This window comes from Cervus canadensis, chromosome 25 (assembly GCF_019320065.1).
Source record: "Cervus canadensis isolate Bull #8, Minnesota chromosome 25, ASM1932006v1, whole genome shotgun sequence".
Classification (NCBI taxonomy): domain Eukaryota; kingdom Metazoa; phylum Chordata; class Mammalia; order Artiodactyla; family Cervidae; genus Cervus; species Cervus canadensis.
In genome coordinates, this window is record NC_057410.1 from 24,091,077 (window position 1) to 24,162,782 (window position 71,706).

Genomic DNA, 71,706 nt, shown 5'->3' on the forward strand with positions numbered 1-71,706 from the left:
CTTGGGACAAACAGCAGCCAGCCCAAGTGAGAGGGACCTGGCAGGAAGGTAGTGGTGTGGGGTTCAGTTTCTCTCTCTGCCTTAGTTACACCCGGATCCCAGGATGCCTTTCTCACCTCTCAGAGAGCTGCGTCATGTCAATTTGGGCAGCTGGCTGGAGTACTGAGGAGCCTGTAAGTAGTGACAAGTACAGGTCCAGGGCAGTGGTGAGGCATGGCCCCAGGCCAGGGAGGCATAGGCTCTGCTGGCAGTGGAGGATGAAATAGACGTGGGAACATTCTGTCTTGTTCTTTGAAGCTCAAATTGCTGGTCCACTTGAGTGGTGCCCACAAGCCATTTAAAAACAGGCAGCAGGCTGGATTTGGCCCTTAGACTGCAGTTTTCCAACATCTGCTCTAGAAATCTGATGGAGAGGCCAGAGATAACCAGAACTAGAGAGGAACTGTTTCCTCCTGCGCTGTCTCTCCAGTGCCCTCTACTGACAAGACTGAGCATCATGTCATCTGGAAAACAAAAAGTATTTAAAAGACCCTGATCTATTTTCACATATTGGGCAGCAAAGGGTGAATTTGTTGATGAAAGGCAATAAACTGGTAACTGGCATAGTTATAATGGTAGAAATTATAGTAGGAAAAGGAGAATATGAATTGCTTGCTCAAAGCTTTGATTAGTGAAATGATAGAAGAAAAGAGAGTGTTGCAATTTCTCTTCTCTAGATGGAAGAGGAAAATTTGAGATCCTTGTTGGATTTATTTGTGAACTGTGGAGAATTCTCATTCTGAACTTTTCCTTGTATACCATTTACCTTCTCATCTATAAATGTGAATAATATTACCTACTTTCATTGTTGTTGAAAGAATTAGTGATAATTTATAACCAATTATAATGCTTGGCCCATAGGCCTTCAGTAAATAGTAGCTCTTCTTCCCTAGATGGATCAAAGGTTGATAAAAATCCATGGGAGAATAGTTGGGTTAAAATTTTTAAATGGGTATTATTTTCCCAGGAAATGGAGTGTTTTTTGAATTGAAAAATTTAAAACGTGAGCTTTGAAGAAAAAATTGGGGGAAGTTATATAGTAAAATACAGCAATGGCATCCCACTCCAGTACTCTTGCTTGGAAAATCCCATGGACAGAGGAGCCTGGTAGGCTGCAGTCCATGGGGTCGCAAAGAGTCAGACATGACTGAGCGACTTCACTTTCCCTTTTCATTTTTATGCATTGGAGAAGGAAATGGCAACCCACTCCAGTGTTCTTGCCTGGAGAATCCCAGGGATGGGGTCACACAGAGTCGGACACAACTGAAGTGACTTAGCAGTAGCAGCAGTATATAGTAAAATACCAGAACATGCATTGTTAAATGGAATGCAAATAAAGCTTGCTTTTGGCTGTATTCTTTAGCATGGATATTTATTTACATGGTTACTTAATTTGGTGGAAAGCAGTTTTTAATAAGTGAATTCAATTTTGTGGAATTTTAGGTGTTTAGAGATTAGGTTAGAAATAAAGTTCTTCATGGTGGGATTGATATATCAAATTGGGCTTTTAGGTCTGGGATATTTTAATTCTCAGGCTATAGGAGTTAACATATTGGGTTGGCCAAAAAGTTCATTTGGGCTTTTCCATAGCATTATGTGGAAAAACTTCAATGAACTTTTTAGCCAACCCAATATATTATGCTAAATGATGGTTATTTGCCAATTTTTTGTTTCTGCTTTGGCTTCATTTGTACATATTCTGGGAATACTCTGATAATTTGAAAAGGGGTAGATGGCTGGAAATTACAATAAAATAATTGAATTGAAAAATTTGATGTTGATTGAATTGAATTGAAAAAAATTGATGCCTAGAATATAGTGTTACTGGGGGGCTGTAACATGACTGTGTCTTGGGATTTCCCAAGTCTCTTGTTAAAAGCATAAATCCTCAGAGAAAGGGGGTTTTAGCTTGAGACTTAACTGACTGTAGTAGAATGACTCTTAGTCATCCCATATTTTAGATATATGGAAAGACTTAACTATTAATAACCCCTGGATGAAAGATTTAATTTGTATAGCATATCTTTGTTTTGGTTAGGATTTTAGTATACCAAAGCCCATATTTCTCTCCTGCTGTCATTTATATAGGTTTTATGCATGTGGGGATGGGTATGTTTTACAGAGTGCTTAGAGCTTCTTTGAAGGGCTTAGGGAGACCAGATCTTCATATTTGCAGGCTAATTGCTGAGGGGTTTGCCTGGTCCTCCAGTAAGATCACTTGGGTCTAGATTCTCTGTACTCCCTTCTGAACAGTTGTGCTGAGGGTTAAAAATAATAAAGGTTCAATTACCAGACTGTCTCCATGCTTTTAAGGACTTTTGATATCTTTGGATTATGTTTTGTGAAACCACTTTAATGCTCCCGAAAGCCATGAGTGGACCAGTGGGCTTATTTGCTCCAATAAATGTTGTGGGGTTATTTGCACTAAAGTGAAAGGCACAATAGTAGTTCAGGAGAGGAAAAGAGTTTTAGAATATAAAACAAAATGAGATGGGAAGTTACTTTTGCAAAACAAAACAACTAGCAGTTTAAGGTCAGTTGTAATAGATTGCTGAACAGGTTTCTGTCATTCAGTTTGGGGAGAGAGAAATTGAATCAATGCAAGATAATTGAGTCAGAAAGACCTAGCCCCTGGGAATTCCAGGCCTAAGGGACAGTGAGATTATTTATAGATTATTATAGATTGAGGTTAGATCAGCGTGTGCTACTAAATTTTGCTGTACCTGACATGGAGTTATCCTTGGTGAAGTTAGAGCTATATAACACTGTATGAAGGAATGAGATTAATAAAACCTCTGATAGTCTTAGAATTTAGTGTAGTAATAAAAGGTTGCTTATTGTTTAAATATTTCAATGAAGTTCCTCTAGGCTCCTCATAGAGGCATAACTACCCTAGAGGAAGGGTCTTGTTTCCAAGGACAAAATGATCTTGCTCTGGAATTTGAAGCAGAAGGGTTTAGACTACACATTTCCAAGTGTCATTTTCCTCCCCGCCCCCACTTTCCCCAGGACTTCCACCAACACACAGTCCCCAGGACTTCCAGAAATTAACAGCTATTGATCTTTCTCACAACTGGGTGGTTTTGTCCTCTTTCGGTGATAACTTCTGGTTTATAATCATAGACTATTAAAATTGGAAGGGATAGTTCAGTCTTTCTGGAGCTGGAGTTGGTATTTCTTGATTAGGGGTATGATGTTTGTTTGTACTGTCTCTTCCTGAAGAAATAATTTTCTCTTGGAGTTTCTTTTCCTTTTGGGGTGTCAGAAGATGGGAGCTGGCAAGTTGGTTTATTCTAAAGAGGAAGAGATTGGTGCTTTTGTAAGGGGGGTGTGTAATTTCCTCGGTTCTGTCTTGCCACAGCAAAAATTTGAAGTGACGGATGGACCAGTGTTACAGCTCAGTTTTATTGGCAAGCAAAGGAAAATACATCCTTGAGGCATGAGGGCGGGTCTGGGCGGGTCCATGACTGGTCCTCACTCCAGTCCCTGGACCTCCCTTTGTTGTAGTTTCACGGGCTTTTCCCTTCTTTGTCTTTTAGCCACCACCATTTTGGACTCCTTTTTCCTATTCTAACTACATAACATTCCCCCCTCAAGAGATGGGAGGCCCAATTCTTTGGGAATAGGGGTATCAAAGTCTCCCTGGCTACTTCCTGCTGAACTGGGGTGGCAAGGGGCATTGGGCCTCCCCCTCTTGCTAGTTTCAAGCCTCAGAGTCCTTATAGCAGTGTCCCTCTAAGAGTGAGTGATATTTTCTGTGGTCAGCTGTAGTTTTATATATCCTTGTTAAACTGGCACTTCATGTTGTAGCCTGTTGACCAGGGCAGAGACAAAATGGGTTACACAATTGATAATACATGGAGCAATCATAAGCAGCATCAGTATGGTGATAACAAGGATTAGCAGGGGGCATTAGGCAACTCCAAATTCCCTATTGCCAGGAGAAGGATCCCCAGAGAGATTGTAGCCTCCCCAAGAACTCTCCAGCTCATTCTTTGAGGTCCTGTAGGATCTAGAATGTTTTTCTTGAGGACTGTAAGACTTTCTTTAACTTAGATGGAGGTATTTACCCAGAAACAACATGTCTCATTCAAGATGGCTCAAGTCCCTCCTTATTCAGGGATCAAGAGATCTATCTCCTGTCTGTTTTGGAGTACAACCCCTGCCAAGCTGTGTTGGCTCTTTAGAGCTGTTCTGAGAAATCTTATTCCCAGAAACTTAATTTTGGGGATGTTCATTAGAATGGCAATTATTTGCAGTTCTGAAGAGGTATCTGAGCTCTCCCAGGGGCTCACAGGTGTACTGAGTTTCCTCTTCTGTTTTCTTCCATGGCTTCACTCCTAAGTAGTGAATCCAGGAGTTGTGTCCTGGTACCTTGACTGCTGTGGGGGTAGAAAGTATTACAGGGTAGGGGCCCTTCCACGTGGGCTGGAGTTCAGTCTTTGGGGACCCATCTTTCCAGACTTTGATTAGGACTTGAATCGCTGACACATAGAGTGGTGACCTTTTAGAATTTTTTGGGTCCTGGTAAACACCCCGTGAGTGTATATCCTGTTGGAATTGCCCAGTGGCCACGGTATAAGACTGGAGGGACTGAGCCTCTGGATCTAGGAAGAGGTGATTGACATAAACAAAAGGTCTCCCATATAGCATCTCATAAGGACTAAGACAAATCTGTTCCTTAGGGGCAATACAGGTGTGGAGGAGAGCTATTGGTAAAGCCTCTTTCCATCCCAGGGAGGTCTCTTGGGTTACCTTTTTTATCGCTGATTTTAAGAATTGGTTGGCTCTTTCTACTTTTCCTGAAGGCTGAGACCTCCAGGCACAATGGAGATAGTAAGTAATGCCCAATGCTGTAGATACCCCTTGGGTGACCTTAGAAGTAAATGATGTCCCTTTGTCACTTTGTAATGACCTGGGCAGACCAAATCTTGGAATGATTTCATGGAACAGTTTTTTTTACCACTTCCTCAGCCTTCTCAGTCTGGGTGGGAAAGCCTTCAATCCATCCTGTGAACATATCTGTCATGACTAATAGGTAGTTATACCCTTGAGAAACTGGCATCTGGGTGAAGTTCATCTGCCAGTCCTCTCCTGGGTAGGTCCCACATTGTTGGATGGGCTGGGCCAGCTGGGGTCTTTGAGCTCCTTGGGGGTTGTTTAACTGGCATGTGGGACAAGAGGAGACCACTTGCCTTATAGTCATTTGGAAGCCTGTTCCTCTGAAGGACCTTTCTAGTAATCTTTGGAGGGCCTTTTCCCCTAAATGAGTGGTGGCATGTAAGGAGTTATCCAACTTCCATTGGAGGTTCCCAGGCAGAAAAAAGAGTCCCTCCTTTTGGATTCACTCCATATGATCTTCTTGGAAGCCTCACTTTTAGCTTTAAGAGTCTCAACTTCAGCATATGAAGGAGTTTCTGGCAAATTAGTCCGTGGAACTAAGGTGGAAACCCATATTAGGTCATTATTCTGTAAGGCTGCTCTCTTAGCTGCCTGATCGGCGCTTGGTTCCTTCATGCCGCTTCCATGCTCCCTTTTTGGTGTCCTTTATAAGGAGAAACTAAAACCTCAGTGGGCAGATGAACTGCCTCTAAGAGCCTAAGGATTTGATCACCATATTTGATTGGGGACCCTCAGGTGGTCAGATGGCCTCTTTCTTTCCAAATAGCAGCATGTGCATGTAGCACCAGAAAGGCATACTTGGGGTCAGTGTAAATGGCTACTCTTTCCTTTTCCCAGCTCTAAAGCTTGAATCAGGGCTATGAGCTCAGCTAATTGGGCTGAAGTACCTGGTGGCAAAGGGTTAGCCACGATGGTCTCAAAATTGGAGACTACTGCATATCCAGTGCTTCTTTTTTTATCCAAGACAAAGCTGCTTCCATCAGTATACCAGATTTCCTCAGGATTGGTCAGAGGATCTTCTGACAGTCACTCAGGGTTTTGTCCAGTGGTCCAAGGTTTCTAGGCAAGAGTGAAAGGGGAGAGAGCCCTTGGTGGTAGACAGGAAGGTAGCTGGGTTAAGAACCTCACAAGAGGATATAGTCAGACCTGGATTTTCCATCAGCACTACTTGTTATATGAGGATTCTTTGATCAGACATCCATAAATGGCCTCTCCCATTCAGGAGTTGTTTCACTTAGTGGATGGTAAAAATAGTGTTAGTTTGTCCCCAAAAGAGAGTTTTAAAGCATCTTCTATCAGATCTGCAATAGCTGCAAGATTTCGAAGGCAGGGAAAGATCTCTTCCCAATAAGGGAGTTGGACCCTCAGGGACCACCTGAAACTGATGGGAAGATATTTGTCCATCCCAGCAACTAGAGAAGTGCTTGGGTGAGTGAATCTTTTTGTAATTGTTTTTCCTGTAGCACCTAAAATGGTACAGGTTTGGGAGGACAAGGTTCCGGAGTAGGAGATCGGGACAGAGTAGGTAGCCCCTGTGTCAACCAAGGAATTCTCGGACCTACCTGCCACATCCAGTTGCACCCTTGGCTCCAGCCCCATGATGGTTATCTGTGACAGGTGGGCTGGCTGGAGCGGGCCGCTTCAGTCCTGTTGAACCATCATGAGGGAAGGCCTGGGACTTGACCTAGAGGCTCTTGGGTCCTGAGGATAGAGTGCCACCCAATGTCCCAACTGATGGCATTTGTAGCAAGCCATTTTAGGAGACTTGTCACAGTTTGGACACTCTTTGGCCCAATGTGCTGTCTGTCTACAGATTAGGCATTTGCCTCGTGCCTTATCCTTTAAGGACTTGGGGTTTGCCATAGGGCTTCTCTGGAGGGTGGCCAGCATCTGGGTATACCTTGTCTCTTTCCTTCTCTCCCTTTCCTGGGCCTTGGCCTCCCGCTCCTGTTCTATGTAAATAATAAAAGGAATTGGTGGCTGTCTGGACCATCTCATCTAAAGAGGCAGCAGGGTCCTGCTGCTGTAGCTATTGTAACTTTATCCTGATGTCTGATGCACACTGGCACAGCAATTTGTCTTTTAAAATCACCTGTCCCTTGTAAGAGTCTAAGTCCAGATTGGTAAACATTTAGAGGGCCTTTTAGCCTTTCCAGAAAGGCAGTGGGGTTCTTGTTAGACTCCTGAGTTATTGCTGAGACTGGGCATAGTTCCACAGCTAATAGGCTTCCTTCTATTTTCATGGGTGGAATTCCTTAGGGGTGAGTCTTTTTGAAGCTTATCCTACCCAATACTGTTGCAACCTGAGAGCCAGGTGTCCCCGGGTCAGGGTGCAGATCCCCAGGCAGGCTGAGGTGTGACAGCCTCCTGGAGATCGAATCCCCGGGCAGGTCTAGGCATTTCGACCCCCTGGTACCCCTGGACTAGTGGATCCCCAAGCAAGTTGAGGCATGACAACCTTCTGAGGACCAGATCCCTAGGCAGGTCAAGCAAGGCAGGTCGACCTCCTGGGACCCTGGGCTGGTGGATCCCTGAGCAGGCTGAGGCATGGCAACCTCCTGGGGACCAAATCCCTAGGCAAATTGAGGCATGTCAACCTCCTGGGACCCCAGGCTGGAGTTGGATGTCCCCAAGGTCTCTAGCATGACTAGTGCTGGGTAGGATTAAGGGGTTGTAATCTTGACTCATTGCTGGTTTGTCCACTGCGGATGGGAATAGATACCATGATGTAAAGTAATCCAAGCCTGTGCCCTGAGACTGGGAACCTGGTGAAACAGCCATAAGCCGTATCCTGTTAGTGCTCTGAGGGAATGTAAGTCATTGGTTTCCTCCCCTAGTCTTTCATAAGAGCAGCTTAGGGTGTCTCCAGCGGTAGACATCTCATTGTCATAGACCCACTTTAGGTAATAACAGAAGTAATGACAAAGGAGTGGGTTATCTGGTCCTGTTGGGGGTGTTAGGAGTATTTTAATAATAATAAGTGGGGTGGAGTGATGTTGCCTACAAGGGGGCAGGGTCCTGGTTGTAGGAGTTAGTAAGTGGCTTAAGAACAAATTGATGAGGCAACAGACCAGATGTTCCATAAAAGTGGAGTGGAGATTTGATCCAGGAGTATGTTTGTAACTTTAAGAGAAGGGTGGTAAGGTTTTGGGCCCAAATGGCCTGTAGGGCTAACTCCCAGAGTTGCAAATATTATCCCTGGAAGCCCAATTGCCCTTGAAGGGATGCCACCAACAGATGGACTTCTAGCAGGCATTGTGGGCCTGTCACCTGCCCCAAAGGGTTCATTGAGAGATGCTGTTGTTGCACATGTTGTAGGAAACATGGAAGATGAGGACCTGAATATCTAGAGAGATTGGATATTATACAGTAAGTCTCTCCCAAGGGCCAACTATTTTCTAGTTGTCTCTCCAGAAGATTGTAGAGGCAACATTTTGGGCCTGGATGGGGCTCAGGAAAAGAGCATGAAACAGGAGGGAGAGGGGCAGGGCACAACAACAACAACAAACTTTATGTTAGCCCAAAGGCATAACAAAAACTGATTAAAATCAAATGGGTCCAAGATGACAAGTCAGATTCAACTAAACCTTGATCCTCAATATGCAAGCTAAATGACACAGCCAGAGGTGCCAGGACAGTTCCAAGGCACTGTCAAAAGACCGAGGAGTGGGTGGTTCCCCAGTTGTCAGAATGATCCTCCCACTCATTAGCATATGAAATCACCCAGCTCAGGGAAAACTAACCACACCACTCTCGCCCTCTGCAATGGCCACACCCTGTGGAGTGTGCGTCTCTCTAAATCTGAACAAATCCACCTCTTACTTATCACTGTGTGTCTCACTGAATTTTTTGCAATGAGGCATCAAGAGCCTGAGCTTCATTAGGTCCTAAAACCAGGCACCATGGGTTTTGGCCGGTTTCAAGTCCCAGTCAGGTATGACTGAGTGACTAAGCATAGTACAGAGTCCCTGCCATGTGGGTTTGAGTCCCAATCTTAGGTAAATGGTTTCAAGCACAACTTTCAGAAATGGCAAGATGATGACCTGTCCAATACTTTGTAAGCAGTGGCATAGAAGGAGGGAGGAGCTGAAGGATGGGAGGAAAAAGAACTGGGAAAAATGTGCCAAGGAATCCCCTGCCGGAAACCTGCTAAATACCTAACCTGTGCTCACAGTTTTCATTGGCCTGATCCTTGGCACAAAGAAGATTAAGGACCAAAGAACTCCCACCCACTTTGGCAACAGCTACTAGGGCACCACACATAGTGGAGCCTTCAGGACACCCTGGGGCACCCACTGCTGCTCGCCTGTTCGCAGAGGGTTCAAGCAAACAAGAAACAAGAGATTGTAAACGAATTAAGATTTTGTTAGTCATATGTCCTTCCAGCCACAGGAGGGAGGACTTCCTACCTGAATTGGTGGTCTCCTGGAATCTGAGACTGAGCCATGTGAGCTTTCTGCTGAGTTTGTTTTTGCTGTCCCAGTTTCCAGCACAGTGGGCTTCTTGTCACTTCCCCTGCACTGGGTTTTCTTTGTGTTCAGCTTCCACCGTGGAAGCTTTCACTGAGTTGGGCTTCTGCTGTGCTTGGCTTCTGACTCAATGGGGGCCAAGCCGAGATTGTTTCAGCCAGGTTAAACCCGAGTCATGGCACCATATATGTCAGAGGAGTGTGTAATTTCCTCGGTTCTGTCTTACCGCAGCAAAAATTTGAAGTAGGGGATGGACCAGTGTTATAGCTCAGTTTTATTGGAAAGCAAAGGAAAACACACCCTCGGAGCATGAGGGTGGGCCAATCTAAAAGACACGAAGAGGCCCTGGTTCAATTTTGGCTTTTCTTTTGTTTTTTTTCTCCTCTCCCTGAGCCTGCTCTATGTAAATTGGGCTAGCCAGGAGGGCTGTTTGTTTTACCTGAGGTTCTCACTCTGGTCCTCGGACCTTCCTTTGTTCTATTTCTGCAGGCTTTTCCCTTCTTTGTCTTTTAGCCACCACCATTTTGGACTCCTTTTTCCTATTCTAACTACCTAACACTATGAAAGATGTCAAGTGGCTTTCTTATCTTCTGAGTCACCTGAGTGGTGGTGGGGGCATTTGTTTTCTACTTCTCATTTTTAGTTATTCCTCTCTTATTTACAGCATACTTATGCAGAAATCTATGTGAAATGAATGGTTATATATAAATAAAAATGTTTTCTCTTTTTTGTCATAGGTGTTGGTATTTTGGATAGTTTTTCATTGGTTTCTTTTCCTTTGATTTCAGCCTCAAAGGTTTCCAGTTTGCCTCCTTTGTGATCACAAGGGTATCAATAAACATGGTTTTTTATTTGGTTCTTTCCTTCACGATGATACCGTTGTATGCAGTATCATACATAAAAAAACAACCTGTTTTTACCTGGAATCAGCTGATATGAAGGTGATACTTCATTTACTTTCCTCCTATTCACAAAGCAAACACTTTTATCTGTTTTTCTTTTTCTCTGGTGGTTGCCCCATCCTGTGACCACTGGCCTATGCAACTAGGAAGGATAGACAGGCCAAGGGACTCTACAACTGGGAGAAATCTAGCACCATGTAGTTCTGCCTCTGCATCTGGCAGCTCTTCCTTGGTGCATTGTGCCTGTGATGCTGTGTTAGCCCTTGCCCCTGGAGATCCTCAGGGTCACAGAACTCTGCCCTGATCAAAAGCCTGGGAGAAAGTTACAGTGATTGCTTATAAATACTCTTGACTCTGAGCTGTGATTATAAACTTCCCTCTACTCTATATGTGTTCAGCTGCTCAGACATGTCCAACTCTTTGCAGCCCCATGGACTGTAGCCCACCAGGCTCCTCTGCCCATGGAGTTTTCCAGGCAGGAATATTGGAGCGGACTGCCATTTCCTGCTCCAGGGGATCTTCGCTCTCCAGGGATCAAACCTGCATCTCTTGCATCTTCTGCATTAGCAGGCAGATTCTTTACCACCAGGGCCACCTGGGAAACCCCTCTACTCTATAATGGAGATATATAAGGCAGTGGGGAGAAAAGGAAACCTAACATAGTAATTTTAAGAACTCAGGCCTTACAATTAAGTAGAAAGTGAAGTCTCAGTTGTGTCCAGTTCTTTGCAATCCCGTGGACTGTAGCCTACCAGGCTCCTCTGTCCATGGGATTCTCCAGGCAAGAATACTGGAGTGGATTGCCATTTCCTTCTCCAGGAGATCTTCCCGACCCAGGGATCAAACCCAGGTCTCCCGCTTTACAGGGAGATGTTTTACCCTCTGAGTCACCAGGGAAGCCCAGAATTAAGTAGACTCAGGTTTAAATCCAAACTCTACGACTTAACTGCTGTGTGACCTATAACATCTGTGTCATTATGATGGTATCTGTCCTTCACAACTTGACCCTCATCTACGTTTCCAGTCTTATCTCCTGCCACTTTCCTTCTCATTGTCTACTCTCCTCTACCCCTAACACTTGTGTTTTATCCAGGAACTACGTGGGAGGTTGTTGATAAAATCTCTGGATCCATCTCAGATCTAATGTATTGGAAGCTGTACTTTATGAAGTAAGTGCACATTAAAACTTAACAAGCTCTAGTCTAAGCAACTTCCTGGAACTTTGATTCCTGGAAGAAACAATGCTACACTCCAGCCTATGACTGCTGATGATATGTGAATGTCCTCTGGAAAAGTATGATATGCTTTGCAACTTGAGGTATTCTTTGAATTATTCCCAGCCAAACCATGTCTTAAATTAGAGGTCCTTGAACAACTAGCTTCCTTGGTTGCCTTCATTTCCAGCCCTTTGAAATTCATCCTGCTCTTTTCTCATGTTTTTCTGGGACTTTCCTTCTGAATCCAGAGAAAGCCTCCTCACCAGCAAGGAGCTTAAGCAGACTCAAATGCTTGCTATATATAATAATGCTATATTAGGTACAGCATGGGGTATAGAAATTCAAAGACTGTCTGACTCTGAGCGACCTTTTTATTTAGTTGGAAAGATAGAAAGATACAGAGTGAAATAACTTTTATGCTCCTTTGTCTATTATCACATCTTCTGAATTTTTGCATATGGTATGTTTCTGTGATGTTGGTAGGAAGGGATTATTAAACCTTTTTCTTAGATAAGGAAGTCAGATTTAAAAATATTAAGGATTATTAATGCCATGGCTATTAAAGAGCTAGGATATATATTCATGTCTTCCAGCTCCAGCTTTTTTCTTTTTTAAAATATTGTGCCACACTGTACCTTCTAATATCAAATTAAAGAAAAAAAACCATACAGGGTTACAGAAGTAATTGTGGGAATTAAGAGGAAAGAAATTCTTTTACTGAAGGAGTCTGAGGAGGCTTCAGTGAAGGAGCAATTAGCAGGATTTTGAAAGACAAGCAGGATTTATCTGGACAGAGATGGGATAAGCAATCTAAAAAGAGGACAAGAAGCAGAAAAGCACAGAGTCTGTTTAAAGAATAATGATGAGACAGTGTTGTTAGGCTGTTCTTATTTGGAATCTGGATTGTTCCAATCCAACTGAACGAGGCATCTGAACTTCGCAGGTGTGGGAACTGTATTTAGGGTAGAGGGACCACAGTGATTTCTTACTTTTTGTTTCATACTCTTGCACAAAATCCACTGTGCTGAGAGCCAGGGAGATACGACTGCATACATTTTCCTGGTGGGACCTAAAAATGGGAGTTTCTCGGCCGGGTTGTGTTTTATAGACTACCACAGCTGCTTTTTAAGGGCACTGTATTACTTGTGGATGGTTGGGAATAAGTTCTCTTCCTTTTTAGGAGAATGTGGGTAGATGGTGTGCAGGACCACAGAAAAAATAGTGACCTTCAGAAAGCGGCTGAGATCAAGATCAAGTGTAAGCTTGTAAGTGTAAACTTAAGACCAGGAAACAGAACCCTGGATATTATAAAGGGGATTTTTCAGGTGTGCAGAGGCTCTGAAAATCCGAATTGGTTTAGACCTAGAAGGAAACGGCGTCTGATTTGTCTTTCAAAGTGAGAAGGACCCCCTACCCTTGGGGTCAGCCGCCCTCGTAACAGGACCTGCCTTTGTGACGTGGCCGGCAGCCGCAGTCTTATAGCTAATACCTGGGTGAGTGAGGTTCAGAGCCAGTGGCCCCGCGGAAGCGGGAGCGGGGTCATGGCTGAAGGGGTTGAGCCCATGGACGAATCCCAAGGTACTGAAGTTAAAACCCAGCAGCCCACGGAAAGAGTCCTCGCGGGACCGCTGAGGCGGGGCTCGGGCTCCGTGCTCAAGGTGTCCCAGCTATTGCTCCGCGCCATCGCCGGGCACAAAAGGCTGACCCTAGCGGCTCTCAAGAAAGAGTTTGGAAATGCGGGCTACGAGGTGCGCAGGAAGTGCGGCCGCCTTTTGGGCGAAGGGTCCAGGTCTGAAGGGAAGGGCCTTCTCCTCCGGGTGAGCGGTAGCGAAGCCGCCGGCTGCTTCAGGATCTGGAAGGTTCCTAAGCCGAAGAGAAAGCCAGGACGCCCAAGGCTGGAGGAGGGCGTGCGCTCGCCGAGGACCCCTCTCCGGGCGCGGAACTCACGCAGGCGCAGGCGCTCTGCGCGCGGGACGGTGGCCAGGAAGGCATGGAAGGGGCGCTTGAGGGCCGACTCGAGGAAGGTGAGGTCAAGGGCCAAGGACCTGGTGAGTTCCAGAACCAAGGAGAAGGGGAGGGCCAAGAAGGAAGACATCAGGCCCAGATCCCGAAATGAGAAGAGGCCAAGCTCCAAGGCTAGGGAAGAAAAGAAGCAGGACCCGGAGAAGCCGGTGAAACGGACCGTCCAGAGGCCAACTTCTGCTAAAACCGACCGGACTTCGCTTGGGCAGGCGAAGACGTGCGACTCGAGGGCTACTCGCACCAAGACTTCTGCTAAAGCTGAAGGTGCTCGGAGCGCCACCGGGAGTCCATAGTGTGGGAGCCATGCGCCTTCCTCCAGGCACAGATGCCTTTCCCCATAGGCTTCAGTGAGCGCAGCTCCCCACATTCGTTGAAATGAACAAAACTATATACAAGACCTTTCCACCACATTGTGTCTGTTTCCTCTTTGCCGCACCTGAAGGGGAAAGGGTGGGTGTTGAGCTGAGACCTGTAGCAGAAGCCTGTCGGTTGAAGACAGAACAAGGAGTATGACATTCTGTTTCTGCTGCAGGAGCCAGGAAAATGCCTTTCAAAAGGAAAAAAAAAAACCAGGTAGAAGAGAGCCAGCACCTTCACGGGGTTAGAGGATGTGTTGGATTAATATTAGACAGCCTAGCAAATCTAAATTGAGTTTTGGAGAGAAAGGCAAGTAAGGAGTGAAGTGGGGGGCATCACTGGGGCAAGAGAATAGACAGACTTTAGGTTAAGTGGTCCCACTAATCCAAAGTGTTCTTACTGGAAATTCCTTTTAGAAGACGACCTGTCTCCCGCAATTGATTGTAATGCATTTGTAATTTTTGCCCTGATTTGATAATTTTTTTAACTTAGAAAAATATGTCTTATATATTAATTCTCAATTGAGTGACAGTGTGTGTGAAAGCATCTAGCACAAGGCTTGAGTCATGGTAGGTGCTTATCACAAGAATTATATATGAATATAAATGATTTGTGATAGAGCGATAATGTGCTACCACAGAAAACTATACTGGATCAGTGCTTAAGAGAGCAGGATCCTAGTCAAAGTGCTGCCACTCTGACCTTAACTAAGTTATTTAATCATTCATGGTTTCCTTCTCTGTTTAAAAAAATGCTGGAATTAGAGTAGGATTATTTTAGGTGATCTTAAGTGTCCGTAAAATGATAAGAGGGACTTAGACATCATGGTGTATGCTTTAATTGACAAAATTCATTAAGGGAATTATCAGCTGGGAAAGCACTAGCTCCTAGTGAGGAAACTACTAAGATATACAGAATGCATATCAGAAATAAAAGAAGATGGGGAAGGCCAAATAATGAATAGCTAGATCTTTGCTCTTCTCAAAACACATGTGCTAAGCACTGTATACCAAATTGGAGCAAATATATGATTTCTTTGGGTTCTGAAAGCAGGCAATGAAGCCCACTATGAGAAGAGTTCTCATGCTGTCGGCCAGGACAGGACACAGAAATGGTTCTTTGGGAAGTAAACATCAGAGCTTTTTAGAGTATACCTGACCAAACTTTTCCCAGAAAATTCTGATATCTTTTGTAAGGGGGCACGGGATTTATATTTAAAACAAACTTACAAGTGATGCTAATATTCACTTGCACCTTTAAATGAGGATCACCTCCTTTAAGCTTATACAATGTAACAGCAAAACGCATGCCCTGTATTTCATCTATAGATGATCTGAACTTTGAAATTTCCCCCAGCTGTAATTAGTTTTACTATGCACTTGAAATGTCTGTAAAAGGCAGAATGAAGCAAACAATCAGAAAATAGCCACCTGAAGAAAAGGCAAAGAGAAACATTGTCTACTGAACACAATTAGAACAAACTAATCAAATGCCTGTATGATCGCCAGATGTTACTGCCCCTTTATAGTTCCAGGACGTTTTTATTTAAAGAACAAGATGGTCTCAAATTAGAAATCCCTTTCCCCTAAATTAGGATGGGAAGGACACTGGCAACAACTTGTTTTCTATATTTCCTAGGAATCTTCATGCTTCTGTTTGTATTATGATGTTTTTCTTCATCTAAGCAAATGTTATTAATCACTCAGTAAACTTACCAAATTAAGTAAATTATATAATTTACATAGCTAACAATGGTCATTTCAGATTATTTTCATTGATATGCTTTAGGGTGACTGTACTCTGATTAAATATAAGGCATGATCTTAACTCATAGGTAGGCCATTCAGATTGTTTAGGTCATGATTCTAACTGGATACTTCTGTGGAGAAACTGCGAAGAATAGCTCACTTCATCCCTAGTGTTCATTGGTGACTAAGTGTCTGCAAGATTCTATATGTTTTGCTGAGAATAAAGATGGATAAAACATAATCCCCACTTTTTAGTGCTCACATTCTAGTGGCATATTTGGATATTTAACTTTGGTCAGAGCACTGGTCTCAAAACAATAGATTTCTCCTGTTCTTCCTTCTCCTCTGGGGATCTCTAACATGGCAAGGCTGTCTGGTTGGACTGCAGATTCAGCCAAAACCTAAGTGCCTAGTAAGGACAGGAAGATAGGCCATTTGGGGAATTGATAGAGGGACACCATGCTGAAAGGGGCTCAAAGAAAGCGAAAGGATTTGGAAGAGAGGAACTGAAGACTGGCTGAGGGGGTGCCTGAGTCCTGTCAATGCTAGGAAAGACATCGATATGGTAAGAACCAAGTCAGGATGTCAGTAGTCCACTGGAGTTGGCAGAGAGAACAGGCCCATCAATGAACAATCACAGTTGTGTTTCTCCTCCTCCTCTTGTCAGTTCCTTGCTTCTTCCCTGTGTTGGTTAGCGGAGAGGCTAGACATGTCAAAAGCTCTATTCCAAGTGACTGGGGGGAATTAAGAGTGAATGCAAGAAAATAAGGAAACACATGGAGCACAAGGCAGGTGGCAAACAGCCTGGCTGGTGTTAAGAAAGCTGCAGAGACACATCACCCCTAAGCAGTAATACGACTGAAGCTCTTGAAGGCAACTCCCATGGAGCAGAGCAAAGCCTTTCGGGTGTACCCAGTGCCTGCAGAGTGGTTTCCTGCCCCCATCCCAGTGAAGCTCCATGGGTAAGAGGCCATGTCAGTGGGTCACAGGCTGGTTGGTTTCCCCTAGGCCAGTTTTCCATGATTTTTCCCCATGTTGTTTCTCACCTTGTCCTCTTGATACCCTCTACCAGATGCCCATCCTCTTCACCCTAAATGGTGAATGTATCTGGTGGACTCAATTGTACAGGTTTCTTCTGGGTCCCCCCAAACTTACAGTAATTGTGAATTTGTCTGGGAGGTCAATTCACTCACCATCTCAGGTTCCAGACTTGGGCTCAGCACTTTAAGGGTCTCCTGAGAGTGGGTCAGCACTTAATCAACCCTGAGATGGAAGGCCGCCTTATATTTGTGTGCAAGGTCCTTGTTCCCTCACCCTTGGCCTGGCTTCCTCAGCACTCTGCTCCCTCAGTCTCCAGAATGGGTTGCGTCCCCAGATGATGGAAGTGACATCTGGGAGCCAAGTCACTAGGGAGGGAGGTGGGAAGACCTAACGTGGGTACCTTAAGGTGTTTCTTTCAGGAAGGGCAGCAAGGGGACTCCTGCATGGCTATGTGACTCCCCCTAGAGCTGTCTGGTGTTCCCCACTTTGTTGTATCAGGAAAGAAGAGCTGAGAATGGAGGGGAGAGGAGAGGATGGAGAGAGGAAGCCAGTGACACAGCCAATACATTCTTTATTCAACTGACAGGGACCATGAAGAGTAGATTATAGATCTCTATAGATAGAGATGAAGGTCCCTGGTTGGATGATCCATAGGAAGTTCACTGTCCATCAGAGGGAACTAAGTCAGACAATAGCTAGAAGTCTGGAAGTTAGGCTGGATGGCCAGTGGGTATACACCCCTGAGGCTGCCTGATGCATGGTGTTCTGAGGTATGGCAGCAAAGTGCTGGCAAGGGAGGGGTCAGCTGAGGAAGATGCTGAGTATAGGGACCATGGCCATACTCAATCCTCCAGGCCTGGAACAGCCCTCACCTGGCACACAGTAAGCACACAAAAAATGGCTTGTAGAATTGAAGCTTATTCTCAGGAGCCAAAAGAGACAGGAGGGGACTGAGTTTTGGAAACTGCATCAAGGGAAGAAGAGTCTGTAGGGAGAGTGTAAAGGGCCTGGGTTTGGCAGTACAGGCAACCTTGGCCAAGTCCAGATGTGGGAAGGTATGTACAAGAGAGAGGGGTAGAATAGGGTGATGGTAGCTGAGCTGCTACAGCGAAGCCAAGAATCTGAGGGAAGAAAGTGGGAAGTGTGACGAAAGGACCCTTCTTAGTAGGCTTGAAGATGAAAGAAAAGAAACTGGACAATAGGCAGAGGTACAGGTAGCAAGTAGGCTCACAATAGAATGGAACTGGCTAGAAACTGGAAGAGAGAAACTATAACGGAAGAAGGGTAGGAAATTGGGAAGGAATTGGGAAAAACAAATGCCCTTGGGAAGGTGTGGCATTCCCCAGGAAAAACAAAAGAGAGAACCAAACCAAATGAAAGAGCAGTGGGAGTGAAGAGTGGAAGAAGAGCTGTTTATTGGACAGATGGAGGCAGTGACAGGAGAGAGGTAGAGCCTGAGGCCTAGAGTTTCTCTGCCTTAGGAGAGAGAAGCCAATCATCTCCAAAGAGACCAGGGTTCATGCTAATCTTTTGACCTTGCAGAGCCCCAAAGAGGTAGCAGGTTTGCAAGGATCCTCATGGGTATGTCTAGGACAGAGGGTGAAGGAGGTATCAGGGCCAAGACAGAATCTTCAAAGCAGAATACATTTTTCATATAGGCACTGTGGCTTAATTAGTTACAACGTCTACCTAGTGAACAGTCTAGGTTCAGATTTCATGTCATATCTTACTAAGTGAGCCTGGTTTCCTCTTATGTCCTGGGGGTTTCTCTGATCCTCCTGCTGCCCTTGCCCACAGGGTTGGCCAAATCATGGTGAGAAATTCTTTGCATGGCACCTTATTGGTCTTCAGTGCAATTGTGAGGTAAGAATACTTGGGTCCTTAAGGGCTTGGGACAGATGGCCTTACTCTGCCTCTGTGCTGAGTAAATGCCCACCCCTTTGCCTCCAGGGCAACTCATATTAGGCCTGAAAAGGACCAGGTAAGGAGGACCATTTCTTTGGATGTCCATTTTTGTTTTATGTTGGATTTACCGTCTTTGAGATGTCTGCTCCTTTTTGTCTTTTTAGATTTCTAGACTGGTGAAACCTCAGTTTTAGAAGCTCCAGCCTCAACCAATTACAGAAGCTTAGTAGTTACCCCACCAGTTTCTGAAATTGGTGACTAACCCAGTTCTTATCCTGACTTAAGGATGGTGAAATACCTTGGGACTCAAGAGGAATTGAACTGAGGAGCATCTATCCTAGGATTTTGCAGAAAATAAATCTGAGAACATGGGTGTCAAGATTCCATCTCTCCCTATTTGAAGAGGGTGAGGAACCACTGGTTAAAATGGAATCTGGATCTCCTAGCCATTGGTTCCATTTGTTCCATCCCACACTTGGGTCCACATCAAATACCCTGGAAGGCAGGTTAAAGACCAATTGCTGGATTCCATCCCCACAGTTTCTGAATGTTTGTCCAGGGTGAAAATTTGCATTTCTAAGATAACTTCTTCTAGGTGATGTTGATGTTGCTTGTCCAGAGATTCACTTGAGACCCATACATTTTGCCATCTCAGAATCTCTAAGGGATCCAAGGGAATAGATTTCACTTTTTGTTGTTGCCCAGCCCCATTTACCCCCATCCAGAGCACTCAACTGAACAGAGCTGGAAAGAACTTGTTCTCTGGAACCTCTGGTTCTGAGTCAGGGCTCACTTTGCCCTTGATGGAAACAAGAAATAGTGATTTGATTGTAGGAGTGCTGGAAAGGGGAGGATTTTATCCCAAGTTATCAACTCTTTGCTCCCTGAATGCATAACATTTTAACAAGGGAACTTTCCCTCCTTCCACTATCAGAGCTACAGCTTAAAATGTAGATAGCTCTGGGAAAGTCAACCCTTTGGCTGTAGTCTCCACTGTAAGGGATTCTTTGCAGAGATACCCTAATGGGGTGGAAAGGCAGGGATACTTGGGTTCTGAATAGGGTAGAGGCACCACACAGAGGAAAAAAGGTGACAGGTTCCTAAAGACAGACTTCCCTATTTTACATTTTGTTCAGAGAGAACACGGAGACATTTTTTTATTTAAAGGGGGTAGGGTAGACACGTGGCAGAGGGAGTTGGGAGGAAGATGGGAGTTTTCCCTGAGGGAAAAATCACTCAAATCTCTTTACCCAGCTGATGGCTGTCGCTTACTTTATTCTTTGTCCGAGGGAAGTGGTGTTGGACGGAGGTAGAGAAGACAGTGGTACAGTAGAAATGACCTAAAGGGATGCCCCCTCTGCCAAATGCCCTTAGATTCCACGATGCCTTTCAGTTGGGTGCTGAGTGCACCTACACTTTGGGGGCTTCATTTTCCCTCCTTAAAATTACAAGAGATCAAAGACTGGAGGTTAACGCCTGGTTTTTAAGAGGTGTGATCTGACGGTATGGAGGCTCACTTCATACAAGTCTTTAAAAAAAAGGTTTGTGAGAAACTGGATTTGTCAGCAAGTCATATAAATTTTTAAGCAAGCACAGAGTGTAAGCAATACCTTTCAAATCATTAAAGACTGAACACTCTCCTGATATCCTACTGCCTCTGGTATCTTAGTCCTTAAAATGTTTAGAGATCCTTGCCGTGTAATTCTTGACACAAATATATAATGACCATATTGGATCAGGGTAACTCCTCCTCTTTGACCGCCATTTAGTGATTCCATGGATGGGCTCTGACCCTGCTAAATGTGAGTGAACTACCAATGTCTTTTCTTCTCAAAAGTGAGTTTCTGTTTTTTTTAATCAGATTCTCAAAAGGGTCTGTGATCTAAAACAGGTTCTGGACGATGCTCACATAGAGCTGATTGTGTTAATGTATGAGGCATAGTAGAAGGTAAAAGAAATGGCATCATTCAGTTTTGCCAATGGAATCCAGTATTTTTCTATGCCCTGGGGTGTCTCTCAATACTGATCCTAAAATGCTCCTGTCTCAGAGGACCTGGGACAAGGATGCCTTACAAATGGCTGGCCATTTTGCTCTATTCATAGGAACGTAAGCAAGAGAAGTGCATTCTAGGCAAAATGGGAAGGCTGCCCTGAGCAGAAGGGAGGTAGGGGCTGGATTGTTCAAGTTATATCCACTGTAAGAAGCCCAGTCAGTAAAATGACTCTATTATTGACGCCATTTGGGCCCAGGACTCTGAGGAGCTATGATTCACTCAGTTTTTCCTAAGCAAGTGGAAAAGCCATTAAACTAGATTGTTGCAGCTCACTTCCTCTTGTCTTTCTGGTTAATTCCACCAACTGTGGTTGAGAAAGAAGTGTGTTAAGGAAAAACCAGAATCTAAGCATTAAAGAGAAAATATCCCACTTCCATCTTCTTTGCTTTTCTCCCTCCCTACCCACAAGCTGCTCTTACATACAAAGTAATTTTTAAATTATAAGACTGGTATTAACACATCATCAATAAAGAGAAACAATGACCAATGCATTAACTGATGCTAGAATACTTATGCATGTTAAGAGTCAGTGCAGACATTTTCCCAGAACTGGGAGGAGAACCAACCAGAAAGCTCATTACCCTGCATCAGCCGAATAGTTAAGTCACAGCCATTTTCCCTAAAGTTCTATTTAGGGGAATGAGATCCACAAGAATGACTCTGCCCCTTGATGAGGCAATCAAGGTCAGACAAAAGTGATGACAACAACCTGCAAGTACTGTGACTCCTGCCGTTAACTTCTCAGTACTTAAAACAAGACCCAAAAACCCACTCAGCACAAAGCTGCTATATGCACCTGACTTGAAATTAATAAGACATAGCTCACCTCACAGAGGATGTCTCTCTCTCCACTTAGGCAAAAACAATCTGTGGCCCAGAGATTCAGACCTAGACTTACATATCCAAGTTGTCTTGATCTCAGTGATACGGGGGAAGGCTGTATACCTCAACCCCCAAAACTTAAGCCTTTCTACTAGGGCTCCCTGAATCTCTCAGCTTGCTTATAACCTTGAAACAAAACAAACCAAAAACCCCATACAATTCCCACTACCCTCATCCCCAGAATACAGCCCCTAGAAAATCTAGCTTATACAGTTTGTACTTTGCATGCTCTCTTCAAAGACCCTGCACACAGACACACAGACACATATAGACACTGTCAAGAGGAGAGGGGTCTGTTCAAGGGAATAAAGTATTTTTCTTCTGTGTGGGCCTGGATTACCTGGAGGTATAAGGTCCATCTCTTAACACTGCAGCGCGATCTCTCAGCTAGATACATGTATATGCAGGGTGAAGGGAGCAGGAACGGGGTGGGGGGTGAGAAGGTTACTGTTTGTTTTTCAGCAGGTGGGGTGAGAGGTGTGGATGTATATTCAGATGATTGGAGTAGGGGTGATGGGCCCACACAGGAATGAGGTCTGCCCCTCAGCTTTCATTTGGATAAAAAAGGGGGCTCTGGGTGCCTGATCACTCTCTCTCTCCTGTTTACTTATTCCTCTGTAACCCAGTGTTCACCAGTGTGGTTCAAGGAGTCACCAGTTCTGTGAGATGCGAGACAGGATACTGAGGTCAAATAAATTTAGGAAACACTGCAGTAAGAAAGGCTTAACCATTTGCTCTAATGCATAAATTTTCGAGCCTTTAATAAGCTAGTATGTGTTTTCTCTCTCTCTATATATATAGAGAGAATAGTTATGTTATAGAAGGGTGATACTCAAAATATTCAACAACCGGTATGGCACAGGTTTCAACCAATCAGAATGGGCCTTAGCCACAAACTGCTGGTACCACTGTACCCTGGAAAATGGGATCAGGCTGAATATCAGCCCACCCAGTAAGCAGCGTTTCCCAGAAGTTTTGCCCAAAGAACTCTACTTTATGTGGCATCTCACAGAACTGGGGAGAAAGGCTCTGGCTAATGCTGGAACTGCATCTCTCTAGGGATGGGGCCAGGACTCATGATTCTGACCACGGGGGTGCAGGAGAGGGGCAGCTCTGGCAGAGACCCCTGGTAGCACCGGCTGACAGATGTGACTACAGCTGCAGCAGAAATAGATTTCAAAAGACAGCTGTCCCTCTGTCCCAGCTGCTCCGGGGACTCTGTCCCTGGTGGGTCAGCAGGTGCCTGTCCAGGTGGTGTTTACGGCCGAAGCTCTTCTCACAGCGCGGGCACTGGAAGGGCTTCTCCCCGGTGTGTGTCAGCCAGTGTCTCACCAGGTGGTGCCGCCGGCCAAAGCTCTTCCCACACTCGGTGCACACGTGGCACTTGGGCACGGGTGGCGCGCGCTGCCGCTTCCTAGCCCCAGGGCTCTCTCCAGCCTCTTGGCCCTTGCAGGATTTGCCATCTGCGTGCACTCTCTGGTGGCTGGCTAGATGGGAGTTGCATCGGAAATTCTTGCCACACTCAGGGCACCTGCTGGGCTTGTCATGTAGGTGGGTTTTCTGGTGTCGGATCAGGTGATGTCTTCTCCCAAAGCTCTTCTCACACTTGAGGCAGCTGTAGGGCCTCTCCCCGGTGTGTGTCTGCTGGTGCCTGGCCAGGTGGGAGCCCCACACAAACTGTTTACCACACTGCGGGCACGTGTGTGGTCTTAACAGGGAATCCATTTCTGTGCTACACAGAAGGTTTGAGAAGCTATCTTCCTGAAGAAAAGGTGGGCCCAGGAGCATGCCTCTGGAGCTTCTGGGCATGGAATCCCAGTTCACATCCTGCTCTGGGTTCCAGAGAACAGTATCTTCAGACACACTAGATAACATTCTGGGAGGCTCTGCTTCTAGTTCAGGGGTATCCCCCTCGTGCTCACTTCCATCTCCTGTGGAAAAAGGAAAATACAGACCCCAAGAGGTGAGTCACAAGGGAGCAGCCCAGGACTGAGTCACAAATGAGGCTGTATGATGCCTATTAGGATCTAAACCTCACCCCACAAGGCTGAGAGACAGATTTTAATGTTGTACAGGACAGTATAAGAGGTACAGCGGTTAAAGCTTAGACTTAGGAGACAGATACCCACAAAATCTCAGTTTTCCCACACTTCTGTAAGCCTTCATTTCTTCTTCTGTAAAATGGGAATAATTATAAGGTAGATGTTATAAGACAGATGGGATAGTACCTTCTATTAAATAGTCTATGCTATTGTTGCTGTCTATTTATTACTATGATTTATTTAGCACTTAAAGAAAACTATTAATCACCATCACCATGAAGAGAGGTGAGGAATGGTCTGAAATCACTGGCCAGGTGACACCTTGTCAGCAACACTGGAGACATTGTGGAAGGCATTTCCACAATGGGTGGCAGGTTGAACAATGACGACTAACATTTATTGAGTGCTTACTATGTGCCTGGTACTGTTCGACTATGGTAACATATTTAAATCTCATAATAATTTATAGATGAGGAACCCAAAGAGAAGTTAATTACTTTTCTAAGGTTCCACAGGTATGGTCCTAGATTCAGATCCACAAAGTTTGGCTCTAGAGCCTACCCTCTAAATTATTATGTTACACTGTCTTGCCTTTGAAGAAAAAGATCTCTGAACCATTCAATGCTATAACTGTCTGAGGCAGAGGAGGGGTTGGAGGGACATGTAATGATGACCTCCAAAAGGGGTGAAGGTCGTGGCTGAGTCTATCATACATCATTACCTGTGTATGTGACCTTTAGAATGTCCCTCTCTTCTAAGTCTGGGGGTTCGGGGACCCATTGTTCTTCCCCTCCTTCTAGTTGAGAAAGCATATCCAGTTTGGGAATTGGAAATCCTGACCATGGGAAAAGAAAACAGGGATGTCAGTTTGTTCAACTGTAATTTTCATTTCTGAAAAAAGCTGTTTCCTAAATTATTCCTTGGAACTCTATAGATGAAGAAGGCCAGATACAACAAGCCTTTCCCTCTCCCCACTCCCATTTCTGTGAAGTCCCCTCTTCTTTCAGAAAATCATATTCTCTTTCCAACAGGTGTTCTCTTTTGTGTGAATTTCAAATACTTTCAGCTCAACTGTTCTTTCTGGTCATAACTTCACTTAATTAGCCCTACTACAGCTGTCTCACCCCACCCCCACTCTCATCTTTCCCTAGATGGTTTCTGAGTTTCCAAGGACTCAGTTCCACTCCTTAGGTGTCCTTCTCTCTGAAAGGACCTCCCAATTCCCAACCAAGAATTGCCTACAGTTCTCTAATAATTCACAGCACTTTGTTGTTGTTTTTTAAAAAGTGACACTTCTATTCTCTTTGGCTTAACCCTAGTGCTCTTTCCCAAGTGGAAACCTAGACAGATTCCCTGCCAAGAAAAGAACCCCAAATGGACACTATGCAACAGTCCCAGAGCAGATGGCTCCACTCTCACAGAGTACAGTCACTGAGTGGCTGGGGAAGGTCGTGCTTACTCAGAGACACCACTATCCCACAGTTTTCCTGCATGACATATTCTCCATAGAAGTCTGTTTGAGAAGGGTCCAGGCTCCGCCACTCCTCCTGAGAGAAGCACAGTGATACATCCTTGATGGTTACCAGGCCCTGAAACAAAATGCAGCATCATCTGTCAGCAGCTGTTCTTTAAGGAAAACGGGGTCTCAGTATAAAAGGCTGAGGTGGTGGTAGAGGAGAGGTGGCAAGAGAGGGTCTAGAAAAAGAACTGCCCAGAGGTTCCTGGGCAGGGAACATGATTTTGGTGAAGAGGAAAGGGGTAAAAGTAATGGTCAGGGTGTGAGCAATAATGTCTGTAGAGGAGATTCCCAAGTTGGGACCATGAGCAGTTGGAGGCACTCATTGGTCCCTCTGTGTAGTTACACGTGTCTGCCCAGTCTCTTCTCATCTGCCTTTCTTCACTGCAGAAATTGTGTACAAGTGTCTCCTTTGTCTTCTTGACCTTTCCTTTCCTATCTGCATGAAACAATACGGATAAACTGTTCTTTCTGGCCTCCTCCCCCTATTATGCCATATCCTTATCTTTTAAGGCAGCATAGTCTGGCAGTTAGGAGCCCAGATTCTGGAGCCAAATGACTCCTAGCTCTGTCACTTAACATTAGCAGTATGACCATACACAAGTGCCTTAATCTCTTCCTGTCCAATTTTCTTGTCTGGGGTTAACTGCGTTTCTCTCAGGGTTAAACGAGTTAATGTACATAAAGCATTCAGAGAACAGCAAGCATGGTCAGCACTCTGGAGTACGGATACTATGGCTACTATTATTACTAACTTCCCGTGGCTCCCCCCTTGCCTTCTGAATCTAAACTTGTCTTCTTTCTCTGGTGCTGCCCCTCTTCATACCTTTCTGTCTTCTATTCATGTCCATAAATGCTCCATCATCCACCTAATTCAGTCTACTTTATGTTCTTCCAAGCTTCCTTCAGGTCCTCTTTTCCTAATCTTTCCAGATTTCTTTTTTTAAATTTAAAATAATTTATTTTTGGCTATGCTGCGTCTTTGGTGCTGTGCATGGGCTTTCTCTAGTTGTGGTGAGCAGGGGGCTACTCTCCAGTTGTGGTGAATGGGCTCATCATTGCAGTAGCTTCTCTTGTTGTTGAGCTCAGGCTCTAGGGTGCATGGGCTTCAGTAGTTGTGGAGCTTGGGCTTTGTTGCCCCATGGCATGTGGCATCTTCCCAGACCAGGGATTGGGTCTGTGTCCCCTTCATTGGCAGGTAGATTCTTAAGCACTGGACAACCAGGAAAGCCCATGATTTATTTCTTAATGAACATTAATGAATTTTTCTTAAATTCTCCCTGTGGCTAGCACAGCTATCAAAAACAAAACAAACTCAATCTGTAGGAATTTTCTTCTTCTCATCATGCCTCCATTCATTTTTCAAAAGGGTATGAGTCCCTCAGAAAGGGATAGACTCTGTGCAGATATCAGACTAAATAACAATAGTGATCAAGTGAAATGACAAATCAATTAAGTGAAGTGAAGTAAAAGTTACTCAGTTGTGTCTGACTCTTTACAACCCCATGGACTGTAGCCTGCCAGGCTCCTCTGTCCATGGAATCTTCGAGGCCAGAATACTGGAGTGGGTAGCCGTTCCCTGCTCCACGGGATCTTCCCAACCCAGGGATCAAACTCAGGTCTCCTGCATTGCAGGAAGATTCTTTACCGTCTGAGCCCCCAGGGAAGCCCAATGGAATGACACAAAGGCTACAGAAAGGCAGCAGTGACGAGACCTTGAGAGAGGCCAAGAGAAGAACATAGCCCACCTGTGATCCTGCCGCAAGAAGTGCAGCTGCCATCTCCCAATCTCCAGTGCTCTCTTCCTGGGGAATGGCAGGAACCCAGGGAGTGGACTGAGCTGGTGAGGGGAGAGAGGAACCATTAGAGATGGAGCACCCATCTTTTTCCAGTTAGAACCTGGGCCCTGTTATAGTGGGGCTTAAGTGTCATATTTTTTCCCCTATATCTATGTCCACTGGTAAGACTCAAATGCATAAATGTATTGTGGTAGAAGAGACCTTCCCTCAAATGTTCTGAAAGGGTACCGAGTGGTTTTTAGTAGAGCATTTATGTCATTCATTTCTACTAAACTAGCTGTGGTTTGAATTTATATTATTCAAATGTAATTTTCATCTTGTAAAGTGCATTTTACTGGGTGTGTTTTCCAGTGGCAGTCAGTGTTTCTGTCACTTCCTTTGTCTCCCATATTTGTTACCACTAACCATGTAACAGGTGGAGGAAGTGATTATGTAAGAAATGGGAGAAACCCAGTCACATGGTTTGCAGAATCCAGATGCTCCTTATATTTTTCTGACTAGGGCCTGTAAGTTCTTTCTGTTTCTGTGGCCTGGTCCTGGTACTAACTGTGTTGTTCAGTCAGTCCATGGCAATTTGGAAGTTTTTAATTCTACGTTTTCAATAGAGATTAGAAGATTATTCTCTGCATTGTGCTTCCCACACACACCCTATGGGCTCTCACCCTTCTCCTGAAGGGACTGTGGCTCCTCTTCAGGGTCACAGCACAGGTGCTCCAATGGCCCTGGAGCTGTTCTCCATGGCCCCTCTTCCTGGCTTCCCCTTTCCACCTGGGGCTCTGCTCTATCCAGCTGGACATTCATTGACTCCCATCCTGTCCCCAGGGCTGCTGTCTGTTCTGAAAGCATTTTTGCTGCAAACCCAAATTGTGACCTGGAACAAATTCATATCAGTTATGCCCATGTCAATGGAAAGGGGTGATAGTCCTAAGGGAGTTATGGAGAACAGTCCAGGGATAAAAGATGAAACTGGATAGGGAGAGCTTGATGGAAGATGAACTTTAAAAGTTTGATGTGTTCCAATCAACTGAACCTGAGCCAGAAATGAGCAAGTGCTATATAGTAAAGTCACTAATGGTTATTTTGGGGACCTCATGTTTGGCAGAACTTCATTAAAAAAAATCCTGGAAATTCAAAAGCTATCAATTAATTTCAACCACTGAAAATACTTAATCTGGGAATCTCAACCACTGAAAATAAGCAATCTGGAAATATGCAGGAGGGAATGCAAATAGATTTGCATTCAACAAAAATGGAGGTAATCCCACATAAGATTGTCTGCCACAAACTCCATTCTCATTAGTTTAGAATGAAATGATTACTATAGGTAGAAGTCATAGTCAAAGGGTGTATTTCTCATAAGGCTGAATCAAATGGTGCCTTACTTAGAACAAGTGCCTCAACAAAGAGACTTACAACCTATCATTCTGTTGTAGAAAATCAGAATTGGTAGTAAATATGGTGGACAGATCAATAACTTGGAAAGCAGATGTAAGATTCTAAAGCAACCCTAACAGATAAGAGAAACTGTTGGCAGTGAGGAGCTACGTCTAAAGAAGAAGAAGAAGAAAAAGAAAAAGAACATAAAGAATTTTGTATAGGTAGAAAAAGGGAAAACAGGTGTTGCTAACATGACCCTGGGGTGAATAACAGCCCTGTGATTTAAGACATGGCAAAGAACCTGAGACACATGATAGAACCAGTCAGATCTCATTATAAAAACATATTAAAAAAAACATATTCAATTTTAAAGAAGGGTATGGTGAAGCCAGAGTGTATTCCATCACAAGAAACAAAAGTGAAGAAAGGGATGGGAAATATGTCCATTAGGGAAAAGTTCAAAACAATGGACCTAGTCTTCTCTTGCCTTGGGAAGAAGGCTCATGAATGATGCTGCCAATGAATAAAAAGAGAGACGTTTTCTTTCTCTATGTAGATCTCTTTTGATTGCAAGAGAATAGATTTAAGTAAGATTTAAAAATTCTTAATAATCCTGCAGTGTTGAAGCCTGCAGAGTTGAAGGCTCTTTGCTCTGGACCTCTTTGGAGCATGACAGGTTGTGTTGTGATAGCAGTCTCCCTGCCTTACAGCAGAGAAATAGTCTATAAGACTGTGCAGAGTCACTTTTTGCTTGGCAACATCATATTTTTGTGACTCTTATTCAATGCCCAAGCAATCAGAGCCAGTGAAGGTGTTCCAAATACAGGTCAGAACCTCGGTAACTGTTCTGGCTCACTCACATTCACCTAATGACATTTGCAGGAACCCAGAAGCCTGGAACAGATAATGACAAATGTCAAGTTGTTTATTTTCTTGCCTAGCTGTCTTTGACAACAGAGGTAAATGAGAACTGTAAGCTCAATGAACAGCAAGGGAACAAATTCCCCTTTCATCTCAGATGTCCAAAGATGTCTCAGGGCCTCCTGGGAACATTCTGGACTGATTCCCAGCTTAGGAGGTTTCCTTTTCAGAGACTTCTCATGAGAAAGAAAAATTCCCAATAAAGCAATAAAGGGGGAGTTCCATTTTAGATTTCTCCTATGAATTCCAGCTCCTGTGTTCTCTTCACTTCTAATATGTAAAGCATGGATTCCCCCTTTTCACCAAAGGTCTTCCTCATCCACTAGCTTCGTTGGAAAGTCCTCCCTCAGGGCTTTACCTCTAGGTAAATATCTGGACACCTATCTGAGATCCATTTCTCCATCTCCCTAGCAGCAGAGTCCCTTGATAGGAAGCCTCTTTCGCAGGCCAGATGTGAGACTCTCCAGACCACTGACAGAAAACCCGTGGAAGAAATCTCAGCAAAGGAGGGGTGGGTACTTATCCTCAGACTGCCTTTACTAAGATGTGCATGCTCTCGGAGCCAGCACCTAGGCAGTTAAGGTGTCAGCCCTAACCTGGATTTTCCTGGTTCCAGGATGTATCTCAGGCCTACTGGAGTCAGGGTTCTAGAAGTTTCATTTCCCCTTTTGCTTCACATCTTAGGGGAGCATGGCACCTGCAGAAGTTGGTTTCTGCAGCGTGTGCTGTTGGACAGAGAAAGGGCCACTCTACCGAAATGAGTAGTAGCCCAAGGGCACAGGGACAGTTGCTGTCAGAGAAGCCTGGCCCCGGTCCCGGGCGGGGTGTGGGCGGGACGGGTGCCCACTCCGGAGTTGGGTTGCTTCGTCCCTCCTTGTCTCCGTGCCCGGGAGAGGGTCAGGTTTCAGAGAACTCGAGAGCGAGGCAGAGCTGGAGCAGGGGAAGTGAGGTCAGAAAACAGGTTGCCCGTGAACTGGGACAGGAGCAAGTGAAGAAAAAGGAGCCACGGGGAAACCTGCGCGCGGTGACAGCGGCGGGAACCCACGGGGCCTGACAGCGACGACGCTGGGGACGAAGAGACAGGAGAGGGGCGGGCACAGAATGTCAGCGCAGCCGACCCTGGGAATGGCAAGGGACCCAGAGGCCGCGCCGACCCTCCTCCCCGCTCCCATGGGTGACCGGCCCCCTCGCCGCCCGGGGAAGCCAGGTGTCCCTCCCTCCAGCCGTGACTCCCGCCTGCCCGGCCCCAACTCACCCGGGTCGGCTTGGCCTGCAGCCCGGTGTCTCCCTCCCGGGCGCCGCCTGCCCCTCCCCTCCGCGCTCGCTTCGTCGGAGCCGGCGTCCGCGGAGCCAGCGACAGGCGGAGACGGCGGCCCGGCGGGCGCGGGTGGGGCGGGCACAGGAAATCCCCGCCCGCTTCCGGGGCTCGGCGGCCGCGGCGGCGCTAGGAGGGGAGGGGCCGGTGCGGGGGACGGGCTGCGGCTCCGGTGCCCCCGGGCCGGCCCAGCCCCGCACTCCGGCGCCCGCCACCCCGGGGCGCCGCTGGCCGGAGCGCGCGGATCCCGGCTGACGGTGGTCGCTCAGCCCCGCCCTCTCCCAGACTGGTCATCTTACCTCCCGGCCACTCGGCCCCCCGCCGGCTCCTTTGCACTTGGGCTTGTTAGTTACCTTGACATTATAACAACCGCTGGTTATACGCCGGCAATTGCTATGAGGCTGATTTCTAGAGACAACGGTCTGAATTCTTCAAGGAGCTCACCTTCTAGGTTTCAAGAAAATGACGGTGATGATAAGGGGCTGAGAGAGCGTTGAGGAGGGGTCACTAATTCTGAACGAGGTTGACTTCACCCGAGACGTGTGTCTGAAGTAGGCCTTGCGGCTGCATTGTCCAGTTTGCGAGAACCACCAGCCACAGTCCAGACAGAGGTGTGTTGTAACGTGCGCAGCAGATAATTCGGAAGACAAAATTAGCGAAATGTACAATAGCTAATAAGCAATATTTTGAATATGTTGAGCTAAAATGTTTAACTTCACTTCACCTACTTCTTTTAGCTTTTTAAATATGGCTACTGCGGTGTTTGTATATGCGGCTTACGTATTTCTATTGGACAAAGCTACTTCGAAACAGTAAGATAGATTTGACTGGAAAAGATGAGAAAGGGGCTACAAAATAGAATAAACACACTACTCTTAGAATCTGTTTATAATCTACAAGTCGCATTCTTCGTCATCAGAACAATTTTGTACGATTGTATTTTATAGGCTTAACAAGTGACTCACTTAAGATCATAGGGGACAGACATTCCTTTAATATATAGTTATTTTTGCTATGTGCCAGGTACTGTAACTAAATCCTGGAAGTCAAAGATCTCAAAGGAATTGTCTGCCTGTGGATTAAAAAACTCAGTCTGTGGAAACACATGTTAACAAATATTTGCAAAAAAATATAACAGATGCTGAAGTGGAAGAGTATACTTTGCACTAGGAGCAAAGAAGTAAATGTGCATGGGTGGGAGGTCAGAGAAGGTCTGACAGAAGTCTTGAGGGAGAGAAGGGTGGGGAGGGCTCAATTAATGAATGTGCTAGACATGCAGTTGCAAAAGGATATAGACCATATTCAAGAGCAGATCATAGGGTATTTTGGGGAAGTAGTAGAGCCAGGATTTATATCTCAGTTCCTGGAACTAAATCCAGAGGTTCTTTTCATTTATATTTCCACAGGTGAGAAATACAAGGTATGTTAATCTGGGTATTTAACAATACCAGTATCTCAGTGATTTAACATAATAAGAGCTTATGTTTCATATAAGTCAGTGTGTAGCAGGCTTGTTGGGGCCAGTGAATGGGTTATGTGCTCCTTGCAATTATGGAACGACCAGGTTTCTTCCATTTTGTGGCTCCACCATCCCCTGTTGTCTTGGAATCATTCAATCTGTGGGTTGACTTGGTGGAGGTATCAGGGCCCAGCCCTGGAAGTGCTATACATCATTTGTACCCCATTTCCTTAGCCAGGGTTCAGGTACATGATTACATGGCTGCACCTAACCACAGGGGGTGACTGTGAAGTGTGTGTACCCAGTAGAGAAGGCAGTGGGGTTCGATGAACGGTTAGCATTGCTTCTGTCACACAAATAATTAATCAACCACCTAAACCTGACTTTACCTGAAGGAGATATTTGGGGAGTGGTGGCAGATTATATAAAAACAAAGAAAAAGGAGGCAAAATAGTCATCTTTGGCCCGATGACACAATAATGGGACATTAATATTTAATAGACATCTACTTTATGCCAGAAATTTGTTTTTTAACATCACAGGGAAAAATAGAAAATGTCTTTATTATTAGCTTTAATGTGCCATCTCTTTAGATATCAGTCAGCAAACTGTGAGGTGCAGATATAATCTCAGCAAGGGTTTAAGAGCATTCAGTGAGCCAAAAGGCAAAATTAGGAATTGAACTCTGGCCTCGATTTATAATCTGGTGCACCTGTCACCAGAGTGTTACTTTACCTTTCACAGATACATGGGTGAATCCAAATTCCTATGTAAGGTGGAATAACTAAACATCCAGGGAGTAGCAGGCAGAAGATTCCATCTTTTTAAGACTTTCTGGTCTTAGATCAAGACTGGAACAGCTTCGAAGGCAAGATGTAGGAACAGCATCTTGGGTAGAATCAGAAGGCAGAAACATACATACTGTGGGGTGAAGAACATATGCAGATGTGCCTATTTAGAGAAGAAATGAAATGAGGAAAATGATAGAAAAATTAGAATAGTGGGTCAAGGATTTCTAACTTGCCATATCAAGTTATAGAGAGTCACTATATTTAGTGTTATAAGCAAGAGATATACCTGATGGGTCTAATTATATCATTCTAAGACTCTTTTATCAAGGACTGCCCTGTTGATAGAGTTCAGAACAATAGAATGGGATGAGTTGGACCCAAAGCTGGATTCTAGTGTGTATAGTACAGAGTTCCTCAGGACACAGCAGTATTCTTCCTGGGGCTCAGGGAAGTCACAGTCATTTAAGGTTCCGAGTTCTCTGTGAGGACTTCAAAAGACCTTAAGAGGCTCAGTCTCTTGTCTGTCATCCTTGGCTCCTTCATTTCTGAACTCTTGTTCTGCCATGGTTTGAATAAAAAATGTATAATGTAGGTGTTCACCAGTTTATGATCATGTTATGAGTTTATTAGTCAGTTGATTGTAATAAATTATCAGCTTGGCTTATAAAAACCTGTTCCACTGTAATAAACATACCTCCAATTGCTAATTAGAGCCCAATCACCATTTATAACACTGCTTTTCTTCCACTCAAAGTTTTTGAAGCTTGATGTTGGAGATGAGTTTTCACTAACAGGGCAGTGCAGTTATTTGCTTCCTCTATGTCTGTGTCTATAAAAGAAAGAGGAAGGTCGAGGAAACTGTAGTAGGACTCCTGTGGAAAGAAAGGTAAGAGACCCTTAGTCAGTAGTTAATTAAAACTGGTACTTGTAGAGCACTTTAAAATTTACAAAGTGCTTCTGTATACATGTGATCTTCATAACTCAGGGAGATAGACTAATCATCTTTATCCCTAGTCTTCACAAAGAGATACAACTGAGCAACAACAACAATAATCCCTAGTTTACGTTTAAGGAAGTAGCAGTTCAGATATTTAAAATTGCAGAACCTCACTTTTTATTTCTACAATTCTGGGCAGATTTATATAGATATATCTATTTTCTAATCAATAAAATGAATGTCATTATACCTACTCTGTAGGGTTGTTCTGAAGAATAAATGAAATAATGTAAATTGCCACCTAAAAATTGTCACTCACCATTTGCCTCTACAAGGATTAGGTCACTAGCTGCTGTTGTCACTGACCTTCAACACATCTTAAAAAGACTTCAGGGTAGAGATCAAGGATGAGGCACTCTGTGCTCTGGGAAAAACTGGCAGAACAGGCTTTCAGATAGTTAGATATTTTCAGAAGAAGGTTTTATGAGCCTAGTTTCTTGCATCTTCTCATATCTGGGTAAGCACTAATATCATTAATGAAGACATTTTCTCCTTGTGACTATCAGCAGCCTTCTGTGACTTAGCAGTAACCTGCCAAAGTATATGCTGGATACATGTATCCCCCTTCAGCAAAATCACGTATATACTGACCTCCCCCCACCTCTTTAAAGCAGTTCCTCAGAGCTATCTGAAAGGGTGTCTCCCAGGCTATAGTCCTCATTTTGCTCCAAATAAAACTTAATACACAACTCCCACCTTGTGGTTTTTTTTTTTTCTGTCAACAAAATAGGTAATTTAACACATAGGAATAATTCAGTAAATGATAAGACCTAGGTATGGAGCTGTATAATTGGTGAAAAGAGGACTTTAGTAGGGTGGGACAGAGCAAAGATTGGATGAAAAATAAATTTATTCCTGAGTCTCAGTGAGGTGGACAAATTGATTGGAACTGAAGGTGTAGGTGGCAGAGTGGGAGCTTTAACTGGAGCTTGGGATAGGGGCTACAGTTATTGGTAATAACTAGATATAGGGTATGACTGTAAAAGTGAATGAGGTTGTGGACAAGATTATTTAAGGTAAGAGAAAGTCAAGGAATGGAGAAGCTGGGTATTAGCGGGGATAGTAATCAAAATATTTAACTACCAGTACTAGTGTGGGCATGGGTTCATTAAAATGAAGTAGCTTATAGTTCTGTCCAGGGTCCTGGAGGCACTAGTGGCAATGAAAATGTTTCAGTATTTTAATGATCATGCTTGCACAGTTGAACTCAGGGTATAAGATGGGTCATCCACATGGATACTACCATGAATGATGATGAGGTTACATAGAGTAAGATAGCAAGCTAGTTGAGGGAGTCTTTAATGAAAGAAGGAGAATGACCAGGACTATGGTAGGTGATAATAACAAGGAAGGGTAACGTGTGGAATGGCCTGATGTCTCAAAGGAGCAGGACATTACTTAGGGAGAAAGGAGGGAAGTGGTACTTGAGACAGTAATGAAGAGCAAAGAGCATATTTATTCTACTTCTAACCCTATAAGGAGTAAAGCAGTGGCTTTCAAATTTCATATATTGTATTGGAAAAAAATATATTTGAAAGTCATCATTTATATACTTGAAAAAATAGCTTACTTTCATGGAACAATACCTTAACTACATGCAGTATATGTTGATATTTTTCTATTTATTTTTAAAGTTTTTTTATTTACTACCCATTAAATTGATTTCATAAACCATGAAAGTGAAAAGTGAAAGTGAAGTCGCTGTCGGGTCCAAATCTTTGCGACCCCGTGGACTGTAGCCTACCAGGCTCCTCCATCCATGCGATTCTCCAGGCAAGAATACTGGAGTGGGTTGTCATTTCCTTCTCCAGGGGATCTTCCCTACCCAGGGACCGAACCCAGGTCTCCCACGTTGTGGGCAGACGCTTTAACCTCTGAGCCACCAGAAATATGTTGCAATTTACCATTTGCGAAGCATTGGTCTGTATATTGTTGGAGAAAAGTCCCCTTGAGAGGACTGCAAAAGAAGCATGCTTTTTCCTGAAGAGGTAGCCAAGTTTCAGTTAGATAAAAGAGGTGAAAGAAACGTCTGTCAAAGAGGTTGAAGGATATAGGAGTGTCTTAGTCTGTTCAGGCTGTGGTAACAAGATACCATAGACTGGGTGGCTTATAAACAGTGAACACTTATTTTTCACAATTCTGGAGGGTGAGAAGCCTAAGACTGAGACACTGACAGATTCTGGTGAAAAACTGCTTCTGGTGTCTTCTTGCTCTGTCTTCACATGACAGAAGGGGCAAGGAAGCTCTCTGAGGCCTCTTTTATAAAGGCATTAATCCTATTTATGAGGGGTCTGCCCAAAAGACCTAATCACTTCCTTGAAGGCCGCACATCCAGATACCATCACACTGGGGATTAGGTTCCAATATGTGAATTTTGGGAGGGCACAAGCATTCAATCTACAGCAATGGGATTTTATTGATGATGGATCCTGAATTCCAGAGATCACAGTGGAAGAAGTTAAAAGTTGTTTTGGGGGTTAGAGTCTGATTCAAATTGGACAATGTAGAAGACAGTAATAGGGTAAGAATCCCTATGGTGAGGGATGATCTGGAGGCCAAGTATTCTTGTGGCTAGTGTTGTAAGCAGAGATATAGGACATGATAGAATTAGTACTCTCAGGGGGAGGTGTATAGTCAGTTCTTAGGATAGTCATCTTGTCAGTGGTGAGGTGAGGTTTAAGGGTTGGCTTGGGATGAGTAGATGAGGTGTCTGTGATAGAATGAAAGTCTCACTAGAAGTGTGCTGCACTTGTACATCCTCTTTCAATCATGTTTTGAACAGAGTTAAGGCCAGAGGGGCTGTCTTTCCAGAAGTGCCAGAGCTCCAAGGTCCCTTAAATCATGCTTGGCAATAGTGGTGGTGGTGTGAAGGATTAAGGGATTCTGCAGCTTAACCTTAAATCTTACTTTCCTTGATATTGAGGGGAGGGAAGGAGTAGCCTTATAAGGAGGTAACAGTTTCTTGTGTACTCTTTTTTGTTGTTGATTTTATTTTATTTTTTAAGTTTTTTGATGTGGACCATTTTTAAAGTCTGCTGTGCTGCAGTCCATGGGGTTGCAGAGTCAGACATGACTTAGCGACATAACATCATTTCTTAAAGTCTTTATTGAATTTGTTGCAATAGTGCTTTTGTTTTATGTTTTGTTTTTTTGGCCATGAGGCTTGTGGGATCTTAGCTTCCCAACCAGGGATGGAATCCACACCCCCTGCATTGAAAGACATAGTTTTAACCACTGGAAAGCCAGTTAAGTCCCTCTTGTGTACTCTTTACATGGGAAAATTTTAATTTGAAAGACAGTGCTAAATTGAATAGTGGGCACAGAGTTGTGCTAGAAATAGCACTAAACTAGGAACCAAAAGATTTGTTTCTAGTTTTGGCTTTGCCTCTAGGTGACAGATCAGTCAACTTGGTATAATGTCACTCATTCCTCTTCTTAAAAGCGGTTATGAGGACTAAATTAAGTAATAATATAGGCACATGGTGTAAAACTTTAAAAACACAATTCAAAAGCAAGATGCTGGCAACTGATGTTACTTGGCAGAAATAACGTGTAGTCAGTGCAAACAGTGAACCAAGTGCCAGCGGCCATCAGTGACAGCTGGTGCTGCAACCAGGGTAAGACGAGATGCTTTTATAAGATTTAAGGAGTTTTTGGTGGTAGGACACAACTCAGAGACAGACAGGTGAAAGGCAGAACGCTCTGTTACTCACAGCTATAAACCAGAAAAGGCTGTCACACAGGAATTTTACCCAGGGACAGGTAACAGTAAGCTGGAACTGTAGGAAATGCTTGTGGAGTCCTAACTGCTGGACTGCCAGGGAATTCCAGCACTGTGAAATATCACGTTATACTCAGACAACTTCAAAGTGGTGTAATCTCAAATTGTCATTATTTTATAGTACAAAAACTTAATTCTAAACAGATTACTCATTGACACAGTACGGTATCTTAGTTATTTGTTGCTTTTTTCATTGAAGACTAGTTGATTTATAATATTATATTAGTTTCAGGTATACAACAATTATTGAATATTTTTATAGATTATACCTGATTTAAAGTAATTATAATATATTGGTTATATTCCCTGTGCTGTACTGTGTCCATATTGCTTATTTATTTTATACCTACTAGTTCATACCTCTTAATCCCATTCCCTATCATGTCTCTCTGCTCACTGCTCTCACCACTGGTAAACATAGTTTGTTCTCTGTATCTGAATATGTTTCTGTTTTGTTATATGCATTTATTTGTCTTGTTTTTAAGATTCCATATATAAGTGAAAACATACCGTATTTGTCTTTCTCTGACTTATGTCACCTTTCATAATACTCTTCAAGTTCATCCATGTTGTTCCATGAATGTTGTTACAAATGGTAAATTCTTTTTTATGGATGATATGCCATTTGTGTGTGTGTGTGTGTGAGTGACAGTTTGTCTGTTCATGATGAACAGTTTATTTGGATGAACAGTTTGGACATATGAATGGACAGTTTATTTGTCCATTCATCTTTTGATGAACACTTAGATTGCTTCTGTGAATGGCAGATTCTTCTCAGATGGCTTCTTAGATGGCAAAGATTGCTTCTTAGGTAGCTGTTGTGAATAATGCTGCTATGAACATTGGGGGTGCAAATATCTTTTCAGATTAGTGTTTTTTTTCATTTTCTCTGGATATATAACCAGGATTCGAATTGCTGGATCATATGATCATTCTATTTTTAATTCTTGAGAAAACTTAATACTGTTTCCACAGTGACTGTACCAATGTACATTTTGACCAGCAGTGTACTAGGGCTCCCTTTTCTCCACATTTTCATCAATGTTTATTATTTGTTATCTTTTTCAGGGTAATCATTCTGACAGATGTGAGGTAGTAACTCATCATACTTTTAATTTGCACTTTGCTGATTATTAGTGATGTTGAGCATCTTTTCATGTGCCCATTGGCCATCTGTATATCTTCTTTGGAAAAATATTTATTTAGGTAATCTGCCTATTTTTAATTAGGCTGTTTTTTGATACTGAGTTGTATGAACTCTTTATTTGTTTTTGATATTACCCCTTACCAGTGTAAATATTTTCTCCCATTCAGTGCTCAGTGGCTTCAGTTGTATCCAACTCTTTCTGACCCCATGGCCAGTAGCCTGCCAGGCTCCTCTGTCCATGGGGCTTTCCCGACAAGAGTACTGGAGAGGATTGCCAAGCTGCCCTTCAGGGGATCTTCCCAGGGGTCAAAGCAGTGTCTCCCGCGTCTCCTGTATTGCAGGCAGATTCTTTACTGCTGAGTCACTGGGGAAGCCCTCCCATTCAGTAGGTTGTTCTTTTGCCAGTGGTTTCCTTTGATGTGCAGAAGCTTCTAAGTTTAATCAGACTTCATTTGTTTATTTTTCCTTTTGCTTTTCTTGCCTAAGGAGACAGATCCAAAAAATATTCCTAAGACTTATGTCAAAGAGTGTATTGCCTATGTTTTCCTCTAAGACGTTTATGGTTTCTGGTCTTACATTTAGGTCTTTAATCCATTTTGTATTTATTTTTGTATGTAGTATGATAAAATGTCCTAATTTTATTCTCTTACATGTAGCTGTGTAGTTTTCCTAGCACCAGTTATTGAAGAGACTGTCTTTTCCCCATTTTTTCCACCTTGTTATCGACTGATTGATCATAAATGCATAGGTTTATTTTTGGGATTTCTGTTCTATTCCGTTGATCTATGTGTCTGTGCATGTGCCTATACCATACTGTTTTGATTACTGTAGCTTTATAGTATAGTCTAAAGTCAGGGAATGTGATACCTCAGTTTTGTTATTCTTTCTCAAGATTGCTTTGACTGTTGAGGTCTTCTGCAGTTTCCTATAAATTTTAGGATTTTTTTGGTTCTGTGGAATATGGCATGAGTATTTTGGTAGGGATTATATTAAATCTGTAGATTGTTTTGGGTAATATAGTCATTTTAACAATATCACTTTTTTCTAATTGTAATTCATGAATATGGGATATCTTTGCATTTATTTGTATCATCTTTACTTTCCTTCATTAATGTCTTATATTTTTCAGAGTACAGGTCTTTTATCTCCTTGGTTAAGTTTATCCCTAGATATTTTTTCCTTTTCGATGCGATTTTGAAAGGGATTGTTTTATTGCTTTCTCTTTTTGATAGTTCTTTATTAGTGTATAGAGAAGCAATGGATTTCTGTATATTAATTTTATATCCTACAAATTTACTAAATTCATTTATTGTAAATTTGGTAGAGACTTTAAGGTTTTCTATATTTAGCATCATGTCATCTGTACATAGTTATAGTTTTAGTTCTTCCCTTCTAATTTGGGTGCCATTTATTTCTTTTTCTTGTCTGATTACTCTGGCTAGGGTTTCCAATTCTATATTAAATAAAAATTGTGAGAATGGGCATCCTTGTCTTTTTCCTGATTTTACAGGAAACACTTTCAGCTTTTCACCATTCAGTATGATGTTAGCCTTGGTTTTGTAATAGATGGACTTATCATGTTGAGTTGAGGTATGTTTCCTCTATACCAACTTTGTTGAGGGTATAGAGGTTTTTTGTTTTTTTTAAAATCATGAGTGATGTTGAGTTTTGCCAAATGCTTTTACTGTGTCAGTTGTGGTGATCATGTGATTTTTATCCTTTGTTTGTTAATGGGGTGTATCACACTGTTGATTTGTGAATATTACACCATCCTTGCATCTTTGGAATAAATCTCACTTCATCATGGTGTATGACTTGATCTATATATTATTGAATTCAGCTTGCTAATATATTGTTGAAGATTTTTACATATGTATTAATCGTGGATATTGGCCTATAATTTTCTTTGTCTGATTGTGGTGTTAGAGTAATGGGAACTTCATAGAATGAATTTGGTAGTGTTCTATCCACTCCAATTTCTTTTGAATAGTTGAGAAGGATAAGTACTAACTCTTCTTTACACGTTTGGTAGAATTGCTCTGTGAAGCTGTCTGGTTCTGGACTTTTGTTTCTTGGGAAGTTTTTTCATTACTGATTCAATTTCAGTACTAGTACTCAGTCTGTCCAGATTACTTATTTCTTCTTGGTTGAGATTTGAAAGATTGTGTATTTCTAGGAATCTGTCCATTTGTTCTAGTATGTCCAGTTTGTTGGGATGTAACTGTTTGTTGTATGCTCTTATGAATACTACGTTGTTTGCAGTATTTGTATCTCTGTGATATTGGTTATAATTTATCCTCTTTTATTTCTTATTTTATTTGGGTCCTCTCTTTTTATTGATGAACCTGGCTAAAGGTTTATCAATTGTTTTGCCAAAAGTTTTAACTTTCGCTTCAGGTTTGAAGGATTCATTAGCAAAAGATATATACAAATAAACAATTTCAATATTTAATAGAGAATTGCCTAATTTATCTTCAATATACAATAAATAAAATAAAAGAGAAATAGGAACTGTAGAGGAGAGAAAATGCATCGACTGAAACAGCATCTAGACTCAAACAGCACTGGGAAGTCCCATATAACAGCAATCTGGAGTCCCAATTGGGAAAAGGTCCTGGGCACCACATCTGCTCCACAAGTGAGACTTCAAATTGCAGTTTTTGGGTACCACTTATAATTCCTGGTCGCAAACTGATATCATTGTCAGTTTGTGAGCAAATTGAAATTCTGATTTCACATTCATCTTTTTACAATGCTATTTGTTTTATCTTGTGAGTCATAGGAATTTGTTAAGTCCTGGGTGTGCTTGGCCCGACTTCCTCTGGGGGGCTCAAGAATTCCAAGACCTGCACCTTATCTTATCTATAGTTCCTCTCAGGTTGCACTTGCGAGCAGGCTTGTAGTCAAGGCAGTGTCTAGGCAGGTCAGAAGCAAGGTCAGAGGCCTGCTCTGCTTTCTTGTCTCTGAAGCCTGAACAGGACTACTTCCATTTAATTTCCTTAACATCAGTTGTTTATCTTTCCAAAGAACCAATTCTTGGTTTCACTGATCTTTAAAAATTTTTTTGGTCTATTTTGTTTATTTCCACTCTGACCCTTATTCCTTCCTTCCCCTGACTTTGAGCTTTATTTTTTCTTCTTTTGCTAATTTATTTAGGTGGTGGTTTAAGTTGTTTTTTTGAGATTTTTCCTGTTTCTTTAGGTATGTTCATGTCACTATAAATTTCTCTTTTAGAACTGCTTTTACTGCATCCTATAGACTGAGAAATTTGTGTTTTTATTTTTATTTGTCTCAAGGTATTTTTAAATTTCCCCTGATATCTTCATTGACCTAGGCATTTTTAGTAGCATATTGTTTAGTCTTCACATAGTTGTATTTTTTCCACTTTTCTTCCTATGGTTGATTTCTAGTTTCATGCAGTTGGAGTTGGAAAAATGTGCTCAATATAATTTCTATCCTATTTGTTGAGACTTGCTTTGTGATTTAACATATGAGGTATCCCAGAGAAAGGTCCATGTGCACTTGAAAAAATATGTATTCTTCTGTTTTTTGGATGGAATGTCCCATGCTTAGTCATGTCCAACTCTTGTGACTCCATGGACTGTAGCCCTCCAGGCTCCTCTGCCCAAGGGATTTTCCAGGTTAGAATACTGGAGTGGGTTGCCATTTCCTTCTCCAGGGGATCTTCCCAACCCAAGGATTGAACCTGAATCTCCTGTGTCTCCTGCATTGGTAGGTGGTTTTTTACCAGCTAAGCTTCTAGGGCAGCCTGGAATGTGCCATAAATGTCTATTAAGTCCAGCTGGTCTAATGTGTCATTTAAGGCCATTGTTTTCATATTGATTTTCTGTCTAGATGATCTGTATATAAGTTTTTCTCTTTCAGCACTTTAAATATATTATTCCACCCCCTTTTGGCCTGCAGAGTTTCTGCAGAAGTCAGCTGATAGCCTTAAGGGTGTTCCTTTGTATGTGACCCTTTGTGTTTTTCTTACTTCCTTTAAAATTATGTATTTAGCTTTTGCTGTTCTAATTATGATCTGTCTTAGCGTGAGTCTTTTTGGTTTCATCTTCTTTGGAACTCTCTTTACTTCCTGTACTGGACATCTGTTTCTTTCTTTAGGTTCATGAAATGTTCAACTATAATTTTATCAAATATGTTTTCTACCCCTTTTTCCTCTCTTCCCCTTCTTGGAGTATGTTTGATACTGTTATAGAGGTCCCTTAAACTATCCTTACTTTTAAAATTTTGCTTTTCTTTTTGCTGTTCTGATTTTTTTGTTTCCAATATTCTATCTTCTAGATCACTTCTGTATTCTTTCATTTAATTTATTGTTAATTCCCTCTGGTATGATTTTTTTATTTCAACTATTCTTCAGCTCTGACTGGCTCTTTTAAAATATTTTCTAGTTCTTTATTAAAATTCTTGCTGTGTTTATTTATTCTTTTCCCAAGTTCAGTTAACATTATTATCATTTTTGCTTTGAATTCTTTATCAGATAAATTATTTATCTTTGTTAAATTAGGGTTTCCCTGTTGTTTCAGCTGGTAAAGAATCTGCCTGCAATGTGGGAGACCTGGGTTGTTACATTAGGGTGTTTTTCTTGTTTTTTTGTTTGAAACATATTGTTTTGTCTTCTCATTTTGTTTTTACTTTCTCTGTCATTACAAAATTAGGTGAAGCAGTTACCTATCTCAGTCATGAAGTCATTTCCTTGTGTGGGAGCATCCCTATGTCATCTGCATGTGTCCAGTGGCTTTGGTGGAAGAGCTGGTTCTGAAGTGAACATGGGTCACATCTTACCTTGGTTTCTGTAGGGAGCTACCACCTTGGTATGGGAAGTAGGGGTGGAGTTGAAAGGGATAGAGCCAGAGCCAAGTTTAATCAGAACTTTTCCTGTGTTGATTGGCTATTTCCACTCTGTTGGATGCAGGTTTGGGGCCCAAGGTGTTGGAGCAGAAGCTCTGGGTGAGTTGTATTTCTCCTTGGTGTGATAGTAGTCTTTGCCTTGGTTAGGGTCATGGCTGTGGCCTGAAGGACTATATTTCTATGCTGGTTTCACTTTTTCCCTAGTGTGTGTGCATTAGACATGTTTGGGGCCACAGTGCCTGGTACCACACTGTTGAGCTGGTTTTGCTCCTACAGGCTTTGGTGGTCTCCACCCTAGAGGTAGTTTTATTCCTCCCAAATGTGGGCAGGGACACGTACATTGGAAATGGTTGCTTCTGCCCTGGTCAGAGGCAGGTATGGAGTTCAAGTCAGCTCTGTTCGCTCTTATGGGCACACTCTCATTAACAATGGTGGACTTTGCCTTAGTTTAAAAGTAAAGGGATGGGAAAGGACATATCTTTATATACAACTGTAAGAAAGCAGAAAGGGTTATAGAAATCTAGGGCAAAGCAGACTTCAGAACAAGCCATAATACAGAAAAATAGGCTTCATAACAAGCCATACTACTAGGGATAAATAGGGGCACTTCATAATAATAACAAAATCAATTTTCTAAGAAGACACAACAGAGATTTACAATAATGAAAGAAAAACTGATAGAATTGAAAGGAGAAATGGAAAAATTCTCAATGATACTTGGTTATTTTAACTCTCCTTTTTCAGTAATTGATAGAAAAAGTAGGCAGAAAATCAGTAAGGATATAGAAGATTTGAATAACACTATCAATAAACTTTAATAGACATTTATAGACTCCACTCAGCAACAACATAATACATACAAAGCTGTCTTAAGCTAAAAGTATGCTAAGCCATTAAGCAAACTGATCACTATATATATATGGTCTATGCTCAGTCATGTCTGACTCCTTGAGACCCTTTGGACTGTAGCCCACTAGATTCCTCTGTCCATGGGATTTTTCAGGCAAGAATACTGGAGTGGGTTGCCATTTCTTCCTCCAGGGGATCTTCTTGACCCAGGAATCAAACCCATGTCTCCTGCATCGCCTACATTGCAGGCAGATTCTTTACCAGCTAAACCATTGAGAAAACCCCTAAATTGATCACAATGGAACTAAATTATAAATCAATAATTGAAAGTATCTGTAAAATCCCCAAATAGTTAAGTATCAAACAATACACTTTCAAATAACCCAGGGGTCAACAAAGAAACCACAAAGGGAATAGTGAGTTATTTTTTGACTGAATAAAAATGAAATATCAACATTTATGGGATACAGATAAATTAACACTTATAGGAAAATTTAATGTTTATATTAGAAAAAAAATAAAGACCTCAAGAAGTGAGAACAAATCAACTTAGACTGGAAATTAATATAAAAAAGCAATAATGAAAAGTTGAAATTAACAAAATAAGAAACAAAAAACAATAAAGAAAAATTTAAAAATATTTTTTAATCAGTAAAGCCAATAAATCTTCATGAGATTAAGAGAAAAAGTGAAAAAACAAGTTATCAGTTCAGTTGCTCAATCATGTCTGACTCTTTGTGACCCTATGGACTGCAGCATGCCCGGCTTCTCTGTCCATCACCAACTCCCTAAGCTTGCTCAAACTCACGTCCATCGAGTTGGTGATGCCATACAACCATCTAATCCTCTGTCATCCTCTTCTCCTCCTGCCTTCAGTCTTTTGCAGCATCAGGGTCTTTTTCAATGAGCAAGTTATTCAGGATCATGAATGAGAGAGTGTATCACTACAGATCCTTCATAGACTTAAAAGCCAATATGAGGGTGTTATGAATGATTTTATGCCAATGCATTTGACAATTTAAATGGAGAAATTCTTTGAAAGACACAGATTAACAAATTACAAGAATATGTAGAAAACCACAGTAGCACTATCAACTATTGAATTTGTAACCATAATCAGAAGGAAACTCAAGGTCCAGATGGTTTTACTGGTGAATCTGATCAAACGTAATCAAAAGGATAGTAATTCTACTGTCAGGAAGCATTTAACAGGAGGCTTCCTGTGTGCTGTTTTGGATCTGTCATGAATCCTCTGTTCCTTATTAATTCCTGAATATTCAGGAATTAAGAGGAGTGGTAAACCACTCCCTGGGGTGAGGAATGCATGCATTTCCTTCGTTAGTTTCTCCATAGGGAGAAAAGTAACTATTTATGACCCTCTTCCTTTTTATGGACCAAGTGATTATTTACAACCGTCTCTCTTTGATATGGACTGTCTGGATTTTTGATCTTTATCTTTGCTGAAAAAAGCTACCTTGTAAGACAATATATATTCCCACACTATGTTGAATAAAACACCCTTGCTCCACCAGAGACTTGGGTCCCTGTGTCCTTCTTTCTCTCTATTTCTCTCTCTCTCTCTCTCTCTATTTCTGGCTGATTCCCTGGAGCACGAAGGCTGGCTGCATAACCCAGGGAATATTAGCCTCTTTCCTTCTTTCACTTTCTTATCGTTGACTCTGGACCACCAGGTTCCAGTCCATTAAAGGACCCCCAACATTCTACAAACTTTTTTTTAAAGAAATTTTTATTCAGATCTTGTTTTATGACTAAATATAGTTTTAGTCATATAAATTCTGTATTTTTTGGTTAAATTTATTACTAGTTATTTTATGATTTTGTTGATAACATGAATGGATTTTTTTTTCCACTTTCAGTTCAAATTGGTTTTTGATAGGATAGTAATAAACTTTGTGTGTGTTTATTTTTTGTGTTGTCAACTTAATCTTATTAATTCTCATTCTTCCCCTCATCTCAGCCTATTGAGTCTAAGAATTAATCATATCATCTGCATACAAAATAAGTAATTTGGTATTTTATAATTATTTTAAGTATTTCCTCTTCATGTCTTATTATCATAGTTATAAATTTCAAAACAATGTAAGGAAACAGTGGAGAAAACAGGCATGTCTGCTCAGTTTCTGGTTTTAATAGAAATCACTTCATTTTTCACTATTTATAGTTTATCCAAGAAATTAAAATTACCATGTTTACTAAAAATTCCATGTAACATTTGTGTATAACTTAATAATTACTTAATAAAGCAAAGATCTATGTGATCACTATATAAGAAAAAAAGTTAAAGGTAAAGAAATAGTACATTACCAGAATTGGGAATGTACATCACTCCATCACTCTGCTACAGGAGCCCTGTCCCTTCTCTTAGTACTAACACAGGTTGCCCTAACATTCTTACCGATTTCCTTACTTTCTTTGTAGTTTTACCATTTATACATGCATCCCTAAATAATATAGTCCTGTTTGCCTTTATTTGAACTTTATATGAATGAAATAGTTTCATGTAACATTTTGTACAATATTATATCTAAGGTTGATCCATGCTACTTGGTGTGGAAATGTTTATTCATTTTCTTTGGTTGTATTCACTTTATACATACATACGTATGCACGTCTGCTCAGTCATGTCTGACTTTTGCAGCTTCATGGACTGAAACCCTCCAGGCTTCTCTGTCCATGGAATTTTCCAGGAAAGAATACTGGAGTGGGTTGCCATTTCCTGTTTCCATTGGGAAGATTAGGGGATCTTAATATAATTAATAATCTTAATATAATTATTAATAATATTAACAATCTTAATGTGATTATAATTAATTATAATATAATCTTAATATAATTACATTTATCAACATTTTTTGGCAGTTCAGTTCAGTTCAGTTCAGTTGCTCAGTCGTGTCCAACTCTTTGTGATCTCATGGACTGCAGCATGCCAGTCCTCCTTGTCCATTGCCAATTCCCAGAGTTTACTCAAACTCATGTCCATTGAGTTGGTGATGCCATCCAACCATCTCATCCTCTGTCGTCCCCTTCTCTTCCTGCCTTCAGTCTTTCCCAGCATCAAGGTCTTTTCAAATAAGTCAGTTCTTCGCATCAGGTGACCAAAGTATTGGCATTTCAGCTTCAGCATCAGTCCTTCCAATGAATACTCAGGACTGATTTCCTTTAGGATGGACTGCTTGGATCTCCTTGCTGTCCAAGGGACTCTCAAGAGTCTTCTCCAACACCACAGTTCAAAAGCATCAATTCTTCAGTGCTCAGCTTTCTTTATAGTCCAACTCTCATATCCATACATGACTACTGGAAAAACCATAGCCTTGACTAGATGGACCTTTGTTGGCAAAGTAATGTCTCTGCTTTTTAGTATGCTGTCTAGGTTGGTCATAACTTTTCTTCCAAGGAGCAAGCATCTTTTAATTTCATGGCTGCAATCACCATCTGCAGTGATTTTGGAGCCCCCCAAAACAAAGTCTGTCACTGTTTCCACTGTTTTGCCATCTCTTTGTCATGAAGTGATGGGACCGGATGCCATGATCTTAGTTTTCTTAATGTTGAGTTTTCAGCCAACCTTTTCACTCTCCTCTTTCACTTTCATCAAGAGGCTCTTTAGTTCTTTTTTGCTTTCTGCCATAAGGGTGGTGTCATCTGCATATCTGAGATTATAGTACTTTTCATATCTGGTTTTTAAAAATCCTCCTCTGCCATGAATATATTGTCCTACATTATGTTATAAAAGTTTTTTAGTTTTGCCTTTCACATATAATACTTCAACTGGGACTGTTTTTCGCTTATTCTGGGTGAGGATAAAATTTTATTAATTTTTTACATGAAGAGCTAATCATCCCAGCAGTATTGATTGAAAAGTACACCCTCAATGAATTGATCTACCTTGCCATCTCAGTGTTTACTTCTGAGTTTGGGGTCCATTTCTGAGTTCTCTTTTCCATTAGCATATTTGTTTATTTGTCAGTAATATAAAGTTTTAATTACATAGTTTTATAATAAATCTTGATGTCTTATTCTTCTTAATTTGGCCTTTGTTGAGTTGTTTACTTTTGCATAAATTTTGGAATCAACTTTTCAAATTAATAAAAAATTGTTCTGGAATTTTAATTGAAATTATACTAAAAATATGGGCTTCTCTGGTGGCTCAGTGGTAAAGAATCTGCCTGCCAATGCAGGAGATGTGGATTTGATTCCTGGGTCAGGAAGATCCCCTGGAGAAGGAAATGGCAATCCCACTCCAGTATTCTTGCCTGAAAAATCCTGTGGACAGAGGATCATGGCAGGCTACAGTCCATGGGGTCACAAAGGAGTTGAACACGATGTAGCAACCAGAACAACAACAACAGACTAAATATATAAATGATTTGGGAACAACTGACAGTTTTAAAATCGTCTACCATTTATAAGCATGATATATTACTTTCTATTTAGGTCTTCATTAATGTTTCTCAATAGGCTGCTATTATGTATTTGTTTATTAATTATATAGATGCAAAGGGGTACCTTACTGGCCTTTTAATTTTATTTCTATAATTATTCATGCATACCCCCTACTCCATATACTGTTATACAATATGTACCTGGATCAAATGCACATGCTGTATTTTTTAAACATAAGATCTTAGGCAAGAGGGCTTAGGAAAAATAAGATAGGCATGATACATGGATTTCTAATATGAGAATAATTTAATTTTTTTCACATTTTCCTGCATATTGGTCACAATTTTCCTATAAAAACAGAACTGATAGACTATATACATAAACATATAGATATGTAGAAGAGATTTATTGTGAGACATTGGCTCACACAATTATGGAAGCTGAGATTTGCCATCTGCAAGACAGAGGCCAAGGAAAGACAGTGTTGTAATTCTAATCTAAACTGAAGGTTTAAGAACCAGGGGAGCTAGTGAGAGAAGTCCCACCTTTAGTCTGAAGGTCCAAGAACCGGAAGCATCAATATTTAGATATTGGGCAGAGAAAGCACACTCACCCTGTTTTGTTCCATTTTAGCCCTTAGCAGTTGGATGATACCCAGGCAGTCTTCTTTGCTGAAGTGAAGTGAAGTCTCTCAGTCGTGTCCGACTCTTTGCGACCCTGTGGATTGTAGCCTACCAGGCTCCTCCATCCATGAGATTCTCCAGGCAAAACTACTGGAGTGGGTTGCCATTTCCTTCTCCAGGGGATCTTCCTGAACCAGGGATTGAACCTGGGTCTCCCGCATTGCAGGCAGATGCTTTAACCCCTGAGCCACCAGGCAAGCCGCTGGAAACACTGTCATAGACACACCCAGAAATAATGTTTTGCCAGCTATCTGGGCATCCCTTAATCCAGTCAAGTTGACATGTAAAATTAACCAGCACATCAGTCTATTCAGGTTCACTGGCCTTTTGATGCCAGAGAATACCACCAGGTCTTATGAATGGATGGCTCTGACTGTTTTCATTCTGGAGTATTAGTTATACCTGATTTCTTCTTTGTTGTAGGCTCCTTTCTTTATTGTGTGCCTTTGCGAAAATGCCAAGAAAAAGTTGACATTTTGGCCAGAGACCCTGTTCTGCTTCGATATACTTTATGTATGTCAGCAAGCCCTGCTATTTCCTCACACAGAACCAAGGTCTCTCTCTGTGAACATGTGTGTGAAGTGAAAGTTGCTCAGTTGTGTCTGACTCTTTGTGACCCCATGGACTATACAGTTCATGGAATTCTCCAGGCCAGAATACTCGAGTGGGTAGCCTTTCCCTTCTCCAGGGGATCTTCCCAGCCCAGGGATCAAACACAGGTCTCCCTCATTGCAGGCAGATTCTTTACCATCTGAGCCACAAGGGAAGCCCAAGAAGCCTATCCCTTCTCCAGCAGATCTTCCCGACCCAGGAATTGAACCAGGGTCTCCTGCATTGCAGATGGATTCTTTACCAATGAGCTATGAGGGAAGCCCCTCATATGAGGGAAGCTATGAGAGAGTTATGAAGGTCTCTCTCTGATTATTTTGCAAAGGGCTCCTGGATAGGAACCTGTACATCAAGCTCTTTTTCCCCCAGCCCCCTCCTCTCTTTTTTTTGGCAGCTTATTTACTTCAAAATCCAAACAAATAGTTAAATATAACTGAAATTCAATTTCCCCAAATGCTCTGTGCCTATAAACATCTTTCTCCTTTAGCGATACGTTTTCTCTTTCCGATCAGAAGCTTTCTCTTACCTGCTGGCACACTTCTGTTGCCTCAGCATTCGCAGTAGAGCTGTTTTTACCTCCTGGTTCTTGAGGCTGTAGATAAGGGGGTTCAGCAAGGATGTGATCACACTGTACTGAACGGAGACCACTCACTCCAACATTGAGCCTGAGGCGGGGCTGATGTACCTGAACAGAGCCGTCCCATAGAACAGGAGCACCACAGTGAGGTGGGAGGAACAGGTGGAGAAGGCCTTGCCTTGGCCCTCAGAGGAGCGGATACTCAGTATGGCAGAAATGATTCTTGAGTAAGAAAAGAGGATCGGGGGAAGTGTCAGCAGCCCTAAAGATGTACATGACACAGCTAGAAGAAGCTCGTTGACAGTGGGGTCAGTACAAGACAGAGGGAAGAGTGGAGGTAGCTCACAACTGAAGTGGGGGATGATGTTGGAACCACAGAAATGCAACTTGTGAACCAAAAGACTATTCATCAAGGAAATAGAGAATCCCACTGCCCAAGCTATGCTCACAATCCCAGTGCAGAGAGGTCTGTTTATGACCACAGTGTAGACCAGAGGGTGGCAGATAGCAGCATAGCGGTCGTAGGCCATGGCGGAGAGAAGACAGGCTTCTGTCCCCCCTGAGAGAGTGAAAAAGAAACTCTGAGTGATGCAGCCCCACACTGAGATGCTTTTCTTCTGAGACAAGAAGTTCTGTAGCATTTTGGGCACAGTGACTGAGGAGAAACTGAGATCCAGGAAAGACAGGTGTCCGAGGAAGAAGTACATGGGTGTGTGGAGCCGAGAATCAGCCTTGATGATCAGGATCATCACTGTGTTCCCCACTAATGTCAGCAGGTAAATCCCCAGGAACAGCACAAAGAGCACGGTCTGGATCTGGGGGTCACTGGACAATCCCAGAAGGACAAACTCAGTAATAATACTGACATTTTTCATGGTTGCTTAGAGATTCTGTCCCTCACAAGAAATGAATGGTTCTACACTTGTGAGACATTAATCTGAGTCATTTTCCATGAACAAGAGTCTTTTGCTCAAAGAGAGTATACCTCCTTCTGTGCTGTGTGCTAAGCCGCTTTAGTCGTATACCTTCTTACCTATAGACCAAAATGGAAAACCCAGGATAAGGGAGTGTCTCCTCAGATACTATATTCTTACTTGATCTTCTTTTCTAATTGCTAGCATTATCTTGTCATGATCTTTATCCTTCACCCTACTTTGTCACTTAGTAGTAATAATAATTAACAATAATAACTCATGTGCATTTAATAATAACAATGTATCATACATAGGAAAATCAGGTTCTGGATTCAAAACAAGGGGCGGAGCCCAGAAAACCCTCCCTGGTTAAGGGCTGAGAGGCCCATGGGAAAGTGATTCCTTCTTAGACAAGTGAGATCATAGACTCACAGTATGCTAGGATGTTGTCATAATGGCTTTTAACCCTTTCATTTTATAAATGAGGTGAATGCAATGCCTGAGGCCTCATAGCAAAATGAAGTCAAGGTTGGGATTAGTCCAGATGTTTCAATTAGTCTTGCATGCATCCTCATGTACCACACTTACTGGTTTTAAACTGATTGTTAAGATGAGTTTTGTGTGGTTTTGGGGTCATGAATGACTTCATTAGTAGGAAGTTCACCTAAATTATGTCCAGGTATTCCTTGGCTCTGATATAGTACTCCCTACAGTTCTATGACAGCAGCTATTAAAGTGGAATGAGTGCTAGTTTTAGAGTACTAACCTTAGTTTGAGTCTTGGCTCAAACATTCTAATGGTATCATCTGAGAAAAGTTACTCAGTTTCTTGAAACCTTCCCTTACTCATTTATGAAATTGGGCAAATGAAACATATGCTTTTGCAAACTGTCTTGCCCATGACACCCTGCACAGAAACATCAAACATGTGTACGAACAAAAATTGACACAGAATCTTGAAAAATAGAAGTGATTTCTCTATTGGTTAGTAGGCTTATGGGCATTCATTTCTTTTGAACAGTTTCTCTAATATTGTAAAATTACTTTTCCATTGAACATTTCTTTTTTTATATATAATGAAAAGATATGGAGACTTTCAGGAAACTCAGTTTAGCTGTGTTTTCTTCAGAGAGAAATACTGAATTGCAGTGAGAGAAAGCTCCTGGGCAAAGGAAGCTGAACCTCTAAAGGGCAAATTTTTCTGTGGTTTCTTCCCCATTACCACTGGGCACCTCAGTAGTTTGATACTACTCAGTACATGTCCCAAGTCCTACATAGGACTGAATCCGGTGCCATTTAAAAATATTCCAGGCCCAGGATCTCAGAATACTTCAGGGCACTGTTTTCAAAGTGTGAAAACAGTTTGCCATAGTGCTTTAGGGAGACACCCTAAGTATCAAGAGGGTGAGGAGTTACAGGGTGTTTGAGGTTTCACATCCATCTCAATCACCCCATCTCTCCATTCATCTATTTAATCATATTTGATGGTAGGATTTTGGTGGTAGGATTCCATCAAAGCAAAGTGTCCCATTAGTACAAACTTTCGAAAACCCTGCAAACTAGGGATTCCTTAGCCAGAATAAAGTTGTCTTTCTCACTATATTCTCCACCCTTCTCAGTCCTCCAGGAAATCTCCTCCTTACTCTTCATCTGGCTTTGCAGCCAGTAAAAACATTCCCATTCAAAATAAAAGCCTAAATTCTGGGGGAGGGAGGGGTCCCAGAACTTGATACATAAAGGAACAAACAAGAAGACTCCAAATGGACAAAGGGCAGAAGGCTCAATCTTCCAACTCAGCCATTACCTGAATGGAGGTAGCAGTGTCTGACTTTGAGAAAGATATTTCCCTAATCTGGATCTAATTTCCTTCTGTGGAAACAGGAGGGGCTTGGACCAGATAACCTGTACAGCTCTCACTAGTTACATATAACTATGCACCTTTAAGTCTCTCACCTGCCTTACTAAACATGGCTGCTCAGGGTTTGCTGCGTCTTTTGAATTTTAAGCCAGCCTGCTTGCCACAGGACACTGTTGCTGGAAGGAGACTTCATTCCAGTGGTTAGAGATGAGAGGCTTCAGTTAGATGCCAGGAAAGGTGGACCTTGTTTCCCAGCCACTAATATGGCCAGAGACAGATAGAGACAGGCAGTGGTTAAGAGCCAAAGTGTTCGGGTGTGAGTCTCTTTGGAGAGGGCTCTCTTAAGACTTAGGTTTTTCTCTTGTTTTCTCCCTCAGTCCCAGGGAGAGCTCCTGGATAGTTTGTGTGACCTGTATTTCCTCTTTCATCAGAGTCCTGGGATCTTGTACCAGGTGGGCCCTGGGGAGGAATGGTGAGAAAATGCTCCAGAGTCAGGAATTGTCCACTGCCCATGGGAGAGGTAGCATTAGCTAGAACCAGAGGGGCCACTGGTCCTGGGACTGAGTGGTTACTGACATGGCTGTTTCCAAGAGTATCTGGTTGATACTCAGGAGTTTAGAAAGCTCCTGGCCACAAATTGCTCTACTAATTAAGAAGCAGAGGATCCAGAAGTTCTATAAAGGATTCATCTTGTCTCTGACAGCTCTCTTGGATTTTGAGCATGAGTATGTGCATGCACACAAACACATATACCTAGGTCTATACAATTTGAAAATGTATTACTCTTATGAAACCATTTGCTCTTTTCTAAACCCTTGTTTCTCTAGCAATCAGCTTAAGCTCTTGCCTCCTACTTCATGGAGGAAATGTTTCTATGCTAATCTTAATTTTGCTGTATCTCTTCCTCTGTTGGGCTTTAGTACTGTTTATTGCTCATGTTTTTCATTTTTAAAAATGTAGTAGGAACAAAAACAGAAATATAGACCAATGAAACAAGATAGAAAACCCAGAGATAAATATATGCATCTATGGGCACCTTATCTTTGACAAATGAGGCAAAAATATACAGTGGAGAAAAGACAGTCTCTTCAGTAAGTGGTGCTGGGAAAGTTGTTCAGCTACATGTAAGATAATGAAATTAGAACACTTCCTAACACCATACATCAAAATAAACTCAAAATGTATTAAAGACCAGAAACTGTAAAACTCTTAGAGGAAAACATAGGTAGAACACTCTTTGACATCAGTTCAGTTACTCAGTTGTGTCTGACTCTTTGTGACCCCATGAATCGCAGCACGCCAGGCCTCCCTGTCCATCACCAAATCCCGGAGTTTACTCAAACTCATGTCCATCGAGTCGGTGATGCCATTCAGTCATCTCACCCTCTGTCATCCCCTTCTCCTCCTTCCCCCAATCCCTCCCAGCATCAGGGTCTTTTCCAAAGAGTCAACTCTTCGCGTGAGGTGGCCAAAGTACTGGAGTTTCAACTTCAGCATCAGTCCTTCCAATGAACACCCAGGACTGGTTTCGTTTAGGATGGACTGGTTGGATCTCCTTGCAGTCCAAGGGACTCTCAAGAGTCTTCTCCAACACCACAGTTCAAAAGCATCAATTCTTCAGCGCTCAGCTTTCTTCACAGTCCAACTCTCACATCCATACATGACCACTGGAAAAATCATAGCCTTGACCAGACGGACCTTTGTTGACAAAGTAATGTCTCTGCTTTTTAATATGCTATCTAGGTTGGTCATAACTTTCCTTCCAAGGAGTAAGTGTCTTTTAATTTCATGGCTGCAATCACCATCTGCAGTGATTTTGGAGCCCCCAAAAATAAAGTCTGACACTGTTTCCACTGTTTCCCCATCTATTTGCCATGAAGTGATGGGACCAGATGCCATGATCTTAGTTTTCTGAATGTTGAGCTTTAAGCCAACTTTTTCACTCTCCTCTTTCACTTTCATCAAGAGGCTTTTTAGTTGCTCTTCACTTTCTGCCATAAGGGTGGTGTCATCTGCATATCTGAGGTTATTGATACTTCTCCCGGCAATCTTGATTCCAGCTTGTGCTTCCTCCAGCCCAGTGTTTCTCATGATGTACTCTGCATATAAGTTAAATAAGCAGGGTGAAAATATACAGCCTTGATGTACTCCTTTTCCTATTTGGAACCAGTCTGTTGTTCCATGTCCACTTCTAACTGTTGCTTCCTGACCTGCATATAGGTTTCTCAAGACGCAGGTCAGGTGGTCTGGTATCCCATCTCTTTCAGAATTTTCCACAGTTTATTGTATGTCAAAGGCTTTGGCGTAGTCAATAAAGCAGAAATAGATGTTTTTCTGGAACTCTCTTGCTTTTTCGATGATCCAGCGGATGTTGGCAATTTGATCTCTGGTTCCTCTGCCTTTTCTAAAATCAGCTTGTACATCTGGAAGTTCACTGTTCACATATTGCTGAAGCCTGGCTTGGAGAATTTTGAGCATTACTTTACTAGCGTGTGAAATGAGTGCAATTGTGCGGTAGTTTGAGCATTCTTTGGCATTGCCTTTGTTTGGGATTGGAATGGAAACTGACTTTTTCCAGTCCTGTGGCCACTGCTGCGTTTTCCAAATTTCCTGGCATATTGAGTGCAGCACTTTCACAGCATCATCTTTCAGGATTTGAAATAGCTCAACTGGAATTCCATCACCTCCACTAGCTTTGTTCATAGTGAACAACCATAGGAGGGCAGAAACCAAAAGGAAGAAAGAATTCAACCCTGAAGCCTGGGAAAAGGAGACCTAAAACACAAAAAGTTTAAAAAAAAAGAAAAGGCAGAGAAATACTACACAAATGAAGGAACAAGTTAGAAACACAGAAGTCCAAATAAATGAAGAGGAAATAGGGAAACTACCTGAAAAAAATTCAGAATAATGATAGTAAAGATCAAAAACCTTGAAAACAAAATGGAGAAAATGCAAGAATCAATTAACAAAGACTTAGAAGAATTAAAGAATAAACATACAGAGACAAACAGCACAATTACTGACCTGGGGAGTTCATCTTTCAGTGTCCTATCTTTTTGCCTTTTCATACTGTCCATGGGGTTCTCAAGGGAAGAATACTGAAGTGGTTTGCCATTCCCTTCTCCAGTGACCACATTCTGCCAGGTGGGCCTTAGGAAGCATCACTATGAACAAAGCTAGTGGAGATGATGGAATTCCAGTTGAGCTATTTCAAATCCTAAAAGATGATGCTGTGAAAGTGCTGCACTCAATATGCCAGCAAATTTGGAAAACTCAGCAGTGGCCACAGGACTAGAAAAGGTCAGTTTCCATTCCAATCCCAAACAAAGGCAATGCCAAAGAATGCTCAAACTACCGCACAATTGCACTCATTTCACACGCTAGTAAAGTAATGCTCAAAATTCTCCAAGCCAGGCTTCAGCAATATGTGAACCGTGAACTTCCAGATGTACAAGCTGGTTTTAGAAAAGGCAGAGGAACCAGAGATCAAATAGCCAACATCCGCTGGATCATCGAAAAAGCAAGAGAGTTCCAGAAAAACATCTATTTCTGCTTTATTGACTACGCCAAAGCCTTTGACTGTGTGGATCACATACAATAAACTGTGGAAAATTCTGAAAGAGATGGGATACCAGACCACCTGACCTGCGTCTTGAGAAACCTATATGCAGGTCAGGAAGCAACAGTTAGAAGTGGACATGGAACAACAGACTGGTTCCAAATAGGAAAAGGAGTACATCAAGGCTGTATATTTTCACCCTGCTTATTTAACTTATATGCAGAGTACATCATGAGAAACACTGGGCTGGAGGAAGCACAAGCTGGAATCAAGATTGCCGGGAGAAGTATCAATAACCTCAGATATGCAGATGACACCACCCTTATGGCAGAAAGTGAAGAGCAACTAAAAAGCCTCTTGATGAAAGTGAAAGAGGAGAGTGAAAAAGTTGGCTTAAAGCTCAACATTCAGAAAACTAAGATCACGGCATCTGGTCCCATCACTTCATGGCAAATAGATGGGGAAACTGGAAACAGTGTCAGACTTTATTTTTTTTGGGCTCCAAAATCACTGCAGATGGTGATTGCAGCCATGAAATTAAAAGACACTCCTTGGAAGGAAAGTTATGACCAACCTAGATAACATATTAAAAAGCAGAGACATTACTTTGCCAACAAAGGTCCATCTAGTCAAGGCTATGATTTTTCCAGTGGTCATGTATGGATGTGAGAGTTGGATTATAAAGAAAGCTGAGCGCTGAAGAATTGATGCTTTTGAACTGTGGTGTTGGGGAAGACTCTTGAGAGTCCCTTGGACTGCAAGGAGATCCAACCAGTCCATCCTAAACGAAACCAGTCCTGGGTGTTCATTGGAAGGACTGATGCTGAAGCTGAAACTCCAATACCTTGGCCTCTTGATGCGAGGAGCTGACTCATTGGAAAAGACCCTGATGCTGGGAAAGATTGAGGGCAGGAGGAGAAGGGGACGACAGAGGATGAGATGGTTGGATGGCATCACTGACTCAATGGACATGGGTTTGGGTGGACTCTGGGAGTTGGTGATGGACCAGGAGGCCTGGCGTGCTGCAGTTCATGAGGTCACAAAGAGTGGGACACGACTGAGCGACTGAACTGAACTGAACTGAAGTTGAATGTATCAGTCAGTTTAGGCCAAGTTATCCTGTGGTAAGTGACCCAAAATTTCACCAGCTTAACAACAGGAAAGATTCACTTCTCATTCTATGTGTCTGTTAGGATAGCTGTGACTTTGTTACTACACAGTTTTTTTCAGGACCTAGACTTTTGGAGCAGCCTTTAAACTGGGGTATGGCTATTGTTTGGGCTGTTAGAAAAGAGTACAATGATGAACTGTGAGCTGGTTCTTGAAGCTTGTGCTCAGAAACCATATGGGACTTTGGACCACGCTTCACTAGCCAACGCAAGTCATATGGCCACACTTGACTTCAGTAGGGCAGAGGTGTATCATCCTCCCACCAGGAGGCACAGGTAAAACCTGAGGTGCATGGGCTGGGGAGAAATTTTGACTCTTCCCCAGGAGGAGTTAGCAAGTAATTTGAACAGTGATACAAAACCATGTTGGGAAAAGAATTAATGGTCAGCAAGGAGGTCCAAACCTGCTTTCACCACTTTGTCTTCTCAGTCTATATAAATGCAAATAGTTGAGTTTGTATTTTTTTATTTAGGTATAGCTGATTTATAGTATTTTATCAGTTTCAGATATACAACACAATGATTCCAATTTTTATAGATTATACTCCATCTAGTTATTGTAAAATATTGGCTATATTCCTTTAACAGTCTATCCTTGTGTCTTATTAATTTTACACATAGTAGTTTGTAGTCCTTAATCTCCTATCCCTATCTTGCCCAGCTTCCTTTCCTTCTCCCCCCAGGTAACCACTAGTTTCTTTGTATCTATGAGCCTGTTTCTGTTTTGTTATACTGATTCATTTGTTTTATTTTTTTTAGATTCCACATATAAGTGCTAACATACTCTATTTGTCTTTATTTCACTAAACAATACTCTCCAGGTCCATCCAAATTGTTCCAAATGGCAAAATTTCATTTTTATGGCTGAATAGTACTCCATTATATATATATATATGTGTGTGTGTGTGTGTGTGTGTATGTGTATACACACACATATACATGCCACATCTTTATCCATTCATCTGTTGGTTGCTTCTGTATCTTGCAAATAATGCTGCTGTGAACATTGGGGTGCATGTATCTTTTGAAATTAGTGTTTTATTTTCCTTCAATATATAACCAGGAGTGGAATTTTTGGATCATATGGTAGTTCTATCTTTAGTTTTTTGAGGAACCTCCATTCTGTTTTCCACAGTGGCTATACCAATTTACACTCCCACCAACAGTATAAAGGGTTCCCTTTACTCCACTTCCTCACCAAAATTTGTTATTTGTGTTTTTTTTTAACTATTTATTTATTTTTATTTTTTGGCTTTGCTGGGTCTTTGTTGCTGCACACAGGCTTTCTCTAGTTGCCGTGAGTAGAAGCTCCTCTCTAGTTGTGGTGCATGGGCTTTTCATTGTGGTGGCTTCTCTTGTTGCCAAGCACAGGCTGTAGGCATATGGGCTCAGTAGTTGTGGCTCACAGGCTCAGTTGCTGTGCAGTATGTGGAATGCTGCTGGATCAGTGGTCAAACCGGTATTCCCTGCATTGCAAGGTGGATTCTTAAGCAGTGGACCACTGGGGAAGCCCTGTTTCTGGCTGTTTTGACGATAGTTTTTCTGACCGATATAAGGGGATATGTCATTGTAGTTTTGGTTTGCATTTCTTTGATGATTAGCAATGTGGAGCATTTTTTCAAGTGCTTATTGGTCATCTGTACACCTTCTTTGGAAAATATCTATTCAGGTCTTCTGCTGATATTTTAAACTTTTGTTTTTGATATAGAGTTGTATGAGCTGTTTATGTATTTTGGATATTAACCCTTTATTGGTCATATTTTCAAACATATTCTCCCATTCAGTAGGTTGTCTTTTTTGTTTTGTTGATGGTTTCCTTTACTTTGCAAAAGCTTTTAATTAGGTCCCATTTGTTTACTTTTGTTTTTGTTTCTTTTGCCTTAGGAGACAGATCCAAAAAAATTACTGCTGTGTTTTATGTCAACCAGTATTCTGCCCAAGGTTTGGTTCTTATGGTTTCCAAACTTACATTCAGGCCTTTAATACATTCTCAGTTTCCTTTTGTTTCTGGCATGAGAATATATTCTAATTTCATTCTTTTACATGTATCTGACTGGTTTTCTCAAACCACCTATTGAAGAGACTGTCTTTCCCCCATTGTTTATTCTTACCTCCATTGTTCTTGATTGAGGAATAGAACAAGAGTGACCGTAGACAGATTACCTGTCATAGGCCATGGCAGAAAGTACTCAGGCTTCAGGGTACCCCGAGAAGGATGACATACTCTGGGTGGTACAATCCTCAATGAGAAATATAGCATCCTGCTTGATTTATTCTCTTCTTATTAGCATACTTTACCAAAAACTGTTTTCAAAGAATGTGGACATTGGGTAAATTTTCCAAGGCTTTCTATCGAAAAATATTATTGGGCCTTAAGTTTTGCCTTTATTTTTATTTATTTATTTATTTATTTATTCAGTGGGTTTTGTCATACATTGACATGAATCAGCAATAGATTTACACGTATTCCCCATCCCGATCCCCCCTCCCACCTCCCTCTCCACCCGATTCCTCTGGGTCTTCCCAGTGCACCAGGCCTGAGCACTTGTCTCATGCATCCCACCTGGGCTGGTGACCTGTTTCACCATAGATAATATACATGCTGTTCTTTCGCAACATCCCAGAGAAAATATCACTGGACAGATATTCTTAATCTTAAAATTTCTTTCCTTCAATGCTTTAAAAGTCTTACTTCACTCTCTGTATCTTTTGTTACTTTTAAGTGTCAGTCTGATCTTTTTGCTTAGTAGGGAATTCTTTCTTTATCTCTAGAAATATTTTAGAAACTTTTAAAAATGTCTTATTCATCTTTGAAGTTCTCAAGTTTCAGTGTATATTAAGTGATTACATTGTGTTTTTAAAAAATTATCTATCCAGCTTGGCACTTTGAATTCTTGTGAAGTATATCAGACATGAAAAAGGCTATATATTTTGTCTATGTGTGGTTAAAAATTATAATAAATGGACCTCTGTTTACACTCAACTGAAGGGAAAAACATGGTAACACTTTGAAAGATCCCTGTACACTCTTCCCTCTGATAACCACTATCCTAAAATTTGAGTTTATTGTTTTTTCCTTTTGTTTTTATGATTTTACCTCAAATGTATGTGTTCCTAAGCTGTATGTTTAGTTTTGTGTATTTTTTAACCCTACATAAAGGAAATAATAATATGTATTATGCAGTGACATGTTTTATTCTCTCAAAATTATGTTTATGAGATGAAAACAATATTTGACAGGATGGAGATGTCAAATCAGTAGGAAAGGAAGGAGCTTTACAGTAAATGGAGCAATTGGTATCCATTTGGAAAAAAATAAAATTGGATCTTTTCTTATATCACACATTCATAAAATAATTTCTATGTGGATTACAGGCTTAAATGTAAAAAATACTTTAAAAGTTTCCTGGGAAATTTAGGGAAATTTATCTTTGGTTTACAGTGCAAGCTGTACCATCAATTTCCCAAGGGTATACTCCTTTGTTTCTGACTTCTCTATTCTGTTCAATTGGCTTATTTGTTTATCTTGCCACTAATGCCACATTAGCTTTATTATAATAGCTTTATGATAAATTTTGATGTCCAGTAAAGAGAATTTACTCATATTGTTATTCTTCAGTGGTATGTAGATGCTAAGGTGTCATGAGATCTATGATTTGCTTTTAAAAATCTAAGCATATTATATTGTGTTAGTTATTTTACTCTGTGCTTTGGAGTTGGTCAACTGGTCCAATCTGGAATACATATTACTGGCATTGTTAGTTAGCACTTAGGTCAGATTTGGGGGCTTCCCTGGTGTTGCTAGTGGAAAAAAAATCCGCCTACCAATGTGAAGATGTAAGAGACGCCGATTTGATTCCTGAGTCAGGAAGATCCCCTGGAGGAGGGCATGGTAACCCACTCCAGTATTCATGCCCCGAGAATCCCATGGACAGAGGAGCCTGATGGGCTACAGTCCATGGGTCACAAAGAGTTGGACACAACTGAAGCGACTTAATACAGCACATACTACAGGCACTTTTAACTGTATTTCCTATTATACCTTGAAGCTTTATTAGCATGGATTAGCTTATCTGTATTTTTAAAAATTGAAGTACAGTTGACAGTATTTTTTAGTTTCAGGCATACAACATGGTCATCCAATATCCTTATAGATTCCTTTAATATTTATACAAAGTTACTGTAAAATATCAACTATTATTCCCTGTTCTGTACATTACATCCCTGTAACTGGTAGTTTGTACCTCTTACTTCCTTTTGCTTATTTTGCTCCTCCTTGCCTCTAGTAACCATTAGTTTATTCTAAAAGAGTTGGATCAACTTAGCAACTAAACACTACAAACAACATCTAGTTTTGAATGACAGAACAAGGTAGTAAGGCTTTATCCTCTCCATCATTTCCAAATAGATGTGTGGTAGAGGATTTCATTCTGTAACTCCAGAACTAAAGACTATTAGAGTCAGAGCTTTAATTGGTACTAATTATAGTAGAAAAAAGGCAGATAACATTATAAATATGCTAGTAATAGGCTAGCAATAGCTTCATTATGAGGATTCCAAACACTTATTGCACAAATAAATGGTTTAAACAAAATATTGATAGCAGCAATACAAGAGGAGTACTCTTGGGAGTCAAACAGCTTATGCAAACTCTTCTGTGTAGCAGTGCCAGATATTAGAGGTTGACTTTTAGAAAAAAAGAAAAACCACTAACATTTCAGATCACCCCATTTAATAATCATCCTTGAGTCTATTTACACATACATACTGCCAGATCTTATCTAAATGGAAACAGAACACAAATCAGCAGAGAAATTTACACCATAGTTAAAAAATATTTCTGGTACCTATGGTTATAACCCCTCTTTATCCCCAATATTTTTTTCTTCAATCTGCCAGAAGTTGTTTTTCAAAGAACTGTCTTCCAGCTTTTAAAAAATTTATTTAAAATATCTATCTTTTCCCAGTTTTATCAAACTATAATTGACATGTAGTACCATATAAGTGTAAGATATACAACATAACAATTTAACTTACATGTACCATGAAATAATCATCTCATATAGACACAGCATTTTAAAAATAGAAAATTATTTCCCTTGTGATGAGAACTCTTAGAATTTACTTTCTTAATAACTTTCATTTATAATGTACTGCATTATTATTTTTATCATGTTGCACATTACATCCCTAGTACTCACTTATCATATAACTGGAAGTTTTTACCTTTTGTAAGGTATTTTTGTCTAATTCCCCCTCCCTCACCCTCCACCTCAGGTAGCACAAATCTCATGTCTTTTTTAAAATTTGTTTTTAATTGAAGGATAATTGATTTACAATATTGTGTTGGTTTTTGCCATACATCAACATGAATCAGCCATAGGTATACATATGGCCCCTCCCTCTCAAACCTCCCTCCCACCTCCCACCCCTTTCCACCTATTCCCACCCCTCTAAGTTGTTACGGAGCCCTGGTTTGAGTTCCCCGAGTCATAAAGCAAATTCCCATTAGCTATCTATTTTACATATGGTAGTATGTATATTTCCATGCTACTGTCTCCATTCATTCCATCCTGTCCTTCCTCCCAGTCCCCTGCCCGTGTCCATAAGTCTATTCTCTATGTCTTCATCTCCATTGGTGGTGGTTTAGTCGCTAAGTTGTGTCCAACTTTTGTGACCCCATGGACTGTAGCTTGCCAGGCTTCTCTGTCCATGGGGTTCTCCAAGCAAGAATACTGGAGTGGGTTGCCATTTCCTCCTTTAGGGAATCTTCCTGACCCAGGAATGGAACCTGGGTCTTCTGCATTGCAGGTAGCTTATTTACTGACTGAGCTATGAGGGAAGCATCTCCATGCCCTGCAAATTGATTCATCAGTACCATCTTTCTAGATTCCATATATATGTGCATTAATATATGACATTTAGTTTTTCTCTTTCTAACTTACTTCACTCTGTATAATAGGCTCTAGGTTCATCCATCTCATTAGAACTGACTCAAATGCATTCCTTTTTATGACTGAGTAATATTGCATTGTATATAATTACCACACACAGCTTCTTTATCCATTCATCTGTTGATTGGACATCTAGGTTGCTTCCATGTCCTAGCTATTATAAATAGTGCTGCAATGAACATTGGGGTACATGTGTCATTTTCAATTTTGGTTTCCCTAGGGTATATGTCCAGTAGTGGAATTGCTGGGTATTATGGTAATTTTATTCCTAGTTTTTAAAGGAATCTCCATACTGTCTTCTACAGTGGCCACATCAGTTTGTATTCCCACCAACAGTGCAAGAGGATTTCCTTTTCTCCACACCCTCTCCAGCATTTCTTGTTTGTGGATTTTTTGGTGATGGCCATTCCGACCAGTGTGAAATGATACTTCATTGTAGTTTTGACTTGCATTTCCCTAATAATGAGTGATGTTGAGAATCTTCTCATGTGTTTATTAGCCAACTGTATGTCTTCTTTGGATAAATGTCTGTTTAGGCCTTATGTTCACTTTTTGATTGAGTTGTTTGTTTTTCTGGTATTGAGTAGTATGAGTTGTGTGTATGTTTTAGAGATTAATCCTTTGTCAGTTTTGTTTGCTATTATTTTCTGTCATTCTGAGGGTTGTCTTTTCACCTTGTTTATAGTTTCCTTTACTGTGTAAATTTAATTAGTTAAACTTTTAAGTTTAATGAAGTCCCACTTGTTTAATTTTGTTTTTATTTCCATTACACTAGGAGGTCAGTCATAGAGGATATAGCTGTGATTTATGTCATTGAGTGTTCCGCTTATGTTTTCCTCTAAAAGTTTTATAGTTTTTGGTCTTATGTTTAGGTCTTTGATCCATAATCTCTTTTTTAATGAATTTGTTTTAGAAGTATAATTGACCTACAACACTATGTCAGTTCCTGTTACACAACATAGTGATTCAATATTTCAATACATTTTAAATGATGAGCGCAAGTCTAGTTGTTATCTGTCACTATACAAAGATATTATGTAATTATTGACTATATTTCCCACACTGTACACTTTATTACCCATGACTCATTTATTTTATATCTTAAAGTTTGTACCTCTTAATCTCCCTCACCTATTTCAATCCCCCCTTATCCCCCTATCATCTGGAAACCACCTAGTTTTTCTCTAGGAACTCTGTTTCTGTTTGGTTATGTTTGTTCATTTATTTTGTGTTTTTAGACACCACATAGAAATGAAATCATATAATATTTACCATTCTCTGTCTGACTTTTTAATTTAACATGTACCTTGTAAATTCATCTCTGTTGCTACATATGACAAGATTTTACTCTATTTTATGAATGAGAAATATTCCATTGTGTATGACATATATCTTGTTTATTCATCTATTGATGGACACTTAGGTTGCTTCCATATTTTGACTATTGTAAATAATGTTGTAATCAACATATAGGTGCATATATTTTTGAATTAGCATTTTCATTTTCCCCCAATAAATACCTAGAAGTGGAATTGCTAGCTTTTATGGCATTTCTATTTTTCATTTTTTGAGGAATCTCCATACAGTTTTCCATAGTAGCTATACAAATTTACATTCCCACCAACAGTACATAAGAGTTTCCTTTTCTCCACAACCTTGCCAACATTTATTTCTTGTCTTTTTGAAAATAGCCATTCTGACAGGTGTGATGTCTTATTTTGGTTTTGATTTGCATTTCCCTGATGACTAGTGATATTGAGAATTTTTATGTGCCTTTTAGTCATCTGTATTTTTTTTTTTTTGAAAATGAATATTCAGGCCCTCTCTCCTTTTAAAAAATCAGAGTTTTTTTTTAACGTTCAGTGTATGAGTTCTTTTCATATTTTGGATATTAACCCCTCATCAGAGATCATTTGCAAATATCTTCTCCTGTTCAAAAGCAGCCTTTTCATTTGTTGGTAGTTTCCTTGGTGTGAAAAAGCTTTTTAATTTGATGTAGTGTCCCATTTGTTTACTTTAGCATTTGTTTCCCTTGCCTGAGGAGACAGATTAAAAAATTGCATTGCTAAGAACTATATCATAGAACATACAGCCTATGTTTTATTCTAGGAATTTTATGGTGTCAAGTCTTACTCTGAAGTCTTTAATCCATTTTGAATTTATTTTTGTATGTGTTATAATAAAATAGTCCAATTTGATTCTTTTACATGTAGTTTCTCAGGTTTCCTAACAGGATTTATTGAAGAGGTTGCCTTTTCTCCTTTGTATATTCTTGTCTTCTTTGTCATAAATTAATTACCTTTATAAGTAAAGGTTCATTTCTGGGCCCTCTATTCTGTTCATTGATCTATGTGTCTAATTTTGTGCCGGTATCATACTGTTCTGATTACTATAGCTTTGTGGTATAGTTTGAAATCAGGGAGCATGATACCTACCATTTTATTTTGTTAATAACATTATTTTGGCTATTCTTTTGTGTTTTGATACAAATTTTAGGATTATTTGTGCTAGTTCTGTGAAAATGCCAGTGGTATTTTGATAAGGATTGCATTGAATTTGTAGATTGCCTTGGATAGTACAGCTATCTTAACAATATTAATTCTTCAAGTCCATGAGCATGGTATAGCTTTCCATTTGTTTGTATCATCTTCAGTTACTTTTATCAGTGTCATAGTTTTCTCTTTACAGGTCTTTTACCTGCTTAGATGGATTTATTCCCAGGCATTTTATTCATTTTGATATGATTATGAATGGAAATGGTTTCTTAATTTCTCTTTCTGATAGTTGATTGTTAGTGAATAGAAATGCAATAGATTTCTGTATGTTAATTTTGTATCTTGCAACTTTACTGAATTCATTTATGAGTTCTAAAATTTTTGGTGGTATCTTTAGGATTTTCTCAGTAACGTATCATGCCATCCACAAACAGTGGCAGTTTTACTTCTTCCTTTCCAATTTGGATTCCTTTTCTCTTGTCCGACTGCTGACTGCTAGGATTTCCAATACTGTGTTGAATAAAAGTAGTAAGAGTAGGTATCCTTGTTTTGTTCCTGATCGTAGAGGAAAGCTTTCAGCTTTTCACCATTTATTGTAATATAAGTTGTAGGCTTGTCATATATGGCCTTTATTATGTTGATATACTTCATGTCTAACTTTCTTAGTTGTTGTAAGTTTTTATTATAAATGGATATTGAATTTTGTCAAAGCTTCTTCTGTGTCAATTGAAATGATCATATGATTTTTATTCTTTGATTTGTTGATATGCTATATAACATTGATTGCAAATATTGAACCATCTTTTTTTCTGAAATGAATCTCAGTTGATCATGATGTATGATCCTTTTAATGATGTTGAATTCAGTTTGCTTATACTTGTTGATGATTATTATATCTATGTTCATTAGTGATATTGGCCTATATTTTTCTTTTTTGGTGATTTTTTTTGGTCTGGTTTTGATATCACAGTGATGTTGGATGATTGGAGCCTTTTACTTTGCTTAATACCCGCCACATCCATCTACATTGTCCCAACTGGCAAAATTTCATTTTTTAATATCTGAGTAATATTCCATTATCTTTCTGTCTAATCTCACATCTTCTCTATCTATCAATGGACATTTAGGTTGCTTCCATATCTTGGCTATTGTAAATAATGTTGCAATGAGCATAAAGATACATATTTCTTTTTGAATTAGTGGTTTTTTCCTTTACATAAATACTCAGAAATGGAATTGCTGGGTCTTATGGTTGTTCTATATTTAATTCTTTTTGGAATCTTCATAGTGTTTTTTTAGTGGCTGTACCAGTTTACATTTCAATAGTGCATGAGGGTGCATGAGGTTCCCTTTTCTCCATATCCTTGCCAGCACTTGACGTTTCTTGTCCTTTTGAAAATAGCCATTCTGACAGGTGTGAAGTGATAGATCTTTGGTTTTGATTTTAATTTTCCTTATGATTAATGATGTTGAGATCTTTTCATATGCCTTTTGGCCATCTTTATGTCTTCTTTGGGAAGATATCTATTTAGGTCCTCTGTCCATATTTTTAAAAGTTGTTTTTTTGTTATTGAGCTGTATAAGTTCTTTATATATTTGAATTTTAACCCCTTATTAGCTATATGGTTTGCAAATATTCCCCTCATTCAGTAGATCGCCTTTTTATTTCATTGGTTGTTTCTTCACTGTGCATAAATGTTTTCATTTTATGTTGTTTCATTGTTTTTTTTTTTGCTTTTGTTGCCATTGCCTTTGGAGTCAGGTCCAAGAAAACATTGCCAAGAGTGATGTCAATGAGCTTATTGCCTGCTTCCTTCTAGGAGTTGTATGGTTTCTGGTCATATATTCAAGGCATTTTGAGTTAATTTTTGTGTATGATGTAAGACAACTGCTATCTTTGGAAAAGCCCACTTGTAACATTGGCTCTGGCTGATGATTTCAACATGGTTCCTACCATTCTACAACTGATAAGAGTGTTTCATTGTGCCTTAATTGTTTCTACAAATTATATGGTTTATGTTCAACAGCTGCTTTCTGTTTTGGAGTGTAGAATTATGTGTATGTTATACTGGGGGTGCCCACATGACCAGCCTCCAATTTAAAACTGTGGGCACTGAGTCTCTAATGAGTTATTCTGGTTGGCAACATTTCACATATGCAGTCACAACTCCTTGCTTGGGGAATAAGTGTGTCCTGTAAGTGGCTTAGCATATACACACGTGAATCTCTACTGGGAGAGGAATTTTGGAAGCTGGTATTTCATTTCCTCTGGACATTGCCCCATGTACCTTTTTCTTTTGCTGATGATTTTATTTTGTATCTTAATACAACTATGTGCTGAGTTCTGTGAGTCCTCTTAGTAAATCACTAAGCCTTGGGAGTGATCTTGAGAACCCCCAACATACCTAGTTATAAGGAGGACTACAGAATTTAGTTTCTAGCTGGGTAGCCATGTGTCCAGCTAAAACTACAGAACCATGGGTCAAGGGAAGAATGGATTGGGATAAAAAAATAGAACCCTGCCTCACCCACATGTTTATTAACGTCTTTGCTTATTATTCCTAGTTGTACTTTAGATCTTCCTTTTAGAGTTATTTTTCTTCTTTTTAGGAGATATCCCTTATCACGCAGCATAAAAGCCAAATGCTTAGTGTGGCCTCAAGATCTTTGTGATGTGGCCTAGATATCTCTAGGACCTCATCTTTTCCCACACTCCCCACTCTAATTTCTCTCCTGTAGCTCTAGTCTTGTTGCTGTTCTTTGGATATACAACACACATTCCATTTTATGACTGTGCTTGCTCTCTGCTCTGTGCATAGTGCACTTTTCCCAGATAGCCATATGGTTCACTAACTCCTTTTCTTCCCCTTACTTCTGCTCAAATGTCGCCTTATTGAAGAGGACTTATATAGTCATCTATGAAAAATATAAAAGTTTTAGCATACTGTCATATTTGTCCTGCTTTAGATTTCTCCATAGCATTCAATATTGTGTCACATGTTATATGATGTTATTTGCTTGTTTATTGTCTGTCTCCTCTCATTAGAGTATTAATCTATGAAGATAGATTTTATCTATTTTGTTCATGACTGTATCCGTAGCACATACAGCAGTGCCTGGAGTATAATAGCTTAATAGCTATTTTGTAAATGAATGAAAAACTGATGAAATCCCTTAGAAACTACTTCAGTGTTTTAGTTTTCAAGGATTTCTGTAACAAATTACCAAAAATCAGGCAGCTTAAAACACAGATGTTTAGTCCCATGGTTCTGGAGGCTGGATGTCAGGAAGGCTGTGTTCTCTGACAGTTTTAGTCAAGAATTCTTTCTTGCTTCTTCCAGCTTCTAGGTGTTTTTTTTTTTTTTTTTTTTGGAGGGGGCAATCATTGGCATTCCTTGTAGGTGCATTAATCCAGTCACGTGGTCATTTACTCCCTGTGTGTCTTGTCATTTTTCCTTTCTATATGTCTGTTTCTGTGTCCAAATTGCACCCTTTTATAAAATATCAGTCATATAGGACTAGAACCCATCCTAATGAACTCATTTTAACTTGATTATCTCTGTAGAGATCCTATTTCCAAAGAAGGTCTGAGGTGCTGGGTGTTAAAACTTCAACACACCTATTTTGGAGGCAAAATTCAACCTTTAACAGTGAGAGTGAACTTTTATAGCATTTATTTGTCTGAAAAAGCTAATCTTATACTTATTGTTGAATTAGGACTTTACTGATTGTGCAATTATAAGTCACAGTTTTTTCTCAGCATTTTGAGGGTAGTACTCCACTTTTTTTGACTTCATTGTTGTGATGAGAGTCAAATTGTTGTTTTTTTGTAGAATATAAACCTTTTCTTTCAGGTTAATTTTAAGGTCTTTTTGTTTTTGATGATCTGAATTTCACTATAATACAAAAGGGGGTAGATTTGTATTTTTCTAAAACTCATTATACTTTCTGCATCAGAATCATTTCTTATACCTAGTCAAAAATTGTTAAAGTTAAATATCTTTGCATAATGAAAGCTCCAGGTCCAATTGCTTGACCAGTATATATTCTAAACATTAAAGAAACAGTGACACCAATATTATACGAACTCTTTTGGAGACTGAAAAAACACTTTCCAAATTGTTTTACAAGCCTAATATAACCTTGACCCTGAAACTGACAAAATTGTTGCAATAGAGTGTTGCAGGCCAATCTCTTTCATGATCCTAGATGTAAAATTCCTAAGCAAAGTATTAACAAATATAATTCAGTAAATGTAGAAAAATTATAATTCAACCTGAACAACTTGAATTTATTTATAGTATGTATCATTGCTTTAACATCTGAAAAATTGATCAGTATAAATTCACTACTTAACAGGATAAATGAAAACAAATCATATGAATTTCAGTAGATATAGAATAATTGTTTGATCAGATTCATCACCATTTCATGTTTAAAACTTGTCAGAAAACTAGACATAAAAGGGAGAAGGGAACTTTTTCATTCTGATACAGTGTTCACAAAACCTGCAACAAACATATTTAATGGTAAAATATTAAAAACTTTTCCCCATAGGCTTGAAATGAGACATGAATACCCACTATACAGCTTAAACTTTACACCAGAAACACCAGCCAATGCAATAGGCAAGAAAAAGAATAAAAGTTGTAAGGATTGGAAATAATAAGATAAACTGCCATTATTTGAAAATTATATGATATTCTATGCAACAATCAAAAGAATCTACAGATAAACTATTAGAATTAACAAGTGAATTTAGGAAATTTACCACATACAGGGTCAATATATGAAAATTAAATTGTACTTTTATAAATAAGAAACTTTGGAAGAAAAACTATGGCAAACCTAGACAGCATATTAAAAAACAGAGACATTACTTTGTCAACAAAGGCCTGTATAGCTCAAGCTATGGTTTTTCTAGTAGTCATGTGTGGATGTGAGAGTTGGACCATAAAGAACGCTGAGCACTGAAGACTTGATGCTTTTAAACTGTGGTGTTGGAGAAGACTCTTGAGAGCCCCTGGGACTGCAAGGAGATCAAACCAGCCAATCCTAAAGGAAATCAGTCCTGAATATTCATTGGA

At 40.9% G+C, this 71,706-nt stretch overlaps 3 protein-coding genes across 5 annotated transcripts in view; 1 reads left to right on the forward strand and 2 right to left on the reverse strand.

Annotated features, from left to right (window-relative positions):
- Positions 1–13,959, forward strand: part of LOC122427150 (testis-specific H1 histone) — a 22,248-nt gene extending 8,289 nt beyond the window's left edge. The window contains exons 3-4 of the mRNA XM_043446456.1: positions 11,406–11,481; positions 12,971–13,959. Coding sequence (XP_043302391.1) covers positions 11,406–11,481; positions 12,971–13,844 — 950 coding nt within the window. The 3' untranslated portion in view covers positions 13,845–13,959. The remainder of the gene's footprint in view (positions 1–11,405; positions 11,482–12,970) is intronic.
- A 5,767-nt stretch (positions 13,960–19,726) lies between these two features.
- Positions 19,727–30,579, reverse strand: ZNF641 (zinc finger protein 641). 3 transcript variants are annotated; one of them, XM_043447125.1, is made up of 6 exons: positions 30,449–30,579; positions 27,558–27,766; positions 26,845–26,936; positions 25,040–25,169; positions 24,302–24,415; positions 19,727–23,469 (listed from the first exon to the last, which is right to left on the reverse strand). In XM_043447125.1, exons 2-6 carry the CDS (start codon positions 27,739–27,741, stop codon positions 22,715–22,717), a joined length of 1,275 nt encoding a protein of 424 aa, XP_043303060.1. In that variant the 5' UTR covers positions 27,742–27,766; positions 30,449–30,579; the 3' UTR covers positions 19,727–22,714. The 3 variants fall into 3 exon arrangements, with proteins under 3 accessions (XP_043303060.1, XP_043303061.1, XP_043303062.1); XM_043447126.1 differs by lacking the exon at positions 24,302–24,415; XM_043447127.1 differs by lacking the exon at positions 27,558–27,766 and having other exon boundaries at positions 30,449–30,567.
- A 20,163-nt stretch (positions 30,580–50,742) lies between these two features.
- Positions 50,743–51,546, reverse strand: LOC122427568 (olfactory receptor 8S1-like). Its single transcript, XM_043447130.1, has one exon. It carries the CDS (start codon positions 51,544–51,546, stop codon positions 50,743–50,745), a length of 804 nt encoding a protein of 267 aa, XP_043303065.1.
- Between the last annotated feature and the right edge of the window lie 20,160 nt (positions 51,547–71,706).

What these genes read in the sequence shown, in the direction of transcription:
- ZNF641 (XM_043447125.1), bottom strand. Translation starts at nt 27,741, where the DNA reads ATGCTTTCAGAACAGACAGCAGCCCTGGGGACAGGATGGGAGTCAATG. An exon ending in ACAGTCCCTTCAGGAGAAGG is followed by an intron (nt 26,937 to 27,557) that starts GTGAGAGCCCAT and finishes TCCCCTCACCAG; the next exon opens with CTCAGTCCACTCCCTGGGTT. An exon ending in TTCTTGCGGCAGGATCACAG is followed by an intron (nt 25,170 to 26,844) that starts GTGGGCTATGTT and finishes ATTTTGTTTCAG; the next exon opens with GGCCTGGTAACCATCAAGGA.
- LOC122427568 (XM_043447130.1), bottom strand. Translation starts at nt 51,546, where the DNA reads ATGAAAAATGTCAGTATTATTACTGAGTTTGTCCTTCTGGGATTGTCC.